General features: G+C 33.5%; 2 protein-coding genes across 2 annotated transcripts; both read right to left on the bottom strand.

Moving 5' to 3' along the window:
• Positions 1 to 23,619: 23,619 nt before the first annotated feature.
• Positions 23,620 to 28,748, bottom strand: LOC139857440 (uncharacterized). The gene is made up of 4 exons (XM_071846190.1): positions 28,584 to 28,748; positions 28,341 to 28,437; positions 25,389 to 25,598; positions 23,620 to 24,463 (listed from the first exon to the last, which is right to left on the bottom strand). Exons 1-4 carry the CDS (start codon positions 28,659 to 28,661, stop codon positions 23,733 to 23,735), a joined length of 1,116 nt encoding a protein of 371 aa, XP_071702291.1. The 5' UTR covers positions 28,662 to 28,748; the 3' UTR covers positions 23,620 to 23,732.
• Positions 28,749 to 30,507: 1,759 nt separating this feature from the next.
• On the bottom strand, positions 30,508 to 49,426 carry LOC139858427 (probable histone chaperone ASF1A). Its single transcript, XM_071847277.1, has 4 exons — positions 49,403 to 49,426; positions 46,331 to 46,468; positions 31,242 to 31,357; positions 30,508 to 31,142 (listed from the first exon to the last, which is right to left on the bottom strand). Exons 2-4 carry the CDS (start codon positions 46,437 to 46,439, stop codon positions 30,726 to 30,728), a joined length of 642 nt encoding a protein of 213 aa, XP_071703378.1. The 5' UTR covers positions 46,440 to 46,468; positions 49,403 to 49,426; the 3' UTR covers positions 30,508 to 30,725.
• Between the last annotated feature and the right edge of the window lie 22,663 nt (positions 49,427 to 72,089).

The raw sequence follows: 72,089 nt of genomic DNA, 5'->3' as shown, positions 1-72,089 counted from the left end.
CACAACATATATATATTCAAATCATAACTTACAATCGTACTTGCTACCATATTTTTTTTGCTTCCTACTTCCTATCTCTGTTGCCTTTCTCATGATATTTCTGTCAAATACAACTGCTGTGTTCCCTTCTGATTCGTTATTTTTTTATTTTCTTCTCTTTTCTGTTCGTGATAATAGCTGCAACAGAAGGGATATATAAGAATAATGATAGTTGCACGCCTTTTTTATTATCTATTATCCTTATGGCCGACAAAGTTATAACTAAATAAAACCCTCTTGCAATACTTTAGGTTAAATAAATCCACCGAAAAACATGTGGTTGTGTTGAGCCGTGGTAGTTTAGACTGCAAATTCCACTTCCTTGTTCCGGATGGGCCGATATATATATTTCATTTGGGCTGAGATCCATCATCATTCTCTGCTGGGCTGTGGACTGTTTCTCTATATAGACCTACACTTTGTTCTTCTTCTTTTTTTTGGAGCCGATAGGATAGGAGCAGGACAGCTACTACCTGTTTTGTAACAGAAATTATTTGTTACGAAGGAGTACATGGAATAAGGATGTGGATATAGCTAATAGGAACCGTTTTAAATAATGATATTGTGATTTAAGACAATAATGACATAAGGATGATGATTCACGTTTATGATCATGACAATTAAGATTGAATGATGATAGGATGATGCAGTTATGATATTTATCATGATATTTATGATGATGATTGTATGCTTGAAAATGATATGAACATGATGATTATGAGATCAATAGAGATGATTATGATATAAGAATGATAATAAGGATAGATCATGGTTAATGAGGATGATTAGTTTAGACGATGTATGAAAAGGTGATGATACGAAGGAGATGATGAGCGAAAAATGATGATCATGATCAATGGCAAAATTATAATAAATAAATACGTGCATATGAAATAATTAATGGAACGAGAGGTCGCGGGTTCGAGCCTGGGCGGAGACAATTTATTTTCTGTTTGGGAGCCTTTTCTTTTAAAGGTAGTTTTATGATTATTAATATTATTATTATTATTATTATTATTATTATTATTATTATTATTATTATTATTATTATTATTATTATTATTATTATTATTAACATAAGTATCATTATTAACAATATCATTTTTTTATTATTAACATTATCATTATTAATAAAGTTATTATTATTAGTAAATGATTATTTTAAAAACTATCATTTTTAACAAATAAACGTTTGATATATAAAAATATACTAACTACATATACAATAACTATATTAATAATACATATACATTATAAATTAAACATAATAACATTATTTACATAAATATTTACATATAACAAAATTTTTAATGTAACAATATAATACTAATTATATAGATATATATGTATTAGTATAACTATATGTATGAATATTAATTATTTTACAAAATAACTGTACATAAAATATAACTGGAAATATAAATAAAGATATATAACTATATAACTACAACATTTAATATATATATAAATATTATATAGAAGGAATTATGTTATTATATGTGTTAATATATATACTTGATATAGGTTCGTAAATCCGAGGCCAACCCTACACTTGTTCATTGTCGTCATATGCATTTTTACTACAAAATACAATATGTGAGTTCATTTGATTCCCTTTTACTCTTTACATTTTTGGGACTGAGAATACATGCGCTACTTTTACAACGGCTTTATTAAATGCTTTTGAAATACATTTTGAACTGCGAATACATGAAATGCTTTTATAAATTTTTGACGAGATAGACACAAGCAAAACATTCCTCGAATGAATTATGTGGATGTGATAATTGCCACCATTGAATTATGTGGACGTGATAATTACCACAATTGATATGAATATTTTTCCCCTGATTATTATTACTTGGTAACCTAAGAATTAGGGAACATCACTAATTTTGAGAATTAGTGCACGCCTAATTGACGTGAATCCTAAAGGTAGCTACCGAGTTTAACACCCTCACCCAGAATGTTCACTAGACGGAAGGGCTAGTGGGCGTGGTGTTTAGTACTTCGAAGTTTATATGATTATTATACAGACGAGATGTTCTGTTTTGGGGATATTATTATGCGCATTATATGTTAAGGTCGGTTACCAAGCCAAGTTATGAAAGCAATGAAAAGTGAATGTTATGTATCGAGAGAATGATTTTATACACAGGTTATGTGTATGTTATTTTTTTGCTTAAGATATGTGTACGGTTACTAAGATTTATGAAAGATGACTTCGTACACGAGAAAGGTGTACTGTATTTTAAAAGATATCGCATGTACATTACAGGTGGGTATAGGATTCAGGCCCATTTGTACCATGCATTATTTAAATTTTGTGGTCTATCAAAATAATGAATTTTATTGTTTTATGATAAACTTATGAACTCACCAGAGTTTTGGTTGACACTTTAAAGCATGTTTATTCTCAGGTATGAAAGAAATCTTCCGCTGTGCATTTGCTCATATTACATGGAGTCGTTCATGGCATATAGAGGTCAGAACCTCGCAATGGGACCAACTGTTGAGGACTTCGTCCAGATGGATTAGGACGGGTCATTACATGTGGTATCAGAGCAGTGGTCTTAGCGAACCAGGTCTTGCATTAGTGTGTCTAACTGATAGTTGTTAGGATGCATTAATAAGTCTGGACTTCGACCGTGTCTGCATGCAAAAGTTTTGCTTATCATTTAGTGTCGAAAATTAATTACTTATCATCCTTAAAGTCTAAGACACGTCTTACTGCCTCTATTGCATAGATAATGTATAGATAAATTCATATCTTAGCGTATCTGTTATTGTTACCTTTGCCTGACAGCTTCCGTAGATTCCTCCGAAACTTATGGGATTTTAGTATTATATATGTATATGTAAATTATGTATTGCAGGATACTAATCTACATCATATAATATATTTCTTATCGAAAATCCTTCATCTGATCGTACGAGATAAATCCCCCAACCAGTTCGAATTCCTTGGATTCCGATAGCTATTCCGATATGGAGTTTCACCTAAGCTCCGAAAGCAGCGTCACCAGAATGAATCAATTAATCAGCCATCCCCAATTCATCTGATGGGTTCGTAGTCGACCTAATCAATGGAGATGCGAAGGAGGTGATCCTTTTCACCAACCAAATTTACCTCTTGGCGATGAACCTGAAGCATTCACCGGCGAACCAATTCGAAACACCATTTTCACACTCATTTCCAGAGTATCTCGCCACGATTATGTTCTATCTAAAATTATAAACCTTATTCATCCGCTCGTTCTGACCGACAATCATCCCGGAGTAATACAAGAAGTCAACGAACTTCGTGCTTGAGTAATAGTTTTGGAATATATGGTGCAAACTTACCAGCTTCAGTAACATCACCGATATCAACATGACCACCAATAGCACCCATACCATCAAGAACACACGCCTCAACATCTCATTCTGTACCTCAAGTATAATCGCCATTCTACGTATCGATCTACATCAATTACCTTCGTTCTTCATGGCGATTATGTAATCTCTAAAGTCTTAGAGATTATTTATTCTAGCTCAAACCGAAAAGAAAATGAGATTAATATCATATTAACTCATTAAATCCATGATTACATCTGAGAAAAATATATATGTAAGTATATTTTCATAAAATTGTAATTAAAAATTCTTTTGTACAAACTGTTAATGGTGAAAATATTTTAACGGGTAGGTAATACCCTAAAAATATTTAGATTTCACATTAATAAGTTACACCGTACATTCTTCGAAGCTGATTCAACAGTCGTTTACTATCCAACTTACAACCACCGATATACGAATTCGTTCACCACAGAATAACTATTTTCATTCAATTTCATATTTGGATTTTGACCTATAAGAATCCAACAAGTGGCATAATGAAGAACACATTTGACGAAATAAAAATTTGATAGAAACAAACAAATTAACTATGAAAAATTTTGTTAAGAATCCACGCTAACTGTTTCCAGCTAACTGTTCCTAGCTAACTGTTAATTCCTATTACATTTATTTATCGCAATTTATTTATCGCAATTTTAATTCTCGCAATTTTATCGTCATTTAATTTCTGTTATTTATTTTACGCACTTTAAATATCGAGACACGTATACAAGGTTTTGACATATCATATCGACGCATCTATATATATTATTTGGAATAACCATAGACACTCTATATGCAGTAATGCTGGAGTTAGCTATACAGGGTTGAGGTTGATTCTACAATAATATATATAGTTTGAGTTGTGATCGAGTCTGAGACATGTACACGGGTCACGATACGTATTAATTAATTCGAATATTATATATTAAACTATATATAAATTATTGGACTGTTAACTATGGACTATCGACTGTGGACTGCCAACATTGGACAATTAAAATGAATTAAAATATTGATTATAACATATGAAACTAAACAATTCTTTAAGTTTGCCACTTGATTTCATCTTAAACCTCATTTGTATCATGACAATTACAATCCACATTCAAACCTTTCATAATTCTTGAAAACACCTCAATCGAGAAGATGAACCAACTGCATCTCATCTACGGAAGAAAAGATTTATGCATATAGTTATGCACCTGAAAAACTCTCGGAACCTGAGTAAACGTTTAAAACATAGCTGTGCTAATTTCTTTGGCATTGTTATTACCGAAAATAACTTTGCAATTCCTTTTCAAATTAGCCAATTTTGTCACAGCTCCCAGCAAGTCAACTTCGACTTTTCATTCAAAACAACGTTATTATAACCTTGATATATATGCGTGCTCTTTTATTGTTATCGAAAAAAAAATTATATTCCATCATATTACCAGCAGATGTACCAGCAACCTCGTTGCTCCTTGGCTTAAATCTCTCCAATAAATCACTATATTTATCTATTGAAGTCTCATCATGTACTCATTCGCATCTTGTAACAAGAATTGCCATGCCAATTACAGGGAATCAGCAAATCTGTATTGTGAGTCTCGCAACGTTTCCACATCAGCAGTTATATGTATCCATATAACATTTATCACTTAGAACTATGATCTTCCATTCTGAAATTCTGAAAAGCACTTAGTCTGCAAATTAATGCTCTGAATTTTGAAAAGTTGAATGAAGCAACAAAAACTGTAAACAACCTCAATAGCCAAAAGTTGATGATAAAGAATTGTATGTTGGCAAAGCTCAGAAAAAGTTTGAAACTGAAAAACCGATTGAGCAAACTACGAAGGAGTCTCTGAACAAATCACAAGGACTAAACTTGTACATTAAGAATCCTGATGATTCTGTTTCTGATGAAATCTTTAGCGAATACCTTGCTTCTGACTCCAAACTCTTGCAGACAAATTTTCTTCACCATCCTTCGATATTAGAAATTCCAAGATATCATTGTATCTTTCATTATAAATATCTTCCATATTTCTGAAGATATTTTCATAACTATTCTTATATGAAATCATTAATCTCTTCATGCTATCAGTGTTACATCATATAGAAACTGTTAGTTTCTATATTCTGTAAACTTTCGAGCTTAAAATATGAATGTTATTGAAGTAATGTTGGGAACTGATGCATGAGTTAGTATAATATAATGACACTTGATCAACGTGATTATATTACAATAAGTCATGTTGAGTTTCTAAATGGAACATGATGATTCACAGATTATAACGTCATCATGTCTCATGTTACATAACTCTTTCATTCTGATTAACTTCTGAACATATCAAGAAAGTATATTCTTGATAGTTCTATTCTCAATGATTCTGATAATTTGACAAATCGAATTGTATGATTACATTCTTTCTTGGTTAGAACATTAAGTTCATTCGAAAACTCCGTACTTACGAATTCTGGACCATTGCTCGCTTTACTAGAGGTCGAGAGGATAATAAAAAGGCAAAGAGATCCAAAATATAAGAGAAAATGTAAAGCCCAATAACAACACAAAGGTTACAAACCATGGATATTAATATGAATAGCAATATAAGGACACGGTATAATTAAGAATAGTATCACCCCAAGGTAATAATAGAAGTAAACAGATTTTTCTGGTGGAAGGATTGAAAAGAGGGATGACAAAAATGATAATTAGAAAAATATCAAGGATTAGAAATGGATTAAGCATTTTCACAATCTTTTGATGTATGAATTAAGAAAGAAAGTATATGAATGGTGAGAATAATGGAACGGAAAAAGTTTAATTTATAATGGAAATATCAGACAGAGTAATCAAGGCAGATCACCGTATTTAATTATAGAGATCTTAATTTCCTTATTCGTCGAAGAATCAAATCTTTTAGATTTCGAAGATTTTCTTTATATCCCTTGAATTCCGAAATTCAACCAAGAGAACGTCAAAAATTAAAATGAAACTTCATTTATTCATTTCACTCTTTGGTGATAGCTTCATTCGTGCTCTTCGAATAATCGAATTATTTTATCTGTATTATTTAATAATGATAAAACTCTATTTACCAGCTCATATTCGTCAGGAAAAGATATTTATTGTTAGCCATGACGACCTCACTCAAATTTCGGGACGAAATTTTTTTAACGGGTAGGTACTGTTCCCGAAATTTTTTTAACGGGTAGGTACTGTTCCCGAAATGTTTTTAACGGGTAGGTACTGTTCCCGAAATTTTTTTAACGGGTAGGTACTGTTCCCGAAATGTTTTTAACGGGTAGGTACTGTGATGACCCGGGGATTTCCGACTAAATTTAAACTTGAATCTTATTTAATTTTGATACGATAAGTAAAATCTGTAATGTTGATGTTTCAAAAACTTTGAACTGTGTTCATGTAATCAATTACCCTTTGATTAATCCCGACGATTCACGAACTTTGTGTGATAATAAATATGTAAATATATATAAATATATATGAATTCAGTATACAATTAATATTATATATATATATATATATATATATATATATATATATATATATATATATATATATATATATATATGTGGTAATATATTCAATATAGATAATTATTAAATGTTCAAATGTGTTATTATAAGTGTTACTTAATTAATAAAATGTAATATCATTATATTAAATTTAATTACGAGTTAAAATATAATTAATATATTACTTTCATTATTAATATTGATACCAGTATTATTAATAGTATTAATTTAATATATAGTGTGTGTGTGTGTATATATATATATATATATATATATATATATATATATATATATATATATATATATATATATATAATTTATTGATATTATTGTTAATAACACTCTTATTAACAATTATTGTTATCATAATTATTATTAATATTAATCGTATTATTATTTTATATATCACTTTGTTTATAGATTATAATAAGATTATTATTAGTATTTAAATTATTAATAATATATATTTATAAATAAAAACGTATAAATATATATCAGATAAACAATTAAACACGGATATATTGCATACAGATTTACACATGATCCTGCTACAGCTCGTAATAGTTAACTATCACAATCACTTTAGTTTAATTGCTGCTCCTGATTGGTACTACACCTGCTAATTATTCGAAATCCATTCAGCTAATAAACAAATTCTGTTAGATGTTGCAATCCCCTTTTTAGTTATTTATATTTTTTTCATGAACGGTCTGTACTTCCTGTCGACTAAATCAATTGAAATAAATTAATACATTCAAGCATTAAACGAATTACTAACTTTTCCATAATTCATTTACCACTTACAACAACTCAACATCTTCACACATATGTGCTACTGCAACGACTACATTCTGATTCTATTTCTATTCATCAAAAACACCAAGAACACCCTAAATAGCCATCAATAAACCTCACGTACCACCTTGATAATCTTTTAAAAACCACTTCATCGTATCACCACCATCTTTCTTTCTGTTTTCGTACCAAGACCAAACTCTATCTTCTTTGTGAACAAACCAACAAAACCATGTATATTTGTAACCAACTACTACTATTTTTCTGTTCTATAAATTAAACCCAAATAACACCCACTTCAAACTCTAGAACCATTACTTACACAATAACCTGCGACTACTTCTTTTTGTCACACAAAGAACCACAGCCACACGCTCAATTGTACGTATCTGCAACCAATGGGTGTTACTACTATTATATGCTGCTGCTCGCCAATCCTTCTCTTTATGTTTTCGAAACCATCAGCACACAACTCATTAAACTACCGTCACTGCAGCTCACATACATCTGGTTCGAACCAAGAAAACACCACACAACATATATATATTCAAATCATAACTTACAATCGTACTTGCTACCATATTTTTTTTGCTTCCTGCTTCCTATCTCCGTTGCCTTGCTCATGATATTTCCATCGAATACAACTGTTGTGTTCCTTTCTGATTCGTTATTTTTTTATTTTCTTCTCTTTTCTGTTCCTGATAATAGCTGCAACAGAAGGGATATATAGTAATAATAATAATAGTTGCACGCCTTTTTTATTATCTATTATCCTTATGGCCGACAAAGTTATAACTAAATAAAACCCTCTTGCAATACTTTAGGTTAAATAAATCCACCAAAAAACATGTGGTTGTGTTGAGACATGGTAGTTTAAACTGCAAATTCCACTTCCTTGTTCCGGATGGGCCGATATATATATTTCATTTGGGCTGAGATCCATCGTCATTCTATACTGGGCTGTGGACTGTTTCTCTATATAGACCTACACTTTGTTTTTTTTTTTTTTGGAGCCGATAGGATAGGAGCAGGACAGCTACTACCTGTTTTGTAACAGAAATTATTTGTTACGAAGGAGTACATGGAATAAGGATGTGGATATAGCTAGGAGGAACCGTGTTAAATAATGACATTGTGATTTAAGTCAATAATGACATAAGGATGATGATTCACGTTTATGATCATGACAATTAAGATTGAATGATGATAGGATGATGCGATTATGATATTTATCATGATATTTATGTTGATGATTGTATGCTTGAAAATTGTAGCGACCCCGACAAATCGTCAAGTGACGGCGTCGTCTACGTAGGTCCCATTGCATGGTCATAAGTCTTTAAGACAAAGTTTGACCAAAATATGTCGCCTTCATTTCAAAATAAAGATTGTTTTCAAAGTTTACAAGAATTGTTCAACCAAAAGTTAAGTTACAAGGTTATAAGTACAAAGGAAATCTAGGCGACACGGTTTAAAGTAAAGTCATAAGACGCTCCATGAAAAGCATGTATACTCGACATCCAATGCAAGTATCAAATAATGAGCGGAAGCATGTATCACATATCGTGCAAGACCTGAGAAAAACATAGAAATCTGTCAACGAAAACGTTGGTGAAATCATAGGTTTAAGTAAGTTTGTGAGTAAAAGTAAAGTAAGTCGAACCACAAGGTTTGCAAAGTTGAAATAATAGTAATACATTCTAAAAGTTAATATTCACGAGCACCCAATTATCAAAGCTTAACATTCCATCCATTGTATACCCCATCCATAGTGCTAGAACAAACACTGATTCTCGAAAATATATTTCATCCGTAGACGGTAGCGAACCGTCAAAGATGAGGGTTGTCAACCCATATGGCCATATAACATAAGTTCTCGCTTACACCCGGCAAGTGTAACTAATGATAATCGAATTGAGGATTTTTGTTCTAAACTCGTATGTAGAATGTTTGTTTTCCCGTTCTTGTGTTCACTTAGTTCAAAAGAATCGTTTATGTTTTCTCATCCCAAATATAAGTTCAAAAAGAGTAAAAGTGGGACTATGATCTCACCTTATATGCACGAACAAAAAGTACTTCGACAAGTAACGTGTGCAAAGAACAATGCTAGTCTTGACCTAAACAAATAGGTTGTATCAATAACGATAGTCACGAAGGGTCAAAGATGTTCAATTAGTCCTATGGCTCGTTACGACTCGATTATGTAGCATGTGAATCAATTAGTCAAGTTTCATGCACGATACAAGTAATTAAGCATGTTAGAACGATCGTATAATTGTTTGGTTAAGTTTGACTAAAAGTCAAACTTGGTCAAAGTCAAGGTCAACGGGGTCGGGTCGGGTGTCCGACAATTTTCTCATGATGAGAAGTCATATTCGAGCATAATAGTCAAGTTTCATGGTAAACGGAGTTACGGTTAAGCGGGAAACATTTTGTGAAAGGAAAAATAAAAACAAAAATGAGCTGGGCATATGCGCGGCGCGCACCCAAGTGTAAATCCTGGTCAGAACTTAACCACGAAGGCAAACATCTGGGATTTCTAATTCTGCGCGGCGCGCGGGTATATGCGCGGCGCGCAATACCTGGGAAACATGCAGTTTGCAGAAAAATGGTCCAAGTCACGAACCAAAATACAATTTAACACATCTTTATGAACCGAAAACATCCAAAATGCATACTATATATCGTTGGAAAGGTAATTTGACAAGGAAAGCAACTAAACACGTTTCATCAAACAAAAACATCAATTTCAATAACCGATTTTCCGTCAAGTGATCATTAAGAATCCATTTTCAAAGTTTCAAGTTCATCAAATGCATTTTAAGTTTCGGGAATCCAATTCACACATGTGATATGCCGTTTTGAAGGTAATGAAGCATACATTACTACTAAACACTAACAATTAACATTTCATGGCATTCAAGCATCCAAAAATTCATGTCAAGAACTATCAAACCCTAGTCAAACATCTCAAAATCAATAATCATGTTTTTGAAGTTTTCTTAATCAACCTACACATCAAATTGAAGCTAATGACGCTAGTAACACATTTAATACATGAACTTTAACAATTAAACAACTTTTAATCATCCAAAATCAAAGATTTAGCAAGCAATTTTCATAATGAACTAGTTACACCAAAAACAACAAATCGAGCATACAAATTACATACACGACATCACAATGAGCCATAGACACTAATTAACTACTTTATAAGTCAAGAACACGAATTTAAAGAAATCTAGTGATTTTAGAAAGTTACCCAAATGAGATGAAATTGGTACCAAAACGAAGAGGAAGTTGCAAGGAGCTCAAATATGTAATTTGTTTTGCAAAATACCCGCTAGATCATAAATGGATGATGAATCTTTGTGGTTGGAGTTAGAGAGAAAATGGAGGAAGTAATAAAATGGAGGAGGTGATAATGAAAGGGTGGAAAGGGTTTGACCCTTTGACCTAGTCAAAGGTTTGAACCCTTGGCAAGTTTGGTCCCTCAACTATGAATCGGGTGCGGGAATTAACCGAACGAATTATTTTAAATTTCACGGGAGTACGGGAGATATTAAAATCCGATAACGAGAATATTTAAAATGTTACTTAACAAAGGATACGAATCTAGATACGAAGGGTATTATTTAAAAAGAAAAAGACGGGCGTTAAAATAATTTAACGGAAAAATGCGGGATGTTACATTATCCACACCTCAAAAGAAATTTCGTCCCGAAATTTAGTTGGAAGTAGTAGTCGATATCTCTTACTCGAGACTTTACGTTGTCAATGCTATGAATAAGTGAAAGTACGTTCTTGAGGGTTCTCATGAATTTGGATAGTCAGGGTTTTACGTTGCATTAAGGTTCGGTTTTTACGATCCCCGGTTTCAACTGGTTTTCCTATGAAGAGAAGTTTGTCATCGATAGTTGATGTATCCAGCAGGATTGCACGTTCCTGTTCTGCAGGACACGTTTCTAAGTTTGTTACACGAAATGTAGGGTAAACGGAAACTTAATTGAGTCGGAAGTTCTAAACGGTAGGGAGCGGTTCCAATACGCCCCAAGGTTTCAAAAGGGTTAACATGTCGCGGGTTTAACTTTCCCTGATTCCCGAAACGGATTACACCCTTCCAAGGTGCGGGTTCTCAATATTACGTGGTTACACACTGGGGTTTGTGAGGTTTTCATCTAAATTTGGTATAACTCTTCTGGCGACTACGGGTCATCTCGAGCCCTTCTCGGACTTGAACGATCTCAATTGTTGTTTCTTGATGGGGTTCGGATTCGGTGATTTGCTTGCCACATGCTTTGGTTAAATGAACAGGGTATGACATTTGCGGTCATATAGGGTTTCGGAGGTGCGGCGTTAATATACGAGTGATAGCTGTCGTTGTAAGAGGAACTACTAAAGGTGACAATACCAGTCTGTAACATGTCTTTCCAAGATTGAATCGTACGTTTGTTCGGTTCGTCGGTTGTGGGAGATACGCGGTACATGTGTCTAAGCGGGTTCCCAAGGTTTCTTGTAACACTAGAAGTGAAACGAGTAATTCGATACAGGATAAATGATGAAGATACACCGTGTTGGAATAGAATCTCTTAAGATATGTTTGAACAAGTCAGTTAGGGTTTGAAAAATTTTCGTTAGGACTATTCACCCTCGTGGCGAATACTAATGCAATATAAGGAGTTTCTCTATCCATGGAGAAATGTTACAAGGAGTTTCCTTAAACGAAAATGCGAGATAAAGATAGGAGTGAAATGAGGACTTAGAATAGGATGAGCTTACATCTCGAGGTTGCCATAACGTGCCTCTAGTTGTCAAAAGTTGAAGTCTGAAAGGGAAACGAGATAGTACACGTAGTTGTATAGTTCGGGGTTGAATAATAGTTGGCCGATTATCAGAAACATAAGGGCGTTAAGTCAAAGAAGAGTGAAGTATCATTGGATTGTGTGTTATCTTAAATTCCAGTAATATCAGACGGTGATGGTGAAATAACAGAGGTAGGTAGTGTGGTACGGGATGACGAGAAAATTGATCGGATCCACAATTTAGTATTCGAATTCTTCGTGCAAAATAACAAATTTTAGTTATGTTGATTTTTGAGTCGAGAGAGTATGCCTTTCGTCGTTCAAGTAGAAATATTTCCATGTTTGAGTTCCATCTGTTGCTATACGATTTTTTTTTTTAACTAGAAATGTTGGTGTGAAGAATCACGCTCAAGGTGCGAACACGGAGAGGTTTAAAGTTTTCCTTAGTGAGTTAACGAGTTTAAAAGTCGTGTAACACGAGAAAAGTCAGAAATGAATCTTCGGTAATAACAGACGAGATCTAAGATTTTTACGAATACAAGTCCGAGTTGGTAGAGTTTCCTGATTACATGTGGCTTGATTTCGAGATTGATTGTAATGCCTTGACCATTAACATCATGGTCTAGAAAATTGGACTTCGTTCAACAGAAATTCTCACTCGGAGAATTTGGTATAGAGTTGCTCTTTTCTCAAAAGTTCGAGCGTAAGATGTTGATGTTGTTCGTTTTCCTTCTTTACTTAAATAAGTTAAGATGTCATCCATAAATACGATAACAGATTTGTCTAGATAAGTTGCATACGTGGTTTAGGAGGTTCATGAATACGGACGGAGTCCTAAATAAATCAAATGGTACTAAGAGAGATTTACAACTACGTTGCGAGTTCGGAAAAATGGCTTAGGAGACATCGTCTCCCTTAACCCCCAATTGATGATAACCGAAACGGAGGTCGATTTGGAGCATACGGGATTCATGCAAATAATCATGAGGTCATGGATGCGAGGGAGAGGGTATCGGTTTTCAACCGAAAATTTCTTAGTTCACAATAATCTATACATAATTGTAGGGCAACAATTTCTCCTTAATGAATAGGTTTTGAGTTCCTTAGTTCTATAGGTGTCGAGTCCAATTTCTTAACGTATATCCTCCGATAAAACTTATAGGCACACAATATTTTCCGTTGGTCACTTAAATTGCCTAAGTAGTGTCTAGGGGAAAAGGGTGAGGTGTAAAGAGCACGAGTCAAAGCCTCGGTTGCAAAACGTCTAGCGGTAACCGAATCGAATAAGTATGAAATATACGATTTGTTGTGAAGAAACGTACCTGTGACTAGTCCATCGTCGTCTCGGGCATCCTAGGCGTTGATGTTGAAAGTTCAACGGCGTGCGTTGGGGTTGATTTCTTCTTTGGGCACACATTCCTAAAATGACCCAGTTGACCACATTCGAAGCAAGCACCCGTCCTGTGTGCGTTGGGCATCATTCGAGCGACGGGGGTGGTACTTCCACAATGTTTGGCGACGTGACCACTTCCTTGGCGCCGGTGGCGAAACCTGCCACATCCTTCAAAGTGATGCTTGTGGCATTCGTTACAAAAAGGTAGTTTTCCGGCATAGCCTTTCTTGTCGTTGGAGGTGAAAGGCTTCTTGGCGGGGTTGTTATTATTGTTGTGGTTGCTAAATTGAGAGGCTCCCCATGTTCTTTTGTTGTTACTCGGGTGGTTCTCGACCATTGGTGCCGGTGCTTCCATTTCATTCACCGTTTCCAAAGTTTGGTGGGCCTTTGCTAAAGCCTCTTGTAGGTTAGTGGGTTGGGATGTCATTACCCCGTGTTGAATGCTCTTAGGGAGGCCATCCATGTAAAGTTCGACTCTTAGGGATTCGGGAGTCATGAGATTGGGACACATTGAGGCTAGTTCGGTAAACCGTTGATTATAAGCTTCGAGGTCATTCCCGACCGTTTTTAAATTCCTTAGACCCTGTTCGAGCCTTCGAGTCTCGTCGCGCAGAAAATATTCGGTGATCATTCTTTCTCTTAATTCGGTCCATGAGAGTGTGTGGGCTCCATCGATACCCACCGATTGTACGTACTCGTTCCACCACGAGAGAGCAATGCCGGTGAAAGTGAGGGTGGAAAACTTGACCTTATCTTGGTCTCGACAACCGCTTGTGTTAAAAACGGTCTCCATTTGTTCAAACCATCGGGTGAGAACAACCGGTCCTCCGGTTCCATCGAAAGTGGGAGGGTTGTACTTCATGAAGTTCTTGTAGGAGCAACCTTCGCTTGAATTACCGGCTCCACGATTGGTGTTGTTAGAAAAGTGATCGGCCACGGCCGTACCCACGGCGGTGGTTATCATGCGTTGAAGAGCTTGTTCTAGAGTTTCGAGAGGAGTATTGTGTTGACCTTGGTGAGCCATTGTTCCTTCATGACACAAGAATATCGTTGGTTAGTATTTTCAACAATACTAACCGGAGTATGGAATAAGGATAAAGAGAAAATTTTCCTTGACTCGCCTTAAATTCTCTATGTCATAGTGTCGGAACGTCCATGTGAATCACCGTAATATAATCCCGGAAATTATATTACCCTGATTCTCATGTGCATTTAACATTACTTCATAAAGTCAAGGTGGCGCATCAACAAAATTTATCAACGTAAGATCAAGATCGAATACGAGTTAGATATGATAGAAGAGTTCGAGTATAAATGCACAAATAGTCAAGTAATTCCTACTTCAGTCTATATGCCGGTTGTAGTCTAGATTCACCTATGTACCCTATGACTCGGGGTGGACACAAATGAACTCTAAATCCCTACAACCAATGCTCTGATACCACTTGTAGTGACCCCGACAAATCGTCAAGTGACGGCGTCGTCTACGTAGGTCCCATTGCATGGTCATAAGTCTTTAAGACAAAGTTTGACCAAAATATGTCGCCTTCATTTCAAAATAAAGATTGTTTTCAAAGTTTACAAGAATTGTTCAACCAAAAGTTAAGTTACAAGGTTATAAGTACAAAGGAAATCTAGGCGACACGGTTTAAAGTAAAGTCATAAGACGCTCCATGAAAAGCATGTATACTCGACATCCAATGCAAGTATCAAATAATGAGCGGAAGCATGTATCACATATCGTGCAAGACCTGAGAAAAACATAGAAATCTGTCAACGAAAACGTTGGTGAAATCATAGGTTTAAGTAAGTTTGTGAGTAAAAGTAAAGTAAGTCGAACCACAAGGTTTGCAAAGTTGAAATAATAGTAATACATTCTAAAAGTTAATATTCACGAGCACCCAATTATCAAAGCTTAACATTCCATCCATTGTATACCCCATCCATAGTGCTAGAACAAACACTGATTCTCGAAAATATATTTCATCCGTAGACGGTAGCGAACCGTCAAAGATGAGGGTTGTCAACCCATATGGCCATATAACATAAGTTCTCGCTTACACCCGGCAAGTGTAACTAATGATAATCGAATTGAGGATTTTTGTTCTAAACTCGTATGTAGAATGTTTTTTTCCGTTCTTGTGTTCACTTAGTTCAAAAGAATCGTTTATGTTTTCTCATCCCAAATATAAGTTCAAAAAGAGTAAAAGTGGGACTATGATCTCACCTTGTATGCACGAACAAAAAGTACTTCGACAAGTAACGTGTGCAAAGAACAATGCTAGTCTTGACCTAAACAAATAGGTTGTATCAATAACGATAGTCACGAAGGGTCAAAGATGTTCAATTAGTCCTATGGCTCGTTACGACTCGATTATGTAGCATGTGAATCAATTAGTCAAGTTTCATGCACGATACAAGTAATTAAGCATGTTAGAACGATCGTATAATTGTTTGGTTAAGTTTGACTAAAAGTCAAACTTGGTCAAAGTCAAGGTCAACGGGGTCGGGTCGGGTGTCCGACAATTTTCTCATGATGAGAAGTCATATTCGAGCATAATAGTCAAGTTTCATGGTAAACGGAGTTACGGTTAAGCGGGAAACATTTTGTGAAAGGAAAAATAAAAACAAAAATGAGCTGGGCATATGCGCGGCGCGCTATGGGTTGCGCGGCGCGCACCCAAGTGTAAATCCTGGTCAGAACTTAACCACGAAGGCAAACATCTGGGATTTCTAATTCTGCGCGGCGCGCGGGTATATGCGCGGCGCGCAATACCTGGGAAACATGCAGTTTGCAGAAAAATGGTCCAAGTCACGAACCAAAATACAATTTAACACATCTTTATGAACCGAAAACATCCAAAATGCATACTATATATCGTTGGAAAGGTAATTTGACAAGGAAAGCAACTAAACACGTTTCATCAAACAAAAACATCAATTTCAATTACCGATTTTCCGTCAAGTGATCATTAAGAATCCATTTTCAAAGTTTCAAGTTCATCAAATGCATTTTAAGTTTCGGGAATCCAATTCACACATGTGATATGCCATTTTGAAGGTAATGAAGCATACATTACTACTAAACACTAACAATTAACATTTCATGGCATTCAAGCATCCAAAAATTCATGTCAAGAACTATCAAACCCTAGTCAAACATCTCAAAATCAATAATCATGTTTTTGAAGTTTTCTTAATCAACCTACACATCAAATTGAAGCTAATGACGCTAGTAACACATTTAATACATGAACTTTAACAATTAAACAACTTTTAATCATCCAAAATCAAAGATTTAGCAAGCAATTTTCATAATGAACTAGTTACACCAAAAACAACAAATCGAGCATACAAATTACATACACGACATCACAATGAGCCATAGACACTAATTAACTACTTTATAAGTCAAGAACACGAATTTAAAGAAATCTAGTGATTTTAGAAAGTTACCCAAATGAGATGAAATTGGTACCAAAACGAAGAGGAAGTTGCAAGGAGCTCAAATATGTAATTTGTTTTGCAAAATACCCGCTAGATCATAAATGGATGATGAATCTTTGTGGTTGGAGTTAGAGAGAAAATGGAGGAAGTAATAAAATGGAGGAGGTGATAATGAAAGGGTGGAAAGGGTTTGACCCTTTGACCTAGTCAAAGGTTTGAACCCTTGGCAAGTTTGGTCCCTCAACTATGAATCGGGTGCGGGAATTAACCGAACGAATTATTTTAAATTTCACGGGAGTACGGGAGATATTAAAATCCGATAACGAGAATATTTAAAATGTTACTTAACAAAGGATACGAATCTAGATACGAAGGGTATTATTTAAAAAGAAAAAGACGGGCGTTAAAATAATTTAACGGAAAAATGCGGGATGTTACAAAAATGATATGAACATGATGATTATGATATCATGATAATAGAGATGATTATGATATAAGAATGATAATAAGGGTAGATCATGGTTAATGAGGATGATTAGTTTAGACAATGTATGAAAAGGTGATGATACGAAGGAGATGATGAGCGAAAAATGATGATCATGATCAATGGCAAAATTATAATAAATAAATACGTGCATATGAAATAATTAATGGAACGAGAGGTCGCGGGTTCGAGCCTGGGAGGAGACAATTTATTTTCTGTTTGGGAGCCTTTTCTTTTAAAGGTAGTTTTATGATTATTAATATTATTATTATTATTATTATTATTATTGCAATTATTATTATTATTAACATAAGTATCATTATTAACAATATCATTTTTTTATTATTAACATTATCATTATTAATAAAGTTATTATTATTAGTAAATGATTATTTTAAAAACTATCATTTTTAACAAATAAACGTTTGACATATAAAAATATACTAACTACATATACTATAACTATATTAATAATACATATACATTATAAATTAAACATAATAACATTATTTACATAAATATTTACATATAACAAAATTTTTAATGTAACAATATAATACTAATTATATAGATATATATGTATTAGTATAACTATATGTATGAATATTAATTATTTTACAAAATAACTGTATATAAAATATAACTGGAAATATAAATAAAGATATATAACTATATAACTACAACATTTAATATATATATATATATATATATATATATATATATATATATATATATATATATATATATATATATATATATATATTATATAGAAGGAATTATGTGATTATATGTGTTAATATATATACTTGATAAAGGTTCGTGAATCCGAGGCCAACCCTACACTTGTTCATTGTCGTCATATGTATTTTTACTACAAAATACAATGTGTGAGTTCATTTGATTCCCTTTTACTCTTTACATTTTTGGGACTGAGAATACATGCGCTACTTTTACAACTGCTTTATTAAATGCTTTTGAAATACATTTTGAACTGCGAATACATGAAATGCTTTTATAAATGTTTGACGAGATAGACACAAGCAAAACATTCCTCGAATGAATTATGTGGACGTGATAATTGCCACCATTGAATTATGTGGACGTGATAATTGCCACAATTGATATGAATATTTTTCCCCTGATTATTATTGCTTGGTAACCTAAGAATTAGGGAACGTTACTAATTTTGAGAATTAGTGCATGCCTAATTGACGCGAATCCTAAAGGTAGATACCGGGTTTAACACCCCCACCCAGAATGTTCACTAGACGGAAGGGCTAGTGGGCGTGGTGTTTAGTACTTCGAAGTTTATATGATTATTATACAGACGAGATGTTCTGTTTTGGGGATATTATTATGCGCATTATATGTTAAGGTCGGTTACCAAGTCAAGCTATGAAAGCAATGAAAAGTGAATGTTATGTATCTAGAGAATGATTTTATACACAGGTTATGTGTATGTTATTTTTGTGCACGAGATATGTGTACGGTTACTAAGATTTATGAAAGATGATTTCGTACACGAGAAAGGTGTACTGTATTTTAAAAGATATCGCATGTACATTACAGGTGGGTATAGGATTCGGGCCCATTTGTACCATGCATCATTTAAATCTTGTGGTCTATCAAAATGATGAATTTTATTGTTTTATGATAAACTTATAAACTCACCAACCTTTTGGTTGACACTTTAAAGCATGTTTATTCTCAGGTATGAAAGAAATCTTCCGTTGTGCATTGCTCATATTACATGGAGTCGTTCATGGCATATAGAGGTCAGAACCTCGCAATGGGACCAACTGTTGAGGACTTCGTCCAGATGGATTAGGACGGGTCATTACAACAAACACCACAGATAATTGATGTTATATATGCGGTGTACACAATGATAGAGTTGGCATAATCATAATAAAGATAGTGACTCGATATTCCATTAATTCTGTAAACGTCTTCTGTTTCTGTTACAAATTAAAACCATAAATGTTTTCTAAATGGGGCCTAGGGGTTTATGTTGTTGGGCTGCCACTCTTTGGGCCGTATTAATTGTTCTGACTTTTATCTGGACTGCTGAAATGATGGGCTTCGAAACTGTTTGATTTGGGCCTTAGAATTAGGCTAATGTTTGTTTTCTGGTTGCCATCTAGACCCATTTAGGGTCTGTGGAAACGAGTTACACAGAAACGATGATAACAGACTGTAAGGATATAAATATAATGATGGTGTATGATGAAAGGATGCGTGATATGATAATGATTATGATAATGATTATGATTATGATTATGATAATGATTATGATAATGATAATGACGAATAATGGTGGGTGATCATAGAGATAAGGATATCACGATGAACACAGTGGTTGATCGAAAACCTTTAGGGTTACTTGGATTAAATACTTGATAGACTTAGATAATGGACTTGATTACGTTGTTAGTGTTGGGCCGAGAAATTTATGATTTCAGTTGGGTCTTTATAATTGGAAAGTATAGATTAATTTATGGTTCTGTTCGGTTGAAACTTTTGAAGGAGATGAAGAAACAGATAGATTATGTATTTTAAACTGGGTATATTATCAGAAATAGAATGGCAGAGGAATGGTTAAGGGTATGTGGGTGTAACCGAGAGGTCGCGAGTTCGAGCCCTGTCTGAGGCATTTTTTTTTTTTTTTGGAAAAAGCTTTAAAGGTAGTATTATTTATTATTATTATTATTATTATTATTATTATTATTATTATTATTATTATTATTATTATCATTAGTATTAAAAATATAAATATTTATAAAAATTATCATTATTATTATTATTAATAATATTATTAGTAATACAAGTATCATTAGAATTATTATCATTTTATTATCATTAGGATTATCATTATTATTATTAATACTATTATCATTACAACTATGTTATTATTATTATTTTTATTATTAGTATTATTTTTAGTGACATTATTATTATTATTATTTTTATCATTATTATTATTATCATTATTTTAGTAGTATTATAATTAACATTTAACAAACAAATGATATTTATATAAAAATATATTTATTACAAATAACTATGTTAGTATTACTTACTTTTCTGTTAATTGTTATTATTTATAATAATATAACACAATATCTATACATATAACATTTGAATTAACAATTATATTACTAAAATAAAATAAGTAATATAGTATATATTTAATATATATATATATATATATATATATATATATATATATATATATATATATATATATATATATATATATATATATATATATATATATATATATATATATATAAGTTGTTCGATTGTGATTACATGATTTAATATAAATAACTGATATAGGTTCGTGAATCCGAGGCCAACCCTGCATTGTTCAGTTCCGTCGTATGCATATTTTTACTACAAAATATCGTATCGTGAGTTTCATTTGATCCCTTTTACTCTTTACATTTTTGGGCTGAGAATACATGCAAATGCTTTATTAACTGTTTTACAATATTTATATGCGTGAGTTTCATTACTCCCTTTTTAAATGCTTTTGCAATATATATTTTTGGGACTGAGAATACATGCGCTGCTTTTATAACTGTTTTACGAAATAGACACAAATAATCGAAACTACATTCTATGGTTAAATTATCGAAATCGAATATGTCCTATTTATCATGTCCGAAGTTTTCCCGGAATGATGGCGAATTTATCATGTCCGAAGTTTTTCCGGAATGATGGCGAATTTATCATGTCCGAAGTTTTCCCGGAATGATGGCGAATTTATCATGTCCGAAGTTTTCCTGGAATGATGACGAATTTATCATGTCCGAAGTTTTCCCGGAATGATGGCAAATTTATCATGTCTTAAGTTGTCCCGGAATGATGAGGTTATTCTATATGCAACTTGTTAAGGTCGATTACCAGGTCTTCAATCCATATGAATGAATTTTATGCATGATGTTTATGGGAAATGGGAATATTAAATCTTGTGGTCTATTAAAATGATGAATTTTATTGTTTACGATAAACCTGTGAACTCACCAGCCTTTTGGTTGACACTTGAAAGCATGTTTATTCTCAGGTATGAAAGAAATCTTCCGCTGTGCATTTGATCATATTAGAGATATTACTTGGAGTCATTCATTCATCAAGATTATTATTAAGTCAATTATAGTTAGATATATTATGAAATGGTATGCATGCCGTCAACTTTCGATGAAATGAAAGTTTGTCTTTTAAAAACGAATGCAATGTTTGTAAAATGTATCATATAGAGGTCAAGTACCTCGTGATGTAATCAACTATTATGAATCGTTTATAATCGATATGAACGGGGCATTTCACACACACACACACACACACACGTGTTAAGCACATGACTTGGCCTGATTATTGAAAACATAAGAAAACTTTGAATCGTATCAGCAAGCTGGCCTTTTAGAAAGAAAACACCATCATTTGCTGGTTGTGCTAAAGTTCATTTTGCTGGTTGTACTGAAGTTCGTCTTACTGGTTGAACTAGATTTACGGCTGAGTAAAACTTTGCTGGTTGAACTAAAGTGTGTTTGCTAGTTCGGTTTGCTGGTTCTTCTTCTTTGCTAGCTTGCCTTTAACTATCAAAAACTTTATTCATGAACTTAACCATTTCAGTTTAAGGACTGAAATAGGGTAACCCCTGAGCCTCTTGAACCAGCTCCAAAAACACTTAGATGTTAAGAAAGAGATGGCAACACGACCATTGTTTGGCCAGATTCGGGTATAACATCTTTTGAGCTTGTGCTGGTTGCGTTGCTGGTTTCATTACCCAGCTCACCCGCATCAGTAGATCATTTATTTCAGTGACCCTTTTAAAAAATCTGATGAGTTACAAGCTTGGTTAGAATTTTTAAAACAATTCCAAGTATAGATATTTGGGAATTCAGGACTATCTCTAGAAAGTTTATCCTGATCAGACTATCTATACATACCCGACTATTTGTGTTTTCCATAGTTTTGAAGAGAACCAGATTTTCTAATTTTATGGATCGAATATGTGAAAGATTTTATATCTGAAAGCGTGTCAATCAAGTCAAGATTATGTATTTGGAAAGGATTATGGATGCATCCAATTGTTGTTAATTAGATTGATTTGTGGGATTTTACCTTGATATCAAGAACAAGAAATCAAGTTTAGGTTATCGCCTATTGTAACCTAGTTTGTGTAGTATAAATAGAGTAGGCTAGACACAATGTTCAGTTACTTATTCTCTGCTATACGATTGTATCTGTAATTTGTGTATTCAAATATTGCAATACATACGATTAAATGATGGCAAATTAGACAATTCCTTAATATATCTTAAATTTAGAAAAAGTTAAGGAATATTTTATATAGGACGAAGGGAGTAACATTCTTTTAATTGGCAGGTGCCGGTGATGCAAGTTCTAGTATGGAAAGTTGGATTAGTGACTGGTGATCAAATGTTATTGGTGGTATGGAGATATGTTGTAGTTGGTGCTGATGTTGCAGCTACCATCGACAGATCCTCTAACTCAGTTGCTTCTGGCTGGACCCCTACTTTGGTGGTGCATGGACCGTTAAGCTCATTGGTAAGGAAGTTAGTAGAGCTGAAAAAGTAAGCATGGGTAAAAATGTTAAACCCAGATCAGTCCCTGGTGCACAACGATTTGTGTAGCCATAGAATGAGATAAACTTCATATAGATGTTCAATTTATTTGGATCTTGCAGAAGTTGAAATGAAAAAAAAAAAAAAAAAAAATACTATAAAACATGAAGTTAGAAACTGTATATGCCACAACTTCAAGATCAAGCAAAAACAACTATAAACCACAGAAACATTAAATCACTGAAATTTTATTTTGAAATGAAAAAAAAAAAATACTAATTGTCCACTACAAGGTTTTCCATTTCACTAACAAGTTCAACATCATCATCATCATCATCATCAGAAGAGCAGCCTAATTCTAAGTCCAGGTTCTTTAAAGAACTGATCAAACAATTACTTTCATGAAGAAAAGCATCCGAAGTTCCCTTTACGTTTTCCAATTCTACCTGCATTTCATTAACAAAACTCACCATCTTCTCAGTAGCACTTCTAATAACGGAAACCTCTTGAGGAGGATAAAGACAAGCTCCAATCTCATCTACCTGTAATCCCATATTTTTACAAATCATCAATAATTTCTCTAATGAATCCACTGTTTGACTACTCTCGTTATCCGTTTGGGGGTTTTTGAGTAGGCCAGTGATTGATCGAATAGTTTCTTTGATCGTTGATAGAGTTTGAGACACGACGTCAATGGCCAACTCGGCAATTTTCATCTCTTTGGGCGACAAGTCACTGCCAAAATCTCCGTCTGATGAGTTGTCACTTTCATGAGCATCGTTATCTGGTTTTGAAACTTCATTATCAGGCTTTGAAACACTTTCAGAAGTGGGTTTAAGTTCCTTCATCTCACGAAGAACATCTTTTATGGAAACTGCAACTTGAGTCATTGATCGGCCTATGGCTGTAATGTTTGTGCCAGGTGTCTTTTTAAGAGTTGTGCATGCCTCCCAAACAGTGCCTACGATCTGAGGAATCGATAGTTTATGCGACTGACTGCTGTTTCCTACATTTCAAACGATGGGTAATGAGCATTAAGTTGGAGCTTCAAAGTAAAAGAAAGAATAAATTAATGTCATAATCTTATCAATAATCTTAGCTTGTGAAGTGTGGTTTAATAAGTTGTTGAAGTTGTCAGTACCAGTCATTAGTATTGTAATCAAGGTTGTAAAAGTCACGAGTTCATTGGGACAAGGGACGAGTTGGTCGAGTCAGAAACAAGTTGAGCGTTGACCAACGTTGACTTTTAGCAATAAATAAATGAAACATTTATATATTATATGCATGAATATAAAACATAAAACACAAATATTTCAAGTAGAGATATAGGGAACAAAATCTAATTTTTAAAAATACTAAAAGTTTGACCAAATTGACTTTGACCCAACTCAGCCCGACTTTCACAGACTTTCACAACAGTAACTAATAGATTAGGCAGACATCTCGTTAATAGACTAAGCACCATCGATTGCATAATGTGACATGAATTCCTCGATTTGAAGATGCTTATCCAATTATTGAGACCAGTAATAATCATAATCAATTTTAAAATATTAGGATATACAGATTCTGTTTCGGGCCATCTGATTAGGTCAGCTAAACGCCCTGGATAACAGCTTTCTCTTAATTTAACTTGGGACACTTCTAGTCCCATCTCAGTGTATCCTATTTTCCCACAACATTCCCGTTTCGGTCATTTTATACATTATTTCTTACTTACATAACAAGAATTTGCTAAATAGTTAAACAATTAACTATTACATTTTCGAACATTAAAAGCACATCCGAACACTCTCCCATACAAACAGTTTTACTAGGTTTTCTGATTTTGATATTTCGAAATAAAAAGTTCATATCAAGACACGTAACCAAACGCCTTCTTACATGTAAAATATCAAGCAAGTAATTCAAAAAATGGAATGAGAGATTACCATAGGCAGCAACCGACTCTCTCAGCAACATAAAACTGCAATCGGTAACCTGCTTAACTGACGAATGGATGCAAGAAGAAAGCGTAGGTCCAGCTCCAATCATACTTCCATGTGAAAGCAAAAGGAATCCTTGTAACAAATTGGAATAAGTCGCCATGCTCTCCTCAAGTGATTTCGCATCCGGCCCATCTCCACTCCAAAGCATTCCGACTACATAATGAAGCAAACGTAACCTTTTTAGACTTCAAAAAGAATCAACTGAATACTACTATCTTTCTAGGAAGATGAAAATTATTTGGATCTTGGTAACATTAGTATTAAAGCATTACATTAAAATCAACAACAACAACAACAACAACAATACCCAATCCCACGGAAGTGAGGTATGGGAGAGGTGGGTGTAGACAATCATTCCTCGTACCCTAGATTAGAAGGAAGTCACTACTTCACCCGCGGGTATAGAACCCGCGACTAGATAAGGTCGTCCCTCCCTCTACTCTAGAGCAAAAGAGATTGCTTCCTAAGGACCTCCGGCCAGAAAATGCTCATAAAAACGAAAAAGAGAGGGCAAATGATACGTACCTGTAAGAGTTATGTGTGCCTAGAAAGATGTAACCATACACAGTAACCATAAAAGATAGCACATATAGCAGTAATACACAACAATAGAGCAAATAGCATGGATAAGATAGTGCACATAACCATTTAATTTCAAGTAGACATACAGGCAAACAAAATATATATATATATATATATATATATATATATATATACAAGACAGGCCAACATACATACACCAAAAATACATGCACTTAGATACATAGATACCTATATAGATACAAGTATATACATCGATACATATATAGTCTAAATACATATATATAGAAACATATACCATGTAGAGGGATATATATAGTGTAGTTATAGAATAACTAGCTATAGTTATATATGTAGTTGTATAATAAATGTAACTAACACATTGAAAAAAAAAAAAAAAATATCCTACTCAATTATACTAATTCTACTCCTCCACAGGCTCCTATCAGAAGTCATGTCCTCCGTCAGTAGAAGCTCCTTCATGTCAAGCTTCAATCTATCCTCCATCCTACGTTTAGGTCTACCCCTTCTCCTTACGCAGCCAACGGTGAGGATCTCGACTCTCCTAACCGGGGCTAAAGGTGGGCGCCTCCTAACATGCCCAAACCATCTAAGTCGTCCTTCTCTTAGTTTTTTGATGATGTTCTCAACTCCCAATTTCTCCTTAAAAACTCCATTTGGTATCATATCTAGCATGGTCTTACCACACGTCCACCTAAGCATCCTCATTTCTGCCACCTCCATCCTCCTCTCTTGGGCCTTCCTCATTGGCCAACACTCTGATCCGTATAACATGGCTGGTCTGATTGCCACCTTGAAGAATTTCCTTTTCAGTTTAAGGGAGACCTTCTTGTCGCACAACACCCCTTTCGCAGCCCTCCACTTCAACCATCCTACTCGTATGCGATGTGTCACGTCCTCATCTATCCTACCCGAATTGTGAAGCATCGAGCCTAAATATCTAAAGGACTCTTGCGGGGGTAAAATCTGATCCCCAATTCGGGTATCCACTATATCGTCGTGTTCCTCTTCGCTCGTCTTGAAATCGCATCTAAGGTACTCCGATTTAAGTCTGCTAATCCGTAGGCCATTTGATTCTAAGGCGATCCTCCATTGCTCAAGCCTTCTGTTAAGCTCATCTTGGGATTCCGAAACTAATACAATATCGTCGGCGAAAATCAAGCACCATGGGATGTTGTCTTGTATTCTATGAGTCAACTCGTCTAGGATCAAAGCGAAAAGATAAGGGCTAAGGGCAGATCCCTGATGTAAACCTACCTCTACGGGGAAGAACTCTGTGTTTCCTATCGTCGTTCATACACGAGTCTTCGCCCCATCGTACATATCTTTAATAGATCGTATATATCTACTTGGAACACCCCTAACATTAAGAGTCTTCCAAATCAGCTCACGCAGGACACAATCATAAGCTTTTTCCAAGTCTAAGAACGCCAAGATAAACATTTTAACAAAACAAACTTGATGCAGGATCTTTGACTGATGGTGTGTCTCAAGATAAGTGGGCTCAAGTTTATCAGCGGAAGCCCAGAACGCGTATTGGGCTTCAGGAGTATTTTGGTGAAACTTTGTTTGGGCCCATTAATTGACTTCAATATTAAGCTTGGGGCAGGAGAACAAAAAACGCAGCTTGTTTACAACTGGAGTCATTGTTGGACTCTAGTTTATCCAATATTTGAAATTAAATGCTAGTGTTTATCCTTATTTAGTGTGTGTTTAAATAAGGCTTTAGTTGGCCATCTGTAGGCAGTTATCTTTATCATTTTTATCGTGAATAAAAACACAGATGCGGCTTTTCTCCAGTTTCTTTCTCAATTGTGTTTCTTGTTTGTTTGGCCACGATCAATCTTTACAATAAAACTATAGAAGGTTTTTCTCTGTTCAGGCTACCCGTGAGGGCGAGTAATCCAACTCCATACTCTGATGTCTCAGCAGAGCTGTTTCCAACACAACCCTGGTCACCACAAAATTCGAACCTGAGAGCTCTTGTTAAGGAACTCGGTGCCCAAACCAATTGGGTTATCTAGTGATGGTTAATAATTTAACAAAACAATAATTTTAAACCAAATAGTAGTCTTATTAACCTACATATTTTGGAATCAATAATCTACCTCCAAGCTTACTTTAGGATATGGAACCAGATTCAAAAAGAAGATTATAAAAGAGGACTATTTTCAGCAATAACAAGATGACTAAAACTTTTACAATCATCCCAGTTTGCACAGACAACTAATAATTTAAGACGAACTTAAGCGTAGTGGATACATATAATATAACATATACATATACAGACACGAAATCAAGCTTCCAAAAACAGACAAAATAGATAAAGATTACCAGTAGTGGCCTGTTTATACAGCTGTTCACCCAATTTGACAACGTCATCATTCCAGCTTACTTTTTGAAACGAGGATGGCGGTGCTGAATCCAAAACCTATAAAAAATAAATAATTTCTAACAACATTAAGCATTGGAACATGAAATTAATAACTAATAATTAATATTAATAGTTATAATAATAAAAAGGATAGATACGTAGATTAATATATGCAAAAGAAAAAAGAAAAAGAAAAAAGAAACCTGAAAGGTTTCATGAATGGTGTTTAGATGTTGGATCAACAATTGATTCAGCCGCTGTTTCTCCTTTTGAGTGTTCATCCCTCTTTCGATTTTACCAGGGGTTTTAGGGACAATACCAACTTAAGTCAACCCTAACATTAGTTGCCCGCTTTTATTGACATCACAAATATATGTTGAGCCGGCTTTTTAATTAAAAAAATGAGTCGATCAGCTTCATTCTATCAGCGTTTTATAAACAAAAAATTTTATGATATTATTAGAAAAACAGACTAAAAAAATATAAAGTGATTGAATAGTTTATAAAATAGTTTTTTTGTCTGAAAAATAAAAAACAACTTAAGTGATAGGTCTAACACTCTTTGTTAGAAGTCAGAAATTCGATTCCGGGTTCTATAACATTGGACAAAAGTTTATTCCTTAACCTTGATATCCACTCAAAGTCGTCTTTCGGGCGTTGCGTTGCGGGGGCAGCGGGAGGGGAATTTTATCGGTCATGCCTTCGGATTGATCAGGATTTCCTCTAAGAAAGCAGTTGAGGGAGGGTTATGCAACTGCAAAAAAATGATCGCGTGAGTGGTTTAATTCCCTCTTATTGATCCTAAACTACTGTTAAAAAAAGAAATCTATTTGTATTGCAAATGTATCAGAACCTAGTACATCTAAATTGAAAAGATCTAAAGATCTCAGTGACTACAATAGACATAGCCCTCTTACAATGTAAATATCAAATACGCATAATTGAACATGCGGAAACAAACCAATACAACATTAAACACACCAAAATGTTTGTATTTTGTTGAGATTAGTCACATATTGTTTTTTGCTTGTATTTTGTATAGTTCTTTTTCTTTTCGAGAAAATGTTCGTCATATAGTATTCGTTTTCTTTCAACAAAAAAAATATTTCATACCCCACAATATCTATGTCTTTGTCTCTCACTACTTCCTAGAAACGACAAAATTTATCGCACGTTAAAGAAAAAAGGAAAAAAAAAAGGGCATGCCAACAATGTTATAGCAAAAAGCTCAAAGACGGACGTATGTCAGCTGCCCGTTGCCCTAGTCTTAGTTACACAATATGTCACACCAAGATAAGAATCAGCTTTTATCTTAACATAGTGACTTCTAATAACAATACATCAATCATGAAGAATGTATTTCTTGTGCACCAAGGTTGCAAAACTTGTTATTTGAAAAGCAATCGGTCGGAACTTTAGAAAAAGTAATCGGCAATCAGGAGAATAATCACCGAGTAATCGAATTATACCTTTATAGATTTAAATAATATATTTCAAAATTACGTGTGAATATGGAAGAAAATTATAATTATAATTGTTTAAAATCGTTCATTTTGTACAAAAACTCTATATTCAAATTTAATTCATGTAAAAATGTTAACTAATTTTGACTTTGACCGAATTTAATCAACAAATTCGATTTTTATTCATTAACCGACATTGATCGATTAACAACAACAACAACAACAACAAAACCCAATCCCACATGAGTGAGGTATGGGGGAGGTGAGACGTAGACAATCCTTCCTCTATCTTTGAATAAAGAGAAGTCATTTCTCCACCCCGAGTGAAACACTCCAAGAGTAGAGAAAGTCGTCCCTCTCTCTGTTCGACGGGTAAAGAAATTGCTTCCAAATGGACCTCCGACCAAAATAAATAGATAAATAAATTAAAAATAACGAATTATGTAAAATTGGAACGAAATGTTCTTAAAAAAGATTTATCGTGAATTAATCGGAGTAATCGGGGTTCTTTTATAATACATAATCTCCAAAACACAAGTTAAACGACATTAAGAGACCGTAAAATAATATAGAAAACTCCTGTACTAGTTGTAGTTAACCTAATAAAGCAATAAAGACATACTAGAACATAACGAGTAATAATTATGAGCAATAAAACGGTCCATCAATTTAAACTACTCCACAAGTCTAATAATAAACTAAGGTGAGCTTCAATACAAATATGATGATATGGTATGTGACAAATAAAGATTTGCATAACCACTATAAGCAAAATCACAATTCATATCATTAAGACATTAGATATAATGTATGTATAATATCACCATCATTACAAGGCCAAGTTTTTTGTTTAATAAAAGAAAATGCATCACACTTTAACCTTCAAATAGACAATAGAGCAGGCACATGATCTGGTACAGAAGGTCTTTCTTCTCCATGATCACTTTTGGTGTCACAATTACCATTATTGACTTCTTCAGTCAAGAAAGGTGATTGCTCGGTTGCGATATCAGGTGAATGATTAGTCTGCTGTTCTTCTGATTGTTCAACATTATTCTCAGGGTGAAAATTAATAGGGAACTTTGTGACTCTAGGCTTATCAGCCAATATATTTCTTTGAATTTTATCAATAATTACTTTTTGTGGAGGTTCCTCTCTCAAATGTTCATCTTCATAATCATTGTTTACATAATATCCTACTCGAACAAATTCTTGTCCCATATATGAGCATGTCAATAGCAGAACAGTAACACCTATTATGTCCTCTTCACGAATTTTCAATGCATCTGGAGGGTCTGCCTAAAAAAACCAACACAAGCATTTGACTAACTTTCATAATATGCAGAGGCAAAATATAACCAGGAATAAGAAATGGGAACTACAAATCTTGAAAATTACCTCAAAGATGAAACGATAGTTGCCAACATTAATAGGACCAACAAACACACTTTCGAGAACTTGATCATACATCTCGTCCTCAGCAGATCCCACATAAGTTAGCTTCCATTCCAAGTCTGTAATAAGCCCAAGAAAAAGCACATGAAATTAAATAGGTAATTGAGATAAGTGTTTCCTTTTATCAGACTAAAGGTGATACGTTTGGTCGAACGTGGGTTTCAAGTCATACATGATCCATGTTTTCTACCAGGTACATGTGCATGCATTTGCACATGGAGTTTGAAGGTAGATAGTGTTATAATTAGTCTAGAGAATAATAGTTATGTACGTGGGATTATTGATGTGTGCATGTTTCATATCAATGTGTCCAAGTTTCCTCCCAAATAATTGCATTTTATTAGGATAGTAATAGCATTATTATTAGTACAAATATAAATATGTATGTGTTTGTTCAAATGAAATATGATGAATGAAAATATTTGGTTTAGTCCAAAAGAGTCTCCTCTTAAATCTAGTTTTCTTGGGAGATCGGTCTTCTTCTATCATTGGTGCTTTCATTGGTTTCACCATGCATCCACATCAATCTACTCCGACTATTGAAGAGTGCTTTGCTGACCTCAACGAAACCCTCTCCCAACTCTCCGCCAAATTCGACAGCCTATCACAAACCATCACTACCCAATCCGCTGCTACCACAACTGAAATCCAAAAGTGTCTGCTCAAATTGCTCACCATGCTGCTGCTACCACAACCCAGTTTGACCAAGTTGCCAAACAACTCATTCCTAAGGCATCAGCTTCCATTCCCAAAAATGACTCGAACACCACCAGTCAAACCACTCCTCCTTTACAATTCGGTTCCCTTAACTTTTCCCACAAAACACCTAAAATACACTTACCATCCTTTGATGGCACTGCACCCCTTGATTGGTTTTTCAAGCTGATCAGTATTTTACGTTCTAAAGTATTCCCCCGGACCAGTGTATAGCCCTCGCTTCATTCCATTTCCACACTGAGGCCTCGAGTTGGTTTAAATACCTACACAATAACCAAGCTACGTTTCGGACCATCTTCTTACCATCTAGCAGCTTTATTCAAGCTACAACAAACTGCCTCAGTTGCTGCATACAGATCGAGCCTAGATCCGTCTTCCTTGCGGAATTGGATCAAGGATCGAGTGCAATGAGGAGGATTGGGGTGTTGTTGTTTGTTTTGGGCCCTGATGATCGTCTTTCACTTTTCAATCAAGTGATCAACCACCCCGACCCGGTCTTGATTGTTAATTAGCATGATTCACCTTAACTCAATGTAAATGTTCCTTGGGCAAAGTCACAAGTGAAAATTACAAAGGTCTTGGCAAATGGCAGAGAATCAACAACCTATAAATGAGAGGCCAAGCTACCTATTTATAGTATTCAGAATATTCGCGGATTCTTGCACTCCTGTGCGGATTCTTGCACTCTTGTGCGGATTCTTGCACTCTTGTGCATTGCGGATTTCAGCACAAGGTGCTAAAACTTAGTGCAATCCTTGTGCAATGCGCAAAGTAGTGCTATGCGCACTATCAAGTCCCCCAAGTTCGGTATTATATATATTAAATATATAATGTCGAACTTGTAAGTATGCAATCATAGGGAATATAGCAATATATACACTATCAAGTCCACCCAGTTCGATATTATAAACTAAAAGTATATGATGTCGAACTCTAAGTATACAATATGCTTTGTTCGTGAAGTTATGCGCAACTCATGGCGCTTTCTTATCAAAGAGAAAATCATGTTGCAACGTGTATTTATATAGCGCTTTGTTATATATTCATAATTTCTAGACTTGTCCTTTGCAATTTCCATATTCGTTATTGTGCACATAACAAACACGTACTTATGCGAAACAATCTTTTATGTATTATGAATCTTCTAAGTCCGCCGAAACGATCCTTAGGCAAAATATGTGGTTTTTGCGAAGCATCTAAGCATGGCTAGATCAAATACTTAGGAAAAATGTCACAAGTTCCAACTTTTCGCAAACACTTGTAATATTATGTTATTCATCCAAGCGGGATTTCTTCAACGCTTAGGCATTCATTGCGTATATACATGCCAAGTGGTTTTCATTTGCAAAATCAAAGTACGCGTCCGCACTTGATAATATTTGATCACGATTCATTTTTGGTCTCACGCATATTTAGCATTTTTTGAGAAATTTGCTCGAAGCATATATGAAGCAAGTCAATTGAAGCTTATGTTAATATAACATGTAGCACATGACATATTTTAAGCCTATCTTGTCAATGTGCATTTTTATTATAAGAACATATAGTTTTAACCTTCATGACCTCATGCATCGTGTGCAAAATCAATCAATAATTCGGCCATGCTTTTAAACAATGTAACCACGTGCTTTTAGCAAAATAATAAGATTCCCATGGCCAAATGCTCATGAACTTAGATAATGTTGCATTGTGCTTATAGAACAAATAAGAATATTGCAGAGTTGACTTTCATGTTTGTGCGCAATTAATCAAATGAAGGTATGCCAAAAATAGTGCTATACGATATTCATTTACTTTTGCTTTAATTTGAGCGGTTTCGGACACCGCGAATTTTTTGCTAAGTTCAGCGGTTTCGAACACCGCGAATTTTTGCTAACTTTAGCGGTTTCGAACACCGCGAATTTTTTGCACAAAATTTTCCTTGCGCATATCATGTAGTTGCGAGCAATAATGTAATATAGCGCAAAGGCTATTTTTGAGCCAAGCTTAGGCTGCTTTCAGTATCACTTAAACCATAATCGAGCACCGTAAATATTTGTAGCAGCTCATTGTTTGTCACGCTTATTGTGCATGATACGCATGGCCACCTTTAGTCACATATTGCTTCATGTTTGCAGAAATTCTTGTAATGCTTGAGCCCACGTTAATATAATATCCCATCATCAAGTTGTAATCAAGGTCATATAAACCACATAAGCTATCTGCATGCCACGCAAGTAATACGTGGCGTTATTGAGGATGAATTTTATAGTTTTTAGAAAACCACGCAGCTTTATCCATTTCTTTATACTGCACAAACCATCCTCACATCTTCTATAATTATTACTCCGTACATGTCTTTATAAATTTTTCATGTTGCGCATGTCTTCGTAAATTTGCGAAAATTAATTATAACCATATGCATATTAGTTATATGTTGCGCAAAACTCGTTTTAAACACATCAAAACTTGGGTTACTTTCTTGAGACCATGCTCGGGCCGTACAATCGGGCACCGCAAAGTCTAAATACGCGATCGTCGAAAGCTAATTAAAGCGCAATGGTTGTTCTTAAAACCAACCAGCGCCATCTTTTGAGCCGTTAAAACGACTGCTCAGCGAAACATCAGGTCCAAAACCATGACTTTGCTGCGCTATGATTGCACATGTGGCACGCAAAGAATGCGTTTCAATCACTGAGTAGAGTGTTCCCTTATGAATCACGTAATTCTTCTTGCACATCATGCATATTACTTCTATTCCATCAAATAAGAGCTGCTTTTCTAAGCAATACTCGGCGCATAATTACGGAGCATAAAGGCTATTTGCAAATCAGCAGAAAATCACACAAAGGTTGCTGCAAATAAGTTGCGGAATGCGCAATAAATCAATCATAAAAGTGTACACAAACGCTAATGCAAATCAGCTTCGCGAACTGCAGTGAAACTGTTTTTCAAACGCTATTTCTCAATTCGGCCCATGATTTGGTACCGCAAACTCTAACTTTGCAATGTTTGAAAACTAAGGCTATTCTCAAGACCGTGCTCGTGCCGTACAATCGGGCACCGCGAAGTTTAACTACGCAATGTTTGAAAGCTGAAGTCTTGCGAGACCATGCTCGGGCCATAATCGGGCAATTTTCGAGACCGTGCTTGGGCCACAATCAGGCACCGCGAAGTCTAAGTACGCAATGTTATTAAAGCCAAAGTTGGACTATGTTCGAGACCATGCTCGGGCCATAATTAGGCACCACGAAGTCTGATTTCGTTCATTGTTTTTAAGCCAAAGTTTGGCAGCTTTCAAGACCATGCTCGGGCCGCAATGAGGCACCGCGAAGTCTGAAAACGCCGTGTTTTTTGAAACTAAATTCGGGCTGTTTGCAAGACCGTGCTCGGGCCGTACAATCGGGCACCGCGAAGTCTTTTTGAGTAATATTGTTGAATCAAACAAGAGCCACTTTTAAGGCAATACTTTCACGACAATGGACGTGTTTTATTCTTCAACGAACGGGCTATCTAATGTACGCCAAAAATGTGTGTCAAGTTGCTCGTTATGCTAACAGAGCTGTTTGTTCAATTGAGATATTTTCTCAAGCACTTGAAGTGCGTAATACAACGTCGCACACTTGTATGCGCTAGGAAAAATATACGAGCTTTATTGTTTTCGAGCTGCGCAGCAGTTGCTTGTAAACCGCGTGAATTGTTTTTCAGAATCACGGTACACATATATTTTTAAACCGCGCAATTTCAATATTGCGCAAGAACTTTCTATCACAAAGCTCGGGCAGAATTCAATGTGTATGAAACTGACTCAATGAGCTCAGGCTAAATTCTATGAGCCGAATGACATTTTATGATGATTAATTTCTCATTTATCATATAATTATTGTAAAGTAGCGATGTCGATATGACGTCTTCAACATCGGAGTTTTTTCATCGATATCTTCGCAATTATTGGTACATATCATGACCAATCCAAAGTATATTCAAACGAATTAAACTTTCCGTAAGAACATGAGACTTTGCTTGTTCTAGTCCCACGGATGGCGCCAATTGATCGAGCCTAGATCCGTCTTCCTTGCGGAATTGGATCAAGGATCGAGTGCAATGAGGAGGATTGGGGTGTTGTTGTTTGTTTTGAGCCCTGATGATCGTCTTTCACTTTTCAATCAAGTGATCAACCACCCCGACCCGGTCTTGATTGTTAATTAGCATGATTCACCTTAACTGAATGTAAATGTTCCTTGGGCAAAGTCACAAGTGAAAATTACAAAGGTCTTGGCAAATGGCAGAGAATCAACAACCTATAAATGAGAGGCCAAGCTCCCTATTTATAGTATTCAGAATATTCGCGGATTCTTGCACTCCTGTGCGAATTCTTGCACTCTTGTGCGGAATCTTGCACTCTTGTACATTGCGGATTTCAGCACAAGATGCTAAAACTTAGTGCAATCCTTGTGCAATGCGCAAGGTAGTGCTATGCGCACTATCAAGTCCCCCAAGTTCGGTATTATATATATATTAAATATATAATGTCGAACTTGTAAGTATGCAATCATAGGGAATATAGCAATATATACACTATCACATACCAGGCTGATTTCGTCAGTCTCCGTAATTATGTCATTGGCATACCCCCCACCGCCCTTTTGAATTACTTAATCTACGGCCTACACGCAGATATACAACGAGAAATCGCTACTCTCCGCCCCACCACCCTTCACCAAACTTATACAACAACAACAAAACCCAATCCCACATAATTGGGATATGGGGAGGTAAGATGTAGACAATCCTCCCTTATCCTAAAATAAAAACAAGTCATTTCTCCACCCGAAGTGAAACAACACCCCAAGAGTAAGGAAAGTCCTCCCTCTCAATGTTCTATGGATGGAGAGATTGCTTACAAATGGACCTCCGGCCAATAATGTAACATCCCGCATTTTTCCGTTAAATTATTTTAACGCCCGTCTTTTTCTTTTTAAATAATACCCTTCGTATCTAGATTCGTATCCTTTGTTATGTAACATTTTAAATATTCTCGTTGTTGGAAGATAACGTCTCCCGTACTCTCGTGTAATTTAAAATAATTCGTTTGGTTAATTCACGCACCCGCACCCGAACTAGAGGGACCATTTTTGCCAAGTGATCAAAGGTGTGACTAGGTCAACTAGTCAACACCCTTTCTCATCCATTCATTCATTTCCATTTTCATTTCCATTTTCCTTTAACACTTTCAATTTTTCTTTCAATCTTCATCATCAAGATTCATCATCCATTCATGATCTAGCAAGCTTCAATCAAAACAAAATACATATTTGGAATCCTCTCTTCATCCTCTTCAATTTGATACCAACTTCATCTCTTTTGGGTAACTTTCTAAAATCACTAATTTTATGTGTTCTTGAGATTTTTGAGTTATAAAGTTGTTAATTAGTGTCTATGGCTCATTGTGATGTCGTGTATGTAATTTGTATGCTCGATTCGTTGTTTTTGGTGTAACTAGTTCAATATGAAAATTACTTGCTAAATCCTTGATTTTGGATGATCAAATGTTGTTAGATTGTTAAAGTGCATGTTTTAAAAGTGTTACTAGTATCATTAGTTTCGTTTTGATGTATAGGTTGATTAAGGAAACTCCAAAAACATGATTATTGATTTTGTGATGCTTGATTAGGGTTTGCTAGTTCTTGAGATGAATTTTTGGATGCTTGAATGCCATGGAATGTTAATTGTTAGTGTTTTGTTGCAATGTGTGTTTGATTACCTTCGAAACGGCATAACATACATGTAAGTTGGTTGCCCGAATCATAAAATGCGTTTTTGGAACTTGAACTTTGATTATGAGTATTTAATTGCGGTTTTTGGTTGTTTTAAGTGAAAGTTTGATTGATGATATGTGTTTAGTTGCATTCCTCGTCAAAATACCTTTCCAACGATGTATAATAGGCGTTATAAGCGTTTGCGGGTCAAGTGTTGTGTTAGAATAGGTTTTGGCTCGTGTACACTTTTGAAAAACAGAAAATGCCTGCACAGAGGGTGGCGCGGCGCGCCCCTTCCCCGCGCGGCGCGCAATCTGGCCTGGCCAGATTCTGCCCACTTTGTCCCTTTTCACGTAAAATGTTTGACTAGCTATCGACCTCCGGTTCACATGAAACTTGTTTTAATATACTTGTATATGAATATTTAGCATAGAAAAATAGTCCGGGACCCGACCCGAACATGTTGACTTTTTCGTTGACTTTGACCAAGTTTGACTTTTTGTCAAACTTAACCAATTAATTATGCAATCTTTCTAACATGATTCTATACTTGTATCTTGCATGAAACTTGACAATTTGACTCACATGCTTCATAATCGAGTCGTAACGAGCCATAGGACTAATTGAACATCTTTGACCGTTTGTGTTTACCGTTATTGATATAACCTATATGTTTAGGTCAAGACTAGCGTTGTCTTTGCACGCATTTACTTGTTGAAGTACTTTTATAACTCTCGCTCTCAAGGTGAGATCATAGTCCCACTTTTACTCTTTTTGAACTTATATTGGGATGAGAAAACATAAACGATTCTTTTGAACTAAGTGAACACAAGAACGGGAAAACAAACATTCTACATACGAGTTTAGAACAAAAATCCTCAATTCGATTATCATTAGTTACACTTGCCGGGTGTAAGCGAGAACTTATGTTATATGGCCATATGGGTTGACAACCCTCATCTTTGACGGTTCGCTACCGTCTACGGATGAAATATATTTTCGAGAATCAGTGTTTGTTCTAGCACTAAGTGATGGGGTATACAATGGAAGGAATGTTAAGCTTTGATAATTGGGTGCTCGTGAAACAAACTTTTGGAATGTATTACTATTATTTCATTGATGCAAATCTTGTGGTTCACTTGTACTTACTTACTTAAACCTATGATTTCACCAACGTTTTCGTTGACAGATTTCTATGTTTTTCTCAGGTCTTGCACGATATGTGAAACATGCTTCCGCTTACTATTTGATACTTGCATCCGATGTCGAGTATACATGCATTTCATGGAGCGTCTTATGACTTCACTTTAAACCGTGTCGCCTAAATTTCATTTGTACTTATAACGTTGTAACTTAACTTTTGGTTGAACAATTCTTGTAGACTTTGAAGCAATCTTTATTTTGAAATGAAGGCGACATATTTTGGTCAAACGTTATCTTAAAGACTTATAATCAGGTAATGGGACCCACGTAGCCGACGTCGTCACTTGACGATTTGTCGGGGTCGCTACAAGTGGTATCAGAGCCTTGGTTGTAGGGATTTAGAGTTCATTTGTGTCCACCCCGAGTCATAGGGTACATAGGTGAATCTAGACTACAACCGGCATATAGACTGAAGTAGGAATTATTTGACTAATTGTGCATTTATACTCGAACTCTTCTATCATATCTAACTCGTATTCGATCTCGATCTTACGTTGATAAATTTTGTTGATGCGCCACCTTGACTTTATGAAGTAATGTTAAATGCACATGAGAATCAGGGTAATATAATTTCCGGGATTATATTACGGTGATTCACATGGACGTTCCGACATTATGACGTAAAGAATTTAAGGCGAGTCAAGGAAAAATTTCCTCTCTATCCTATTTCCATACTCCGGTTGGTATTGTTGAAAATACTAACCAACGATATTCTTGTCTCATGAAGGAACAATGGCTCACCAAGGTCAACACAATACTCCTCTCGAAACTCTAGAACAAGCTCTTCAACGAATGATAACCACCGCCGTGGGTACGGCCGTGGCCGATCACTTTTCTAACAACAACAATCATGGAGCCGGTAATTCAATCGAAGGTTGCTCCTACAAGAACTTCATGAAGTACAATCCTCCCACTTTCGATGGAACCGGAGGACCGGTTACTCTCACCCGATGGTTTGAACAAATGGAGACCGTTTTTAACACAAGCGGTTGTCGAGACCAAGATAAGGTCAAGTTTTCCACCCTCACCTTCACCGGCATTGCTCTCTCGTGGTGGAACACGTATGTACAATTGGTGGGAAGCGATGAAGCCCACACACTCTCTTGGACCGAATTAAGAGAAAGAATGATCACCGAATACTTCCCGCGCAACGAGACTCGAAGGCTCGAACAGGGTCTAAGGAATTTAAAAACGGTCGGAAATGACCTCGAAGCTTATAATCAACGGTTTACCGAACTAGTCTCGATGTGTCCAAATCTCATGACTCCCGAATCCCTAAGAGTCGAACTTTACATGGATGGCCTCCCTAAGAGCATTCAACACAAGGTAATGACATCTCAACCCACTAACCTACAAGAGGCTTTAACAATGGCCCGCCATACTTTAGACACGGCAAATGAAACGGAAACGCCGGCACCAATGGTCGAGAACCAATCGAGCGGCAATAAAAGAACATGGGAAGCCTCTCAATCAAGCAACCACAACCACAACAACCTCTCCAAGAAGCCTTTCGCCTCCAACGACAAGAAAGGCTATACCGGAAAACTACCTTTTTGTAACGAATGCCACAAGCATCACTTTGAAGGATGTGGCAGGTTTCGCCACCGGCGCCAAGGACCCGTCGCTCGAAAGATGCCCAACGCACACAGAACGGGTGCTTGCTTCGAATGTGGCCAACTGGGTCATTTTAGGAATGTGTGCCCAAATAAGAAAATCAACCCCAACGCACGCCGTTGAACCTTCAACATCGACACCTAGGATGCCCGGAACGACGATGGACTAGTAACGGGTACGTTTCTTCACAACAAACCGTATACTTCATACTTATTCGATTTCATTACCGTTAGACGTTTTATAACCAAGTCTTTGACTCGTGCTCTTTGCACTCCACTTTTTCCCTAGATACTACTTAGGCAATTTAAGCGACCAACGGAAAGATATTGTGTGTCTATAAATTCTATCGGAGGATATACGTTAAGAATATTGACTTGACACCTATAGAACTAGGGAGCTCAGAACCTATTCGTTAAGGAGAAATTGTTTCCCCTACAACTAGGTATAGATTATTGTGAACTAAATAATTTTCGGTTGAAAACCGATACCCTCTTCTTCGTATCCATGACCACCTGATTACTTGCATGAATCCCGTGTGCATTCCAAAACGACCTCCGTTCCGGTTATCACCAATTGGGGGTTAAGGGAGACGATGTCTCCTAAGCCATTTCCGAACTCACAACGTTAGTTGTAAATCTCTCTTAGTACCGTTTGATTTATTTAGGACCCCGTCCGTATTCATGAACCTCCTAAACCACGTATGCAAACTTACCTAGACAAATCTGTTATCGTATTTATAGATGACATCTTAACTCATTCAAGTAAAGAAGGAAAACGAACAACATCACCATCTCAGTCTCGAACTTTTGAGAAAAGAGCAACTCTATACCAAATTCTCCGAGTGAGAATTTCTGTTGAACGAAGTCTAGACCATGATGTTAATGGTCGAGGCACTACAATCAATCTCGAAATCAAGCCACATGTAATCAGGAAACTCTCCCAACTCAAACTTGTATTCGTAAAATCTTAGATCTCGCCTGTTATTACCAAAGATTCATTTCTGACTTTTCTCGTGTTACATGACTTTTAAACTCGTTAACTCACTAAGGAAAACTTTAAACCTCTCCGTGTTCGAACCTTGAGCGTGATTCTTCACACCAACATTTCTAGCTAAATTCGTATAGCAACAGATGGAACTCAAACATGGAAATATTTCTACTTGAACGCCGAAAGGCATACCCTCTCGACTCAAAATCAACGTAACTGAAATTCGTTATTTTGCGCGAAGAATTCTAATACTAAATTGTAAATCCGATCAATTTTCTCGTCATCACGTACCACACTACATACCTCTGTTATTTCACCGTTACCGTCTGATATTACTGGAAATTAAGATAACACACAATCCAACGATACTCCACTCTTCTTTGACTTAACGCCCTTGTGTTTCTGATAATCGGCCAACTACTATTCAACCCCGAACTATACAACCACGTGTACTATCTCGTTTCTTTTTTCAAACCTCAACTTTTGACAACTAGATGCACGATATGGCAACCTCGAGATGTAAACTCACTCTACTCTAAGTTCTCATTTCACTCCTATCCTTATCGCTCGCACTTCCGTATAAGGAAACTTTTGTAACATTTCTCAATGGATAGAGAAACTCTTCATATTACATTAGTATTCGCCACGAGGGTGAATAGTCCTAACGAACATTTTTGAGCCCTAACTAACTTGTTCAAACATATCTTAAGGAATTCTTTTTCTAATATGGTGTACCATTGCCAATGCCAATTACCTCGGATCAAAATACTCGTATCGCTTCTAGTTTTGCAAGAAACCTTGGGGAACCCGCTTAGACATGAGTACCGCGTATCTCTCACAAACCGACGAACCGAGCAAACGAACGATTTACATCCTGGAAAGACATGTTTCAAACTCGCATTATCGCTTTTAGTTGATCCCTCATACTACGATAGTTACTGTTCTTGTACTAACGCCGCACTTCCGAAACCCTATATGACCGTTAATGTCATACCCCTGTTCATTTAACCAAAGCATGCGGCAAGCAAATCGCCGAATCTGAACTCCATCAAGAAACAACAATTGAGATCGTTCAAGTCCGAGGAGGGCTAGGGACAACTCATGGTCGCCAGAAGAGTTATACCAAACTTAGAGGAGAACCTCACCAAACCCAGTGTGTAACCGCGTAATATTGGGAAACCGCACCTTGGAAGGGTGTAATCCATTTTGGGAAATCGAGAAAGACTATATCCGCAATATTGAACCTTCTGAAACCTTGGGGCGTATTGGAACCGCTTCCTACCGTTTAGAACTCCCGACTCAATTAAGTTTCCGTTTACCCTACATTTCGTGTAACAAACTTAGAAACGTGTCCTGCGGAACAGGAGCGTGCAATCCTGCTAGATACATCAACTATCGATGACAACTTCTCTTCATAGGGGAAAACCAGTTGAAACTGGGGATCGTAAAACCAAACCTTAATACAACGTAAAACCCTGACTATCCAACTCATGAGAACACTCAAGGACGTACTTTCACTTATTCATTGCATGGACAACGTAAAGTCTCGAGTAAGAGATATCGACTACTACTTCCAACTAAATTTCGGGACGAAATTTCTTTTGAGGTGTGGATAATGTAACATCCCGCATTTTTCCGTTAAATTATTTTAACGCCCGTCTTTTTCTTTTTAAATAATACCCTTCGTATCTAGATTCGTATCCTTTGTTATGTAACATTTTAAATATTCTCGTTGTTGGAAGATAACGTCTCCCGTACTCTCGTGTAATTTAAAATAATTCGTTTGGTTAATTCACGCACCCGCACCCGAACTAGAGGGACCATTTTTGCCAAGTGATCAAAGGTGTGACTAGGTCAACTAGTCAACACCCTTTCTCATCCATTCATTCATTTCCATTTTCATTTCCATTTTCCTTTAACACTTTCAATTTTTCTTTCAATCTTCATCATCAAGATTCATCATCCATTCATGATCTAGCAAGCTTCAATCAAAACAAAATACATATTTGGAATCCTCTCTTCATCCTCTTCAATTTGATACCAACTTCATCTCTTTTGGGTAACTTTCTAAAATCACTAATTTTATGTGTTCTTGAGATTTTTGAGTTATAAAGTTGTTAATTAGTGTCTATGGCTCATTGTGATGTCGTGTATGTAATTTGTATGCTCGATTCGTTGTTTTTGGTGTAACTAGTTCAATATGAAAATTACTTGCTAAATCCTTGATTTTGGATGATCAAATGTTGTTAGATTGTTAAAGTGCATGTTTTAAAAGTGTTACTAGTATCATTAGTTTCGTTTTGATGTATAGGTTGATTAAGGAAACTCCAAAAACATGATTATTGATTTTGTGATGATTGATTAGGGTTTGCTAGTTCTTGAGATGAATTTTTGGATGCTTGAATGCCATGGAATGTTAATTGTTAGTGTTTTGTTGCAATGTGTGTTTGATTACCTTCGAAACGGCATAACATACATGTAAGTTGGTTGCCCGAATCATAAAATGCGTTTTTGGAACTTGAACTTTGATTATGAGTATTTAATTGCGGTTTTTGGTTGTTTTAAGTGAAAGTTTGATTGATGATATGTGTTTAGTTGCATTCCTCGTCAAAATACCTTTCCAACGATGTATAATAGGCGTTATAAGCGTTTGCGGGTCAAGTGTTGTGTTAGAATAGGTTTTGGCTCGTGTACACTTTTGAAAAACAGAAAATGCCTGCACAGAGGGTGGCGCGGCGCGCCCCTTCCCCGCGCGGCGCGCAATCTGGCCTGGCCAGATTCTGCCCACTTTGTCCCTTTTCACGTAAAATGTTTGACTAGCTATCGACCTCCGGTTCACATGAAACTTGTTTTAATATACTTGTATATGAATATTTAGCATAGAAAAATAGTCCGGGACCCGACCCGAACATGTTGACTTTTTCGTTGACTTTGACCAAGTTTGACTTTTTGTCAAACTTAACCAATTAATTATGCAATCTTTCTAACATGATTCTATACTTGTATCTTGCATGAAACTTGACAATTTGACTCACATGCTTCATAATCGAGTCGTAACGAGCCATAGGACTAATTGAACATCTTTGACCGTTTGTGTTTACCGTTATTGATATAACCTATATGTTTAGGTCAAGACTAGCGTTGTCTTTGCACGCATTTACTTGTTGAAGTACTTTTATAACTCTCGCTCTCAAGGTGAGATCATAGTCCCACTTTTACTCTTTTTGAACTTATATTGGGATGAGAAAACATAAACGATTCTTTTGAACTAAGTGAACACAAGAACGGGAAAACAAACATTCTACATACGAGTTTAGAACAAAAATCCTCAATTCGATTATCATTAGTTACACTTGCCGGGTGTAAGCGAGAACTTATGTTATATGGCCATATGGGTTGACAACCCTCATCTTTGACGGTTCGCTACCGTCTACGGATGAAATATATTTTCGAGAATCAGTGTTTGTTCTAGCACTAAGTGATGGGGTATACAATGGAAGGAATGTTAAGCTTTGATAATTGGGTGCTCGTGAAACAAACTTTTGGAATGTATTACTATTATTTCATTGATGCAAATCTTGTGGTTCACTTGTACTTACTTACTTAAACCTATGATTTCACCAACGTTTTCGTTGACAGATTTCTATGTTTTTCTCAGGTCTTGCACGATATGTGAAACATGCTTCCGCTTACTATTTGATACTTGCATCCGATGTCGAGTATACATGCATTTCATGGAGCGTCTTATGACTTCACTTTAAACCGTGTCGCCTAGATTTCATTTGTACTTATAACGTTGTAACTTAACTTTTGGTTGAACAATTCTTGTAGACTTTGAAACAATCTTTATTTTGAAATGAAGGCGACATATTTTGGTCAAACGTTATCTTAAAGACTTATAATCAGGTAATGGGACCCACGTAGCCGACGCCGTCACTTGACGATTTGTCGGGGTCGCTACAAATAAGTAGTTTAAAAAAAGTGTGAGACACCATGAAAATGGTCTAATCAAATTTCCATGGGTTAAAAACCTGCCAAAACACCGCTATTACCTCAAACGTGGCTGTGTCTACTACCCCACTGTTACCGGCACAACCCGAATCCAATACACGAACCACATCCCTTCCAGTAAAACGCCTGACCACAGCCGAAGTTCAACAATGCAGCCAAGGTTTTGCGTTCGTTGCCCTGAAAAATTCCACCCGGCTCACCGTTGCAACCCACCACAATTCTACTACCAAATTCCAACCTTCAGGACAAGGTTGAAGTTGAACCTAAGAGTATTGATAGCATCTTGGCTTCGGAAAAGCCCAAGTATTATTAAGTTAGTCGATAAATTCAAGCCCATAGACAGGAAGTTATATCAGATGGTTATAACGCCTATTTGAATTAATAACATATTAGGAGGTAGTAGACACATGTTAACAAAATAAATAAATACCAAACATACGAAATTGAAACTTAATCTGAATTAATCTAACTTATATTTAAAACTAAATATTAATTAATTACAAGCATTATAGATGCATAATAACTGTGTATATTCACAAAAACAATACTACTAAATAAAAATCTGAAACTAACTGATTGCATTCAGCTCTAATCATATGAATATGTTGCTAATTATTTCTAGGTTAATTGGCCACAAATAAGAGTCTATATTAAAAATACAAAACAAATATTTTGAAACGGATAGTAATTAAACCAAAATCTGAAGCATAGAACGGCAGTCAAATTAGTAAACAAAAGTTGATTAGAATAATGAAAAGTTACCGTCTTCAAGGGAAATCAAGCACTCGTATGAAATTTCGAACTGAAAAGGACTAAGAAAGGGTGCTGGATTGCTTAATACGCTAACATTTGTTAGATTTACAGCGCTCATGATTCTATTCTGCTCTGTGTTGATTTGCCCTAATTTCACAAAACCATACAAAACCCTAGAGTGAGAAATTGAATTAATTGGAATTCTATTTAGATTGTGACTGAATGAAGAAATAACGATTATAATTGAGAATATTTTATAAAAAAGATTAAGAATTTTGGCGGGATAAAATTTGGCGTCCCGCGAAAAGAAATTTTGGGAATTGGTTGATTGGTATCCGGGTCAAGAACCTTTAGATGTCTCCCGCTCGGATAAAATTTGCGACTTTTGTGTAAAACGATTTTACACAAATCCAGAATTTATATATATATATATATATATATATATATATATATATATATATATATATATATATGGGCAGGATCAATGGGGAATTAATCAATCGGAGGGAAGCAATTTTTTTTTTTCGTTTTTTTTGAAATTTTTTTTTCGGGCATCAAGATCACACGAAAATATGAACATTTAGAAGAGACACTTCGTGATGAATGTTATAATTTAGGCGGGAAAACGATCGACAAAAATAACATTCAAGATAATATTGTTCGTGAAGAATATGAACGTTTTTTTTTCATGTTTTGTGAAGTAAAATTTAGCCCGATTTAGAGTTTAGGGTTTAGGGTTTAGGGTTTATTCCATAAACCCAAAACACCAAACCCTAAACCCTAAACCCTAAACTCTAAACCGTTCGTGTTAAAAACTCAATCTAAATCCTAAATCTAAACCCTAAATCTAAACCTTAAACCCTAAATTTCTAAACCCTAATATCTAAACCCTATAAACCCTAATATCTAAACCCTAATATCTAAACCCCAATAGCTAAAACCTCAAAATACGCTCGAAAAACACGATAATTGTTATATATTACTTCTTCGAGCGTTTTTCCGCCAAAATAAAAATATTTATCACAAAGTGTCTCTACTAAATGTACATATTTTCATCTCATCTTTAATGTTCGTGAACAAAGTTTTTTCAAAAATCGAAAAGAAAAAAAAAAATTTGCTTCCCCCCGATTGGTTACTTCCCTCTTGATCCTACCCTTATATATATATATATATATATTAGAGGGATCAAATGGGAACTTTTTTGGTGTGAAAACTCTGAGAACTCAAAAATACACTGAAATTCGAGCAAAAAAGGGAAATTCTAGCAAAAAAAGTGAAATTCGAGCATAAATGGGACACGGACGAACAAAAAAAGTGATATTCGAACAAAAAATTGGAAAGTCAAACAAAAAAAAGACACGGCCGAACAAAAAAAAGAAATTCGAACAAAAACGTGTTCTACATTTTTGTATTCGAACAAAAAATTGTAGAACATGCGGGTAGTCGAACGAAAAATTGATATTCGGACAAAAATGTGTTCTACATTTTTTTTTTCAAAAAAAATAAAAAATTTTTTTTGCTCGACTATGATTTTTTGTTCGCCCGTGTTTTTGAATTTTGCTCGAATTTCCTTTTTTTTTGTTCGTCCGTGCCCCTTTTTGCTCGAATTTTAGTGTATTTTGAGTGTTTTTGGAGTTCCTAGAGTTCTCACACTAAAAAAGTTCTCACTGGATCCTTTTCCTATATATATATATATATATATATATATGGGCATGATCAATGGAGAAGTAACCAATCGGGGGAAAGCAGGGGGAAGCAAAAAAAAAAATTCGTTTTTTTGGAATTTTTTTCCGGCATCAAGATCACACGAAAATATAAACATTTAGAAAAGATACTTCGTGATGAATGTTATTATTTATGCGGGAAAACGATCGACAAAAATAACATTCAAGATAATATTGTTCGTGAAGAATATGAACGTTTTATTTCATGTTTTGTGAAGTAAAATTTAGCCCAGTTAGAGTTTAGGGTTTAGGGTTTGGTGTTTTGAGTTTATTCCATAAACTCAAAACACCAAACCCTAAACTCTAAACCGTTCGTGTTAAAAACTCAATCTAAATCCTAAATCTAAACCCTAAATCTAAACCCTAAACCCTAAATTTCTAAACCCTAATATCTAAACCATATAAACCCTAATATCTAAACTCTAATAGCTAAAACCTCAACATACGCTCGAAAAACACGATAATTGTTATATATTACTTCTTCGAGCGTTTTTTCGCCAAAATAAAAATATTTATCACAAAGTGTCTTTATTAAATGTTCATATTTTCATCCCGTCTATAATGTTCGTGAACAAAGTTTATTCAAAAAAACGAAGAAAAAAAAAATTGCTTCCCCCCGATTCCCTCCAATTGGTTACTTCTCTCTTGATCCTACCAATATATATTGAAAGGATCCATAGAGAACTAAAGTATGTAGAGAACCAATAGAACTCATATATTGAACTTCAATCTATGTGGAGATTGAGCTTCAAAAAAAAAATAAACAAACAAACTGAAAAAAAACTGTCAGTCTGCACACTAAAAAGTCATTCTGCACAAAAAAAAAAGTCAATCTGAAAAAAAAGTCAATATACAAAAAAAATTGCAAAAAAAGTCAATCTGCACGCAGATTGACTCAACCTGCACAAAAAAAAGTCAATCAGCATAGAAAAAAGTCAATCTGCAAAAAAAAACTGCCAAAAAAAAGTCAATATGCACAGAAAAAAAGTCAATATGCACGCAGATTGACTCAATCTGCACAAAAATAGTCAATCTGCACAGAAAAAAAAGTTAACCTGTAAAAAAATAAAAAAAACTGCAAAAATAAGTCAATCTGCACGCAGATTGACTCAATCTGCACCAAAAAAAAATTCAAATCTGCACATAAAAAAAAAAGTCAATCTACAAAAAAAAAATAATGTCAATCTGTAGGAGATTGACTCAATCTGCACGAGTTTCATGGGTTCTCTACTACCTTTGGTTCTCCATGGATCCTCACCCTATATATATATATATATATATATATATATATATATATATATATATATATTTATATATATATATATATATATCTTTGATTGGTATCCGGGTCAAGAACCTTTATATGTCTCCCGCTCGGATAAAATTTGCGACTTTTTTCTAAAACGATTTTACAGAAATCCAGAATTTATATATATATATATATATATATATATATATATATATATATATATATATATATATATATATATATATATATATATATATATACATATATATGGGCATAATCAATGGTGAAGTAACCAATCGGAGGGAAGCGGGGGGAAGCAAAATTTTTATTTTTTTAAAATTTTTTGGAATTTTTTTCAGGCATCAAGATCACACGAAAATATGAACATTTAGAAAAGACACTTCGTGATGAATGTTATTATTTAGGCGGGAAAACGATAGACAAAAATAACATTCAACATAATATTATTCGTGAAGAATGTTAACGTTTTTTTTCATGTTTTGTGAAGTAAAATTTAGCCCGATTTAGAGTTTAGGGTTTAGGGTTTAGGGTTTGGTGTTTTAGGTTTATTGAATAAACCCAAAACACCAAACCAACAACAACAACAACAACAACAATACCCAATTTCACTAAAGTGAAGTATGGGGGATGTTAGATGTAGACAGTCCTTTCCTCTACCCTAAAGTAAAAGGGAAGTCATTCCTCCACCCACGGATACCTATCGGTCCCCAGGTAGAGGAAGTCGTCCCTCCCTATTCTGTAGAGCAGATAGGCTGCTTCCTAGGGACCTCCGGCCAGAAAGAACCATGAATTCCGATATGTGCAGTAAAAATATACAAGTGCAGTTGATAAAATAGAAACTTTACCATGAATAATGTATACTCCAATACGATATGTATAGGTAAAAAGAGCAGGTAACAATATAATGTAATATAACATAAAAGTAAAATAAGTGAGTGTCAAATATGCAAGTATAACAAGTCATGTAAGTACAATAAGTATACGTAAACATGTTGGTAAAAAGCATGTAGGTATAATATGCAGTATAAAGTAGATGGTATACAATGTAAGCATAGGCAAATAAGTATACTATGTTAGCAACAAAAAAAACATGTGATATGAAAGTACGTATAATTAAATTGCTATATAATGTAATACAAACATGTAACCATATAGAGCAATAAAGCATGTGAAAATGCTACAATAAGTATAGATATTTTATATATCCAAAAAACATGTACAGCCAATACGAAAAGTCCCACGCAAAAAAAAAAAAAAAAGGCATAAATGAAGTGCACACAAGCAAGTAAACAGGGAATATAAAATAAATATATAAAAAAATAAACAATATGTAGAACCTAGTCATCTATTCTAATTCTACTCCTCCACAAATTTCTATCAGAGGTCATGTCTGTGACAACCCGTAAATTTCCAACCAAATTTAAACTTTAATCTTGATATGTTTCCGACACGATAAGCAATATTTGTTAAGTTAAATTTCAAGAATTTTAAACTATGTTCATACATTCATTCACCCTCGACCAAGTTCCAACGATTCACGAACCATTAAACGAATATGATTATATATGTATATGTGTATATATATTATAACTTGAAACGTAAACAAAATATTAGATTAAATACTTTATATGATTGTATCTGTTTCAAAATGTTTATCAATGGAATTAGAACATAAGATCAAATGATTGAATTATCAGATATATTGAATTATGATTACAAGTCTCTGTTGAAAGGCCCACGTTGATTTGAGAAATCTTTCCATTTTAACAATATTCGGAAAAATGGTAAAGTGATTTATAAATAAGAACAAATTGTCAATCATTGAGAACTAGACAAAGGATAGTGGAAGATTGAATCTCATAATGACTCGATTGATCTATTTAGTTTTAAACGTACAAAAACGTTTTCAGTTTAAAAAGAACTTTATTATTAAAACGTATATAACTTTTATAAATATCTAGAATCACTTTTGACAACTCATTACTTAACTACTATGATAAAGATAACGATATTTATATTTTATTTTATATATATAACAATTTAAATTAATATTATATATATTTATACGCGTATTATACGTACATAGTTTTATACTTTTACTATACTTAAACTTTACCTTTACTTTATTTTTACTTTACTTTAACTTTAATAATTCACTTTAATAATTCATACTTTAATAATTCACTTTAATAATTCATACTTTAATAATTCACTTTAATAATTCATACTTTAATAATTCACTTTAATAATTCAAAAATCTATTATAAATAGAATTCAATAGGTTTCATTATTTCATAGAAACTTGAAAATATTTTTCTCTAAACTCTCTCAATCGATTTACATATATATATTTACTCCGTATTATTTCAAGATATTATTAGTATACATAAAATATTACGACGGAGTGCTGTCCGAGTGATTTCAAAATTGTTTTTCAAGTGGGATAGGATTAAGGAAATTATGGGTTATAGCTATGGAGGTGATTGAGTATGGTTCATGGGTATGCTCGTGAGGTCAATATAGTGTTTATCATTTCCGTTGCGTCTACGTACCTTTCCTGCAGTATTGAATCTCAATATTGATACGTGAGTACTCATAATTTAACTTTTACATACTAATAGTGTATCCCTGACTAGTGCTCGAGTATTTAGGATTATGCATGCTTGTACTTTTAATATTTCCCTTAGACAGGTTAGGTTGAATGTTAAATTAGTTACACTTGCAGTTGAGATAAGGTATAAGATATGCATGTCTTTGGAAAGCTAGCGAAAAATTAAGAACTTTTCCTTTAGATATCGAATGGTTTCGATGAACGGATTAGAAGTTATAATCAATTGAATTTTCGATATTTTTATTAAAAATGATTATTATTATCGTCGTTTTTATCGTCGTTCTAGTTTTATCTTATTATTATGATTATTATTATCTTTATCAATAAAAGAGATTTATCATTAAAAATTGTTATTTTTTTTTATTATTACTATCGTTATTATCGTTAAAGTTATAATTAGTATTATTATTATTATCCAATTATTATTATTATTATTATTATTATTATTAGTATTATTATTATTATTATTATTATTATCGTTATTAATATATATATCATTATTTAAAAATGGTTATTGTTATTGTTATTATTATTATTACTATATTATCATTAAGATAATTATTAGTATTATCGTTAATAATGTTATAGTAACTATCATTATTAATATTAGTGTATTTAAAACAAATATTTGTAACACCTAATTATTTTGATTACTATTATTATCATTATTATGAACACGATATAAAAGACGATTAAAAGCTATTAAACGAAACGATTAGGAAATAATGAGTAAGAGTACCATGATGAAATTAAAATATTATAAGATATTGATTTAGATAAAATTATCATTCTTATTATTTTTATCATTACTATTATTATTAAAAGTATCGTTAGTATTAAAACTATCATTTTAACAAAAATTATCATTTTAATAGAAATGTCATTGTTACTATAAAATATCATTATTATTATTATTTTAAATAGAATTATTATTTTAAAGATAATATTAAAAATTATCGTAAATATTAAAGTTATCATAATTAGAATTATCGTTTTATCATAATGTCATCTTAGTAATTATAAATATTGATATTTTTATAATAATAATTATTATTACAAAATAATACAACTTTTACTTACTATCATTATAGATATTATTTTATCAAATAAATATGTGATACAAACATATTTTACTACGTGTAATAACTTACTTTAATAATACCTATCATATTATCTTTATGATATTAAATGAACCCTATAAATTTTATTACTTAATATATATAAAAGTATATTTTATTATATAAATTTAATATAAAATTTTATTTATTAATAAATAAATTATATTATTTACTCTAATAAATCTTTTAAAAATATTTAAAAATATAAAACGACGATATTTAAACTATATATTAATCATGTATAGATTTTTGGAAATTATTTTGAGTCAAATTTACTTTTATTGACTTTTGCATATTAGTCTCGAGCATTAGGATTGTGGTACACTATGACTTAACCTAATTTGTTAGACAAATATTGACCAACACATAAATATATATAATTAATTTAGGTTCGTGAATCCGAGGCCAACCTTGCACTTGTTCAATGACGTTATATGTATTTTTACTACGAAATACAGTATGGTGAGTTTCATTATTCCCTTTTTAAATGCTTTCGCAATATATATTTTTGGGACTGAGAATACATGCACTGTTTTTATAACTGTTTTACGAAATAGACACAAGTAATTGAAACTACATTATATGGTTGAATGATCGAAATCGAATATGCCCCTTTTTATTAAGTCTGGTAATCTAAGAATTAGGGAACAGACACCCTAATTGACGCGAATCCTAAAGATAGATCTATTGGGCCTAACAAACCCCATCCAAAGTACCGGATGCTTTAGTACTTCGAAATTTATATCATGTCCGAAGGAGGATCCCGGAATGATAGGGGATATTCTTATATATATCTAGTTAATGTCGGTTACCAGGTGTTCACCATATGAATGATTATTTTTGTCTCTATGCATGGGACGTATATTTATGAGAACTGGAAATGAAATTCTTGTGGTCTATTAAAATGATGGAAATAAATGATTATGATAAACTAATGAACTCACCAACCTTTTGGTTGACACTTTAAAGCATGTTTATTCTCAGGTGTTAAAGAAATCTTCCGCTGTGCATTTGCTCATTTTAAAGATATTACTTGGAGTCTTTCATAGCATATTTCGAAGAACGTTGCATTCGAGTCATTGAGTTCATCAAAGATTATTATTAAATCAATTTATAGTTGGATAGTGGATATTATGAAATGGTATGCATGCCTGTCAATTTTTGATGTAAAGAAAGATTGTCTTTTAAAAACGAATGCAATGTTTGTAAAATGTATCATATAGAGGTCAAATACCTCGCAATGTAATCAACTATTGTGAATCGTTTATAATGTATATGAACGGGTCCTTTCAGTTGGTATCAGAGCGGTGGTCTTAGCGAACCAGGTCTGCATTAGTGTGTCTAACTGATAAGTCGATAGGATGCATTAGTGAGTCTGGACTTCGACCGTGTCTGCATGTCAAAAGTTTTGCTTATCATTTTGTGTCGAAAATTAACTACTTATCATCCTCAGGAAATTACCTGCTTATCATTTTTAGTCTAAGACACGTCTTGCTGCATTGATTGCATGAATAGTGTATAGACAAAAATTCATATCTTAGCATATCTGCTAAATCATATCTTATCGTATCTGCTACTTTAAACTTTGCCTGACATATTCCGCAAAGTCCTCCGCAATCTATGAAATCTTTTGATCTATATATATATATATATATATATATATATATATATATATATATATATATATATATATATATATATATATATATATATATATATATATATATATCTATGTAATTAGAATACCATCCGTTAGCCAAAATCATTTCATATCGAAAAAAAAAATCCTTTATCCAATCGTACGAAATGGAATTCGTCATCAGTTCAAGTCACTCAGATTCCGAAATGGAATCCCATTCAAACTCCGAAAGCAGAATGACCGGAATAGATCAACCAATCAGTCATCACCTATTCTGGATGAATTGGGGATGGATTCGTAGCCTCCTCAATCATTGGAAACAAGAAGAAGGTGATCCCTTCCATCTACCACATTGCCCTCTTGACGAAGAACCTGAAGCACTTACCGGCGAACCTGTCCGAAACACCATTTTCTCGCTCATTTCCAGAGTATCTCGTTACGATTATATATTACATCAAATTTTATATTTTATTTATCCGCTCGTCCGAACCGACAATCACCCCGGTGTAATAGAAGAAGTCAACGAGCTTCACGCTCGGGTAGTGGCTTTGTAGAATATGGTGCAGAGATTACAAACACCAGCAGCATAACCAGTACCACCATCATCAACGCCAATAGTACCATTACCACCTCCAACCACAAACCGCGTCGTAAACCTCAACTTCACAATCTGTCCCACGAGCATCAACGTCATACGCACCATAGATACCAAGGAGTACCAACAACAATAACTGACGAAGTATTAATTCATAACTTCATTGGAGAAACATTCTGAGGCGATTATGTAATCTCTAAAGTCTTAGAGATTATCTAATCTAGCCCTAACCATAAATCAGTTAAGCGAACCAAAATGATAGAAGGAAGAGTATAAACCCTGACAAAAATGGTGCGTGATTAACAAGCTAAACTTGCTTTACCAACAGCACCAACATTACCGTCAGCGTTACCAGCATCGTCAGTACAGTCAACATCCGAATCAACAACACAGATAACATCACAAACTCCGTCAGTTCAAGAATCACTATGGACATCATTACGAATCAATAACGTGTATATTGTATCAACGAGTTATGAAGAATTAACTCATTCCCTCTCAAGAAATTATATGTATATTATATATATATATATATATATATATATATATATATATATATATATATATATATATATATATTTTGAAATAAATCTTTCCGTGCTAAACTATTGTGTGTGAATCTTAACTACTCGGTTAATTCATATTACAAGTATGCAATAATGTACGTCCTTCGGCCGCAACTTAACCAGCGTTAACTACAATCTCTGTCACAATTCAACAAATTCCAATTCATAATAAATCAAGTATATATTTGATTTTACACTTTCATCATCGATGTACCCAAAACTTTTCAGATAACATCATTCGTACTTTGCGAAATTCACAAGAATTCCACGAACCGAACATCATACATCAACAAATAACGAAGTATTGATTCATAATTTCAATGTCATTAAAGAAATACTGCGTAAAAGTTATGTACTTTTTAAAGACTTTAGGGATTATTAAATTCAAGTTTCAACCGTAAATCAAATGAGTTTAATTTAACATTAACTCATTAAATCTATGTTACATCTGAAGAAAATATACATATATATATTTTCATAAAGACTGTAATAAAATTCCTTTGTACAAAATATTAATTGTGAAATTTTTTTTTAACGGGTAGGTAATACCCGAGAGATATATAAATTCACAATTAATATGTTACATTCTTCGAATCTGATTCAGCAAATTATCCATTATACTCCCAACTTTCACAACAATATACATTCTTTTATAGAAATCAAAACAACCATACTCATTCAAAATTTAATTACATATTCTGATTTTGAAATCTCAAAATTCGACTTGAGATATGACCAAATCATCACTCTTAGATCCTTACATCTTTCACAAGCTATATTTTGACTTCAAAACTGTATTAGAACATCAAATGTATGTTAACGATTACAATATGTATTCAAACCCTTCGAAAATTTCTGAAGACACTTCGAATGATGAGCAATCGAGATGATGATCCAACCACATGTTACCCACAGTTATGTACCCGAAAAACTCTTGAAACCAAAGTAAAAGTTTAAACAACGTATTCGCATCAGATTCTTTGGCATTTATTAGCAAAAATAACTTTGCGACTCCTATTCAAAGTAGCCAGTTTTGTCACAGCTCCAGCAAGTCAACTTCGACTTTTCAGTCAGACTAACCTTATTATAACCTTGAGATATACACCATCGTTACCAGGGAACCTTTTACATTCCACCACATTATTAGCAGATGTACCAACAACTTCATTACCCTTTGACTTTAGTCTCTCCAAAAAGTCATTATAATTATTTATTGAAACCCCATCATTTACTCATTCGCATCTTGTAATGAGAATTGCCATACGAATCATTGGGAATTAGCAATCAGTATTTTGAAATCTCGCAGCATGTCTACGCCAACAGTTATATGTGTATATATAACGTCTATCTTCTGGACTTAATTTGAATGTGAAGTTTCTGAAAAACACTCCGAACTAAGAATTGGTTCTCCGAAAATGGAAAAAATGCTGATGAAGCAGCAAAAACTAAAAATGACTTTAAATGGTAAAAGCTGAATGATAATGATGAAGTGTGCTGGCAAAGCGCAGAAAAAGAGAAGTTTTGGAACTGGAAAATGGATTGAGCAAAGTAGGAAGGAGGCTTTGGACAAATTACAAAGACTGAACCTGACTTCAAAGGATCCAAATGATTCAGTACCTGCTGAAGTCATTAACGAATACCTTGCTCCTAACTCTAAACCCCTGCGGACAATATTCTTCATCATCCTCTGATATTAGAAATTCTAAAATATTATCATATCTTTCATTATAAATATCCTCCATATTTCTGAAGATATTTTCTTAATTTTTCTTATTTGAAATCATTTACCTCTTTGCGCTATCTGTATTACATCATAAAAGAAACTATTTTAGTTTCTAAATTCTGAAACATTCAAGTTTAAAATAGGAATATTTTGAAGTAGTGTTGGGAACTGAAGCATGAATTAGTATAATATAATGACACTTGATCAACGTGATTATATTACAGTAAGTCATGCTGAGTTTCTAAATGGAACGTGATGATTCACAGATCATAATATCATCATGTGCCATGTTATACGACTCTTGTATTCTATTTAACCTCTAAAATATCAAGAAAATATTTCTTGATGATTCGGCCTTTTCCAAGGTATTCTAGTAATTTAACAAGTCAAGATCGTGCCATCACAATTTCCTTCCTAGAACATTAACAATGTTCATTCTGAAATTCATATCTGTGAATTCTGGACCATTACAAGCGGTGCTTAATCGCAAGAAGAAGAAACAAAAGGACAAAACTCCGAAATAAAAATTGGGGTATAAATTACAGCAAATAAAAGAGAGCATTAACTGTTAATGATAATGATTATAGAAGACAGAAGCAGAGACTTTGAAATATAAGGGAACATATAAAGCCCAACGATAAACCAGAAATTATAAACTATATATATCGATGCATATAGCAATATAAAGACACGTGAGAACTAGAAACACTATAAACCCAAGAGTATAGTAGAAGTAAATAGATTCTTCCGGCGGTAGATGAAAAAGAAGAATGACCAATATGAAAGTTAGAAGTATATCGAGAATCAGAACTGGATGGAGCATATTTATGAATACTTTAAAATATGAGTTGAGGGGGAAAGAATAGAAGGTGATGAAACATGACTAGGAACTTAGAAATCAACAGATTTAACTCACACAATGGTGGAATAAGTGAATCAAACCCTCTAGTGAATAGGTTAATTTTTTTTTTTGATTAATTTAGTCAAACCACAACTAAATCAAGTGTGATTAGATCAACACCTAGAGCTATTATTCACCACCTGGGTAATTTGGACTGAGAGAAAATTGGAGGAGCTCACTAGATCTGAGTGTGTGTAACAAATGAGAAGCTTAACCTAAAATTGAAGAACATAAGACTTTATATACCCCTGTTGTTGACTCACCCATACGATTCATTCATCACACGTACGAGTTGGTTTCATCAGCCGTACGGGTGATCACTCACTCGTGTCTTCTCATTTAGGTTGTAATTGTGACTTAGATCAGCATCAGCCGTACGTATGAGCCTGTCAGGTGTACTAGTGAGGCTTCACTCGTACGTCTGACTAAGTCTAACATAGTCAAACATCTAAATCTCGTTCCTGCAGTTCCTGTAACCACATACAAACACGTATAGGATAATAACGAGCAATCATGGTGGCCTGTAAACTGTTGTACCTGCAATGGACGTGGGTAGATGTCTAGGGACTTGCATAAAATGCATCAACAGAAGGTGTGAGTTGTAAGGAAACGAAGGAGGTGAATTTATAAGAAAATCTCTGATAGAACAATTAAAATGGACGATCGCATTTAAAGCGGATCCTAATTCCCTTGATTACCGGAGAGTCAAATCTTATTAAGAAGAGTTTCTTCAAATCCCTTGAAATCTGGGAATCAATCATATCTACGTCAAATGATAAGATGAATCTACACTTACTCATTTCACTCTTCTATGTTAGCTTCATTCGTACTCTTCATATAAATGGATTGTTTATCCAAATTATTCGCTGATGATAAAACTCTAATTTTCAGCCCGTATGCATCATAAAAACATACTTATTATCATTCACGACCTTTCCACTCAAATTTCGGGACGAAATTTCTTTAACGGGTAGGTACTGTGACAACCCGTAAATTTCCAACCAAATTTAAACTTTAATCTTGATATGTTTCCGACACGATAAGCAATATTTGTTAAGTTAAATTTCAAGAATTTTAAACTATGTTCATACATTCATTCACCCTCGACCAAGTTCCAACGATTCACGAACCATTAAACGAATATGATTATATATGTATATGTGTATATATATTATAACTTGAAACGTAAACAAAATATTAGATTAAATACTTTATATGATTGTATCTGTTTCAAAATGTTTATCAATGGAATTAGAACATAAGATCAAATGATTGAATTATCAGATATATTGAATTATGATTACAAGTCTCTGTTGAAAGGCCCACGTTGATTTGAGAAATCTTTCCATTTTAACAATATTCGGAAAAATGGTAAAGTGATTTATAAATAAGAACAAATTGTCAATCATTGAGAACTAGACAAAGGATAGTGGAAGATTGAATCTCATAATGACTCGATTGATCTATTTAGTTTTAAACGTACAAAAACGTTTTCAGTTTAAAAAGAACTTTATTATTAAAACGTATATAACTTTTATAAATATCTAGAATCACTTTTGACAACTCATTACTTAACTACTATGATAAAGATAACGATATTTATATTTTATTTTATATATATAACAATTTAAATTAATATTATATATATTTATACGCGTATTATACGTACATAGTTTTATACTTTTACTATACTTAAACTTTACCTTTACTTTATTTTTACTTTACTTTAACTTTAATAATTCACTTTAATAATTCATACTTTAATAATTCACTTTAATAATTCATACTTTAATAATTCACTTTAATAATTCATACTTTAATAATTCACTTTAATAATTCAAAAATCTATTATAAATAGAATTCAATAGGTTTCATTATTTCATAGAAACTTGAAAATATTTTTCTCTAAACTCTCTCAATCGATTTACATATATATATTTACTCCGTATTATTTCAAGATATTATTAGTATACATAAAATATTACGACGGAGTGCTGTCCGAGTGATTTCAAAATTGTTTTTCAAGTGGGATAGGATTAAGGAAATTATGGGTTATAGCTATGGAGGTGATTGAGTATGGTTCATGGGTATGCTCGTGAGGTCAATATAGTGTTTATCATTTCCGTTGCGTCTACGTACCTTTCCTGCAGTATTGAATCTCAATATTGATACGTGAGTACTCATAATTTAACTTTTACATACTAATAGTGTATCCCTGACTAGTGCTCGAGTATTTAGGATTATGCATGCTTGTACTTTTAATATTTCCCTTAGACAGGTTAGGTTGAATGTTAAATTAGTTACACTTGCAGTTGAGATAAGGTATAAGATATGCATGTCTTTGGAAAGCTAGCGAAAAATTAAGAACTTTTCCTTTAGATATCGAATGGTTTCGATGAACGGATTAGAAGTTATAATCAATTGAATTTTCGATATTTTTATTAAAAATGATTATTATTATCGTCGTTTTTATCGTCGTTCTAGTTTTATCTTATTATTATGATTATTATTATCTTTATCAATAAAAGAGATTTATCATTAAAAATTGTTATTTTTTTTATTATTACTATCGTTATTATCGTTAAAGTTATAATTAGTATTATTATTATTATCCAATTATTATTATTATTATTATTATTATTATTAGTATTATTATTATTATTATTATTATTATCGTTATTAATATATATATCATTATTTAAAAATGGTTATTGTTATTGTTATTATTATTATTACTATATTATCATTAAGATAATTATTAGTATTATCGTTAATAATGTTATAGTAACTATCATTATTAATATTAGTGTATTTAAAACAAATATTTGTAACACCTAATTATTTTGATTACTATTATTATCATTATTATGAACACGATATAAAAGACGATTAAAAGCTATTAAACGAAACGATTAGGAAATAATGAGTAAGAGTACCATGATGAAATTAAAATATTATAAGATATTGATTTAGATAAAATTATCATTCTTATTATTTTTATCATTACTATTATTATTAAAAGTATCGTTAGTATTAAAACTATCATTTTAACAAAAATTATCATTTTAATAGAAATGTCATTGTTACTATAAAATATCATTATTATTATTATTTTAAATAGAATTATTATTTTAAAGATAATATTAAAAATTATCGTAAATATTAAAGTTATCATAATTAGAATTATCGTTTTATCATAATGTCATCTTAGTAATTATAAATATTGATATTTTTATAATAATAATTATTATTACAAAATAATACAACTTTTACTTACTATCATTATAGATATTATTTTATCAAATAAATATGTGATACAAACATATTTTACTACGTGTAATAACTTACTTTAATAATACCTATCATATTATCTTTATGATATTAAATGAACCCTATAAATTTTATTACTTAATATATATAAAAGTATATTTTATTATATAAATTTAATATAAAATTTTATTTATTAATAAATAAATTATATTATTTACTCTAATAAATCTTTTAAAAATATTTAAAAATATAAAACGACGATATTTAAACTATATATTAATCATGTATAGATTTTTGGAAATTATTTTGAGTCAAATTTACTTTTATTGACTTTTGCATATTAGTCTCGAGCATTAGGATTGTGGTACACTATGACTTAACCTAATTTGTTAGACAAATATTGACCAACACATAAATATATATAATTAATTTAGGTTCGTGAATCCGAGGCCAACCTTGCACTTGTTCAATGACGTTATATGTATTTTTACTACGAAATACAGTATGGTGAGTTTCATTATTCCCTTTTTAAATGCTTTCGCAATATATATTTTTGGGACTGAGAATACATGCACTGTTTTTATAACTGTTTTACGAAATAGACACAAGTAATTGAAACTACATTATATGGTTGAATGATCGAAATCGAATATGCCCCTTTTTATTAAGTCTGGTAATCTAAGAATTAGGGAACAGACACCCTAATTGACGCGAATCCTAAAGATAGATCTATTGGGCCTAACAAACCCCATCCAAAGTACCGGATGCTTTAGTACTTCGAAATTTATATCATGTCCGAAGGAGGATCCCGGAATGATAGGGGATATTCTTATATATATCTAGTTAATGTCGGTTACCAGGTGTTCACCATATGAATGATTATTTTTGTCTCTATGCATGGGACGTATATTTATGAGAACTGGAAATGAAATTCTTGTGGTCTATTAAAATGATGGAAATAAATGATTATGATAAACTAATGAACTCACCAACCTTTTGGTTGACACTTTAAAGCATGTTTATTCTCAGGTGTTAAAGAAATCTTCCGCTGTGCATTTGCTCATTTTAAAGATATTACTTGGAGTCTTTCATAGCATATTTCGAAGAACGTTGCATTCGAGTCATTGAGTTCATCAAAGATTATTATTAAATCAATTTATAGTTGGATAGTGGATATTATGAAATGGTATGCATGCCTGTCAATTTTTGATGTAAAGAAAGATTGTCTTTTAAAAACGAATGCAATGTTTGTAAAATGTATCATATAGAGGTCAAATACCTCGCAATGTAATCAACTATTGTGAATCGTTTATAATGTATATGAACGGGTCCTTTCAATGTCCTCGGTCAATAAGAGCTCCTTCATGTCAAGCTTCAATCTATCCTCCAACCTACGTCTAGGTCTACCCCTTCTCCTTACGGCCCCAACAACGAGGGTCTCGACTCTCCTAACTGGGGCTAAAAGTGGACGCCTCAAAACATGTCCAACCCATCTAAGTCGTCCTTCCCTCAGCTTGTTGGTTATGTTCCTAACTTTCAAGTTCTCCCTAAAAACTCCATTTGGTATCATATCTAGCATAGTCTTACCACACATCCACCTAAGCATCCTCATTTCTGCCACCTCCATCCTTCTCTCCTGGGCTTTCGTCATTGGCCAACACTCCGATCTGTACAACATGGTCGGTCTGATTGCCACCTTGAAGAATTTCCCTTTCAATTTAAGGGGCACCTTCTTGTCGCACAACACCCCTTTCGCTGCCCTCCACTTCAACCATCCTACTCGTATACGGTGTGTCACGTCCTCATCTATCCTTCCCGACTTGTGGAGCATCGAGCCTAAATACCTAAAGGACTCTTGTGGAGGTAAAAGTTGATCCCCAATTCGGACATCCACTATATCCTCTTGTTCCTCTTCGCTCGTCCTAAAATCGCATCTAAGGTACTCCGATTTAAGTCTGCTAATCCGTAGGTCATTTGATTCTAGGGCGATCCTCCATTGCTCTAGCCTTCTATTAAGCTCATCTTGGGAATCCGAAACTAATACAATATCGTCCGTGAATATTAGGCACCATGGGATGTTATCTTGTATCCTTTGAGTCAGTTCGTCTAGAATCAAAGCGAAAAGATATGGGCTAAGGGTCGATCTCTGATGTAAACCTACTTCTACTGGGAAAAACTCAGTGTTTCCTACCGTAGTACGTACACGAGTCTTCGCCCCCTCATACACCAAACCCTAAACCCTAAACTCTAAACCGTTCGTGTTAAAAACTCAATCTAAATCCTAAATCTAAACCCTAAACACTAAATTTCTAAACCCTAATATCTAAACCATATAAACCCTAATATCTAAACCCTAATAGCTAAAACCTCAACATACGCTCGAAAAACACGATAATTGTTATATATTACTTCTTCGAGCGTTTTCCCGCCAAAATAAAAACATTTATCACAAAGTGTCTTTATTAAATGTTCATATTTTCATCCCGTCTATAATGTTCGTGAACAAAGTTTTTTCAAAAAACAAAAAAAAAAGTTTTTTCTTCTCCCCGCTTCCCTCCGATTGGTTACTTCCCTCCTGATCCTACCACTATATATATATATATATATATATATATATATATATATATATATATATATATATATATATATATATATATATATATATATATTGAAAGGATCCATAGAGAACTAGAGTATGTAGAGAATCAATAGAACTCATATATTAAACTTCAATCTATGTGGAGATTTAGCTTCAAAAAAAAAACAAACAAACAAACTGAAAAAAAAAACAGTCAATCTGCACACTAAAAAGTCATTCTGCACAAAAAAAAAGTCAATCTGAAAAAAAAAAAACTGAAAAAAGTCAATATGCAAAAAAACTGCAAAAAAAAAGTCAATCTGCACAGAAAAAAAGTTATTCTGCAAAAAAAAAAAATACTGCCAAAAAAAGTCAATCTGCACAAAAAAGTCAATTTGCACAGAAAAAAGTCAATATGCACGCAGATTGACTCAATCTGCACAAAAATAGTCAATCTGCACAGAAAAAAAAGTTAATCTGCAAAAAAAAAAAAAAAAAAAACTGCAAAAATAAGTAAATCTGCACGCAGATTGACTCAATCTGCACAAAAAAATTCAAATCTGCACATAAAAAAAAGTCAATCTACAAAAAAAAATGTCAATCTGCAGGAGATTGATTCAATCTGCACGAGTTTCATGGGTTCTCTACTACCTTTGGTTCTCCATGAATCCTCACCATATATATATATATATATATATATATATATATATATATATATATATATATATATATATATATATATATATATGAGCATGATCAATGGGGAAGTAATCAATCGGGGGGAAGTAATCAATCGGGGGGAAGCAATTTTTTTTTTCGTTTTTTTTTTAATTTTTTTTTCTGGCATCAAGATCACACAAAAATATGAACATTTAGAAGAGACACTTCGTGATGAATGTAATTATTTAGGCGGGAAAACGATCGACAAAAATAACATTCAAGATAATATTATTCGTGAAGAATATGAACATTTTTTTTCTTCTTCATGTTTTGTGAAGTTAAATTTAGCCCGATTTAGAGTTTAGGGTTTAGGGTTTGGTGTTTTGAGTTTATTCCATAAATCCAAAATACCAAACTCTAAACCCTAAACCCTAAACTCTAAACTGTTCGTATTAAAAACTCAATCTAAATCCTAAATCTAAACCCTAAATCTAAACTCTAAACCCTAAATTTCTAAACCCTAATATCTAAACCCTATAAACCCTAATATCTAAACTCCAATAGCTAAAACCTCAAAATACGCTCGAAAAACACGATAATTGTTATATATTACTTCTTCGAGCGTTTTTCCGCCAAAATAAAAACATTTATCACAAAGTGTCTCTACTAAATGTTCATATTTTCATCTCATCTATAATGTTCGTGAACAAAGTTTTTTCAAAAAACGAAAAAAAAAGTTTTTGCTTCCCCCCACTTCCCCCCGAATGGTTACTTCCCTCTTAATCCTACCACTATATATATATATATATATATATATATATATATATATATATATATATATATATATATATATATATATATATATATATATATATATATATATATATATATATATATATATATATATATATCGTTGATTGGTATCCGGGTCAAGAACCTTTATATGTCTCCCGCTCGGATAAAATTTGCGACTTTTGTCTAAAACGATTTTACAGAAATCCAGAATTTATAACAATATATAACAATATATATATATATATATATATATATATATATATATATATATATATATATATATATATATATATATATATATATATATATATATATATGGGCATGATCAATGGGGAAGTAACCAATCGGGGGGAAGCGGGGGGAAGCAAAATTTATTATTTATTAATGACACATATATTAATGAGAGTAATACTATTAATATAACAATTATGTTTTAAATTGTATCATATATTAATTATGTAATATTTAATAACCACATAATAATTTATTATTTATAATTTCTATATATTTTACAATATACATATAATAATAATTATCTATAGAGATCATATATGATTATATATGATTTATTTTAAGATACGCTTAATTATTTTGTTTCTTATTTTACATATTTCATTTTAATGTTAAACTTATATTTTATAATTTCAAGTTACTATATATACTTACATTTATTTATATATATCTATATTCATATTTATCTATAAATTAATTGTTCGTGAATCGTCAGGAATAGTCAAAGGTTAACTGAATCCAAGTAAATAGTTCAAAAATTTTAAGACTCAACATTACAGACTTTGTTTATCGTGTCGAAATCATATAAGAATAAAGATTAAATTTGCTCAGAAATTTTCGGGTCGTCACAGTACCTACCCGTTAAATAAATTTCTTCCCGAAATTTGATTGGAATGGTCATGGCTGACAATAAATATGTTTTCATGACGCATATGAGCTAGAATTTAGAGTTTTATCACCATCGAGTAATATGGATAAAACAATTTGATTACTTGAAGCGTACAAGTGAAGCTATCACAAAAGAGTGAAATGAGAAATAAAGATTCGTCATAACTTTTGACGTAGATAGGGTTGATTTTCGGAATTTAAGGAATTTGAAGAAAATATTTGAAATCTGAATAAGATTTGATTTCCTCGAGATTAAGGAAATTAGGATCTCTCTAATTAAATGCAGAAATCTGCCTTGATTTCTTTATCGGTTATTTCACTATAAATTAACTTCTTCCATTCTATTATTTTTACCACTCCTATACTAAATTCTCAATTTCAAAAGATTGTGAAAATGCTTAATCCAGTTCTGATTCTTGTCCTTATACTTACTATCTCAACAATCATTCTCCTTTTCCAACTACCACCGGAGGAATCTGTTTTCTTCTACTTCGCCCTTGGGGTTATAATATTTTTAATTCTCCCGTGTCTTTATGTTGCAATTAACATTGATATACAAGGTTTGTAATTTATGTGTCGTCATCGGCTTTATATTCTCCCTTATATTTAGGAGCTCTTTGCCTTTTCATTTTCTTCTCGACCCTAAGTACAACAAATAATGGTCCAGAATTCGTAGGTACGTGATTTCGAAATGAATCTAGTTAATGTTCTAAGAAGAAAATTTGTAACAGCACGGTCTTGATTTGTCAAATTACCAGAATATCCGGAAAAGACCGAATCATCAAGAAAATATTTTCTTGATAACTTTGGAGGTTAAATAGATTACAAGAGTCGTGTAACATGGCACATGATGACGTTATGGTCTGTGAATCATCACGTTCCATTAGAAACTCAGCATGACTTACTGTAATATAATCACGTTGATCAAGTGTCATTATATTATACTAACTCATGCATCAGTTCCCAACACTACTTCAAAATCATTCATATTTTAAACTTGAAAGTTTCAGAATTTAGAAACTAAAATAGTTTCTTTTATGTTGTAATACAGATAGCGCGAAGAGGTAATGATTTCAGATAAGAATAGTTATGAAAATATCTTCATAAATATCGATGATATTTATAATGAAAGATAAAATGATATCTTAGAATTTCTGATTTCAAGAATGATGAGGAAGTTTTGTCAGTAAAGGTGAAGAGTCAAGAGCAAGGTATTCGATAATAACTTCAGCAGATACTGAATCATTTGGATTCTTTGAAGACATGTTTAGTCTTTATGATTTGTCCACAGCCTCCTTCATACTTTGCTCAATCCATTTTCCAGTTCCAAATCTTCTCTTTTTTCGAGCTTTGCCAACATACTATTCTTTATCATCAAACTTTTTATTGTTAAGGTCATTTACAGTTTTTGCTGTTTCATCAGCATCTTTCAAGATTTCGAGAACTAGTTCGCAGTTTAGGGTGTTTTTCAGAAACTTCACATTCGATGTATGTAAATCCAGGTGATAGACGTTATATGTACACATATAACTTTTGGTGTAGACATGCTGCGAGATTTTCAAAAAACTGATTGCTGATTCTCGATAATTGGTATGGCAATTCTCATTACAAGATGCGAACGAGTATAAAATAAGGTTTTAATGAACAATTATAATGGTTCTTCAGAGAGACTTAAGCCAGTGAGTAATGAAGTTGCTGATAAGTTTACTGCTAATGCAGTGGGATATAAACTGTTTCCCGGTAACGATGACGAAAGACAAACTTATCTATCAAGATTATAATAAGGATAATTCGAGTAAAAGTCGAAGCTGACTTGCTGGAGCTGTGACAAAATTGGCTAATTTTGGAAAGGGATTGCAAAGTTATTTTCAGTAATAACAATGCCAAAGAAGCTAGCACAGATACATGTTAAACGTTTACTCATGTTCCAAGAGTTTTTCAGATGCATAACTATATGCATAAATCTTTCTTCTCGTAGATAACTTGTGGTTGAATTTATCCTCTCGATTGAGGTGTTTTTAAGATTTACGAAAGGTTTGAACGCAGATTGTAATCGTCAAGATACAAATGGGTTTTAAGATGAAATCAAGTGACAAACTTGAAGAATTGTTTAGTTTCATATATTTTAATCAATATTTTAATTCATTTTAATTATCCAATGTTGGCAGTCCACAGTTAGAAGTCCATAATTAGTAATTCAATAATTCATATATAGTTTAATATATAATATTCGAATTAATTAATACATGTCATGACCCATTATATACATGTCTCAGACTCCATCACAACTCAAGGTATATATATTATTTTAGAATCAACCTCAACCCTGTATAGAGAACTCGATCATTACTGCATATAGAGTGTCTATGGTTATTCCAAATAATATATATAGTTGACGTCGATATGATATGTCAAAACATTGTATACGTGTCCCGATATTTAAAGTGCATAAAAATAAATAACATAAATTAAATGACGATAAATAAAATTGAGAGAATTAAAATTGCGATAATTAAATTGTGATAAATAAAATGTAATAATGAATTAACAGTTAGCTAGGAACAGTTAGCTAGGATTTTGTTAGCGTGTATTCTTAACAAAATTTCTCATAGTTAATTTGTTTGTTTCCAACAAATTTTATTTTGTCCAATGTTTTCTTCATTATGCCACTTGTTGGATTCTGATATGTCAAAATCCAAATATGAAATTGAATGAAAATGGTTATTTTATGGTGAACGGATTCGTATATCTTGTGGATGTAAGTAGGATAGTGATTGACTGTTGAATCAGATTCGAAGAATGTACAGTGTAACTTATTAATGTAAAATCTAAATATTCCTCGGGTATTACCTACCAGTTAAAATAGTTTCACCATTAACAGTTTGTACGAAAGAATTTTTTTTATTTACAATCTTTATGAAAATATACTTACATATATATTTTCTTCAGATGTAATCATGGATTTAATGAGTTAATATAATATTAATCTCATTTGATTTACCGTTAGAACTAGAATACATAATCTCTAAAACATTAGAGATTACATAATCGCCATGAAGAACGAAGATAATTGATGTAGAACGATGATTATACTCGAGGTACAGAGTGAGATGTTGAGGCATGGATTGTTAATGGTACTGGTGCTATTATTGATGGTACTGTTGGTGCCGATGATGTTGCTGAAGCTGGTAAATTTTGCACCATATTCTTCAAATTGATTATTCGAGCGCGAAGTTCGTTGACTTCTTATATTATTCTGGGATGATTGTCGGTAGGAACAAGCGAATGAATAAGGTTTAGAATTTGAGATAGTATATAATCATGGCGAGATATTCGGGGAATGAGGGTGAAAATGGTGTTTCAGATAGGTTCGCCGGTAAGTGTTTCAGGTTCTTCGCCAAGAGGTGAATTCAGTTGGTGGAAGGGATCGCCTTCTTCGCGTCTCCATTGATTAAGTCGACTACGAACCCATCAGATGAATTGGGGATGGCTGATTGGTTGATTTATTCTGGTGACGCTGCTTCCGGAGCTTAGGTGAACATCCATGTCAGAATAGCTATCGGAATTCGAGGGACTTGAACTAGTTGTGAATTCCATCAGGTACGGTTAGATAAAGGGTTTTTGATATGAAATGGTTTTCGGATATCGGATGATATTCTAATTACATAGAATACCTGTCTATAGTACAGAAGATCCCGTAAATTACGGAGGGAATTAAGGAAACATGTCAGATAAAGTCTACAGTAACAGATACGCTATCACACCCTCAGTTTGGGCCTGGGCGAAATGTGACTTAATATCAAAATATACCAACATATTATAATAACGAGAACAATATTAAATGAGAAAGTTAAAATTTATGGAGTACGCAGCGGAAAATGAAATGTCGTTACAAAGGAGTAAAGTAAATGTTTAAATGCAATAGTAATAAATGCGATAATCTCTTGATCCTATGTCCAAGTAGCATCACATAAGCAGTAGATAAGTAAGCTTGAATAAAAAGCACCTGAGACAAAACATGCTAAAGTGTCAACCAAAAGGTTGAGTGTAGTTCATAGGTTTAACAAAAGTTTGACCGTTGTTTTAGACCACAAGATTTAGTTTATAAAGTTGATCTCCCGCAGGATCAAAAAGCTATGCCAAAGCGTGATATTTAGACTAAACGTTCAAGTTTGCCCCATGACAAGTTGTGTCTGTCCTTGTCGGTTTAATTTCATTATCAAGTAATACAAAGACTTAGTCAAATGTATCGGGGACGTTACTCCCGATAGGGCTACCCTCAATAATTAAGCATGCATCAGTAATTAAAAATATCACTGTAGCGACTTAGTCGGACATAGCCGGGTATAACATAGTTTAACAGTTTGGTACTTGTGTCTAAATTGTAAAAAGTAAAAACAACATGTGTCTCACCCCAAGTAAAGTAAGTAAGTTTGCTAGCAATAAAGAGGGGCTATGAATTCACCTTAAATAGCAGTTGAAGTATTCCACGCAAGAAGGAAAGTAAAGCAAGTAAGTGATCTGGATATCAACCTAGAGGTATAACGTTTGATTAGTTAATGTCTAACTGACATAAAGTATGTTTATTAATATAGCAACTATATTGACAGTGACGGTTTTCGAGAAAAGTTCCTATTTCTCAAAAGTTTCTATTTTTGGAAACTTACTATTTATGGAAAGCTTCCACTTATAGTAAGCTTCTAGATTAAGAATGTTCGGGATATAATTCTTAACAAAGATGTTGTACAATCTCGCCCAAACTTCGTTGCTAACATGCAAGTTACTTGAATGATCTATTGTTACCGAGTGGCCCAGGATCTCTTGACCAGAATCTAAGTTTTGGCATTCGAGATCCACAAGCGTCCCATAATGGTAACAAGGATCACCCTAGGCCACAAGTAGCGGTGATGTTTGTAGTCTTTGTACGCTATCTTTAATTATAACCTTCACGTTAGGTGCGTATATACATATATATTCATTAATTCGATTTTAATTATAATTTCTATATATATTAATTCATAAAAATACTTTTGTAATTTTTAGTAACATATATTACTAATTATAACATGTTATTTATTTTATTTTTAATTGCATATAATTTATAACATTATTTACATGTTTTGGTAAAAAAAATAATAAACCGAAGTAAAAAGTAAAAAGTAAAAAATTAAAAAGTAAAAAATAAAAAGTAAAAAGTAAGAAAAGAATACTTACTAGTAGTAATTCTTCAAAGAGAGAATGAGAGAAATTTTGGTGTGAGTTTGAATGAGAAATGAGGGGTATTTATACTTGAAAAAATTAGGTAAAAAGAATAAAATAATTAAAAGAAAAAGAAATATTTTAATTTTTAATGGGATTTTAAAATTCAAAAGTATTAAATGTTAGGTCATGGGATAATGCACAAAATAAAATAATAAA

This window comes from Rutidosis leptorrhynchoides, chromosome 7, assembly GCF_046630445.1.
Source record: "Rutidosis leptorrhynchoides isolate AG116_Rl617_1_P2 chromosome 7, CSIRO_AGI_Rlap_v1, whole genome shotgun sequence".
NCBI classification, from domain to species: Eukaryota; Viridiplantae; Streptophyta; class Magnoliopsida; order Asterales; family Asteraceae; genus Rutidosis; species Rutidosis leptorrhynchoides.
This window is presented reverse-complemented; position numbering and strand designations above follow the sequence as displayed.

Excerpts from the sequence above, each read along its gene's own strand:
- LOC139857440 (XM_071846190.1), bottom strand. The coding sequence starts at position 28,661 with ATGAACACTCAAAAGGAGAAACAGCGGCTGAATCAATTGTTGATCCAA. Across the intron at positions 28,438-28,583 it reads CCATTCATGAAACCTTTCAG|GTTTTGGATTCAGCACCGCC; the intron begins GTTTCTTTTTTC and ends TATTTTTTATAG. Across the intron at positions 24,464-25,388 it reads AGAGTCGGTTGCTGCCTATG|GAAACAGCAGTCAGTCGCAT; the intron begins GTAATCTCTCAT and ends TTTGAAATGTAG.
- LOC139858427 (XM_071847277.1), bottom strand. The coding sequence starts at position 46,439 with ATGAGCGCTGTAAATCTAACAAATGTTAGCGTATTAAGCAATCCAGCA. Across the intron at positions 31,358-46,330 it reads CTTGATTTCCCTTGAAGACG|ACTTGGAATGGAAGCTAACT; the intron begins GTAACTTTTCAT and ends GGCTTATTACAG. Across the intron at positions 31,143-31,241 it reads ACTATCGTTTCATCTTTGAG|GCAGACCCTCCAGATGCATT; the intron begins GTAATTTTCAAG and ends TGGTTTTTTTAG.